At 37.5% G+C, this 60,948-nt stretch overlaps 1 protein-coding gene across 1 annotated transcript; it reads left to right on the forward strand.

The window, feature by feature from the left end:
- Positions 1-27,154: 27,154 nt before the first annotated feature.
- On the forward strand, positions 27,155-47,302 carry LOC122307852 (adrenodoxin-like protein 2, mitochondrial). Its single transcript, XM_043120961.1, has 9 exons — positions 27,155-27,324; positions 27,551-27,641; positions 27,765-27,832; positions 41,075-41,190; positions 43,085-43,192; positions 46,241-46,347; positions 46,692-46,741; positions 46,859-46,941; positions 47,084-47,302. Exons 2-9 carry the CDS (start codon positions 27,575-27,577, stop codon positions 47,157-47,159), a joined length of 675 nt encoding a protein of 224 aa, XP_042976895.1. The 5' UTR covers positions 27,155-27,324; positions 27,551-27,574; the 3' UTR covers positions 47,160-47,302.
- The last annotated feature ends 13,646 nt before the right edge of the window (positions 47,303-60,948 follow it).

Here is a 60,948-nt window from a genome sequence, read left to right on the forward strand (position 1 = left end):
TTACGTTAAAGCGGCACTATGAGGGTGAAGATGATTACATGAAGAGAATGTCTCGTCAAATGCTTACTAAGTTTGAGAAATATTGGTCTGAGTTCAATGTGTTGTTGGCTATAGCAGTTATATTGGATCCTCGATACAAGCTTCATTTTGTTGATTTCTCTTATACAAAGCTTTATGGAGATTGTTCTATTGAGTTTATGGATGTTAGGATCAAAATGGCATATCTTTTCATGGAATATAGTTCTTCTAGTGTTCCCATATATTCTACCATGACTTCTGAAAGCAATGTTAGTAGAGTGGAAAGTGAGTCCTCAATTAATAAACAAGTATTTCAGGTAATATCAAATAATATTTTTTGTTTAATGATTTATATTATATTGTTGTTTCATATCACATATCATTAAGAAACATTTTTATTTACTTTTTGTGTACAGGAATTTGATTCATTTAGACATGATGATCCTAGTGCCATTTTGCACAAAAGTCAATTGGATCTTTACTTGGATGAACCTAGGGCAGATAGAAATGCAAAGATTGATATTCTTTCCTTTTGGAAAGGGAATGAATTTCGTTATCCTGATCTTGCTTGTATGGCTCGTGATATTATGAGTGTTTCAGTTTCTACAGTTGCTTCTGAATCTACTTTTAGTGTTGGTGGACGTATCATTGATCAGTTTAGGAGTGCACTAAAATCAGATATTGTTGAAGCATTAGTCTGTACAAGAGATTGGTTATATGACAATGAGCAATGTAATATTATTTTTAGTTTATTTAATAAATAATTGTAATTTTTCAATACAATAATATTATTTGATATAAAATTACTGATGTCTTTTTCTTTAATAGAAATACAAGAAGTTAAATTGGACGAGTTAACTGAAGATGTAATGGAGTTAGAGATCAAAAAGGGCAAAGAGGATGCTCCACTTCATTCTTCAAATTGTTAAAGTGTTTATTCGTGTTCATATTTGGGATTGTATCATTAATATGTTTAGAACGTGTGTTTTGTTTATTATATTTGGGATGTAATTTTAATATTATTACAAAGTGTATGGAATGTGGATGATATTTGTGGATAATATTTGTGTAACATATTTGGTAATTGGTACTAATTATTAGGATTTTAATGTTTGTATTTTTATTATTTAGATTTTAATTTCAAACTTGTTAGCTTATAATTAGTAAACATGTCACTAACGGGTTGAAATGGGTCGGGGCGTGTCATATTTTGTTAATTTATTTTTGTTAACAGGTCATATCGTGTCGTATCGTGTCGTGTCGTATCGTGTCAATTTAATTTATATTTGTTAACGGGTCATATCGTGTTGTGTCGTGTTAACCCGTTATCTTAATGTGTCGTGTTCTTGTTGAAAATTTTGACACGAAATTCTTAACGGGTCGTGTTCGTGTTGACCCATTAACTGTAATGTACATGCCTTGACACGACACGAACATGACCTATTGACACGATTTGACACCCATAATCCCACACCTTGATTTCCTTCACAAATTCATCTAATAGTTCCTTTTTGTGCCAAGTGCCTAAAACTATTTACTATGTGTGGCTAAGATCTTGCCAAGTGTCCAAATAAAACTTCTCTAACCTAATTTGGACATTTCACACTGTGATTTTGAAAACACTGCACTTAGTACGCTTATCGAGGTTACTATTCACTCCAAAAAAAGCATAATAAACTTAGTAATGAAAAATCCTAAATATTCATACTAACCTACAGTGAAAATCGTTTACCAAAACTCAACCCCAAAGTGCTCCTAAAAAAGATTTCACAGTTTCGAACAGGTATTTCGTCCGAAATTATGAAAATGAGTTATTGTACCATAAAATCCTAAATATTCAACTGAGTCTAGTGGCGTAGACTATAACGTATTCTAACACTTCTAACTACCTCAAATAAATAAGATCACATTTTTGGCACCATAGTGAGTGATAACACTGACTATGTTGACAGACTAAAACCTTTGCGATTAGTCGATTTGTGAAAACTTATGCAGTTTTCACGAGATTCTAAAATCTATAGAAATTCCACTATTGAATTTCTAGTAGGCTGTTACAGGGCCTATATTTGATCACCACCATAAGTTGTCAACCCTTTTTTGATAAGTCATAAGCTATCAACCCTAAATTAAGGGGATTAAAATATTTAGGTTAAACATTTTAATTGTCACATAATTCAACCCAATTTCCAAGATACGCATTGTAGGAAAAGAATTTGTTCTTTTCTTTTCCTTTAATTGAAAAAAAATAGAAAAGATAGATTATCCTTAACAAAAGGTATTATGGCCCTTTGCAACTGCATAAGATCCATGCAGGTAGAGAGACTCAGGTAGGCTAAAATGGCAAGCCCATTAAATCAATACAGTTGTGAAATAAGATAGCACAAGTCGAGATCAAGTTTATCTAAGCTATCTAATACTGCTAGTTTTAGTTTAGAGAAACTGCTTTTATAAGCCACCCTTTGATGTCAACAATACCATCCACATTTTTCTATACTTCTTTTAAGTGACTCAAGTGCCATTTGGCCCATCCCTTTAAATTAATGGTTAAATATCTTGATAGAAGTCCATAAATTTGACAAGTTATTAAGCAAAACTGAAGAGAGATATGTAAAAATGATTGCGATAATAAAATGAAAAACTCAAACAGAAGCATTTTTTCTAGATAGAAACTGTTATTCTAAACATTTTAATATTGCCACATCACTTGGGCAAAATATTGCTACTTGCCCACACCTAGGGGTAGGGTAAGGGTGCTACCCACTGTATAGGGCGGTTAGCACCCCTAATAACACACAAGGAAACATAAGATCATTTGTTCCAATACTCAATCCCCTTAACAATTAGTTTGTCAATTATGTGAATGAAGGTGACAAAATCAATCTTAATGACCATGAGGTAGAAGCATCAACTAGATGGGGTTCCTTTGGGAAGAAATAATTGATATGTAACAAAACGTTTTCTAGAAATAATGTTACCAAGAAGAGTAATGTAACAAACTATATTGTTATCTCACTTTCATCCTACTATATAAAATGTGACACTTTTCATCACCTTTTGATCATCTTTTATATTCCTAAAATAAAAATGCAAAGGTTGATGGGCTATAACACCACATCTTGGTGAGATAAGAGTAAGATAATGATATAGTTTAGGGCACAAGATTGTAGTACAATGCCATAGGCTAATATATAAATTGCTCACATTGATTGACATAATAGATATACGATAGTGAGTGTTCCCCTCACAACAAGAACATATGTGGTACCCTCAGATAAAATCATCATTATAGTCACAATAAGGGTAGACAAAGCTAAAATGAACTATGAGTAGTAGTAGTCCATAAGTAACATCCAAGAGAAGAAGTTGAAGATGACACAATGTCACAAACAAAAAATGCAATGGTACAACTCAACAACTCAACAATTAGTCAACATCCTATGAAAATTGTGATGCCCCCAACTCCCATGTACAGACACGTGGAAATTGAGACATCAGGATGATAACAACACAGGTCACACATCCCATCGCCAAGTGCCAAGTGTGTATACATGCAACACGCATGCAATAAAATAATGCAGCAGTAATAAAAGTCTTACAACTAAGTACCAGAATTTTGTTTAAATACAAACTCGCTTAAAACACAAGTGTATCAAAATATTACAAGTTTCAACGTTGTTTCAAATATAAATTACATAACATAAAAACAAGTAAAATAATTTCTAAAAATAAAATAACTCCAAATCAATAATCTGGCGGAGCCGCCTCCTCAGGCTCAGCCTCCTCCTCCTTAACTTCTGCATCAAAATCTACGATACCAAAAACGGTACCGCAGGTAAGTAATAACCAAATACCCACAAGATAAAAATACATTTATGCAATAACAAAATGCATGAACATGATGCCATATGCATATGTCCCAAAAATCCATATTTTTCCATGCACGCCAAAAATCTCATTTTTGGTCCAAAACATTTCCTTTAAAACATTTCCTCACCATTATCCTAGATAATGGCCCAAAAATCCAATCTCGCCATTTTTTTAGAAAATGGCCCATTAACCAAACCATCAGAGCACTGTAGGCGGGAATCGCAAGCGGGACTCTACCACCATCCCTACACGTGCACCGTAGGCAAGAATCACAGGCGGGACTCTACCACCGTCCCTGCTTACCACTATCCCTACAAATATGTCTGTAGGCGGAAATCGCGGGCGGGACTCTACCACCATCCCTGCTCACTACCATCCTTACGCTGCATGCACCGTAGGTAGGAATCGTAGGCAGGACTCTACCACCATCCCTACAATACCTTTGACTCAAAACCAGTCAATCTAATCATTCAAATATACCCAAAAATTATTTCTCACTTGAAAACCCAGTTTTCAAGTTCCAATACATGAACATACATGCACTATGCAATGCAAATGACAAGACATAAATATATCCAACAATTCTCAACATCAACCAACATACAAACAATTCCGTCATCCAATCCATCCGACCTTCGACTCCTCGGACTCATTCCAATATAACTAACCAATTACAATTTATTGTTAAAACAAAAATATATTTAAATCTAAAAGGAACTTTGAAAAATACTTAAAACGCTATATAATAATTTTTGAAGGGTCAATGGGCTGCAAAAGGGGAAGGAAAACCAACATAACAGTGTAAAAACACTGTGGTTGTGGGTTGTAAAATACCTACTTTTGAATGGAGATGAACCAAGACTTGGGATTGATAGGGAATGACTTAGAGGTATTTAAGAAGCTAGTGGAAGTGAGGGTTGGCCGTGGGTGGCGGCGAAAACTGCGGTGGAAGGCCAAAAAGCCCCAAATGGAAAGTGAGATCGTAAGGGTTGCTCCGGCAACGGATTGGAGCTGGAAATGGGTGGTTTAGGTTAGAAAGAGGTCGGTGATGAAGTGGTGAAGAGATGGTGGCCGTAGGTGGAATGACGGCGGCGAAAAATGGAGAAAACCATGAGGCTTGGTGGACTTCGTGAAGGCAAATGACAGCTCGGATGGGGATGAAACTTGGTGGGGATGTTCACCGACCAGAGGGGAAGAAAATGGGGTGGCTGGTGAGATGCACAGCAGTGGCGAACGGTGGTCTTGGGCAGCTTGAAGAAAACAACGGTAGGGAGAGGAAAGAGAGAACGTGCGCGGCAGGAGAGGGAACCAAAGGAAAAAGTGGAAGAAAAGAAAGAAAAAGAGAAAAGAAAGAGGAAGGAAAAAAAAGAAAAAGAGAAAAAGAAAAGATAAGGAAAAGAAATGAGATCCAGAACTCACCTCTAGGGTCTAAAAACTGATCCAATGAAAATAACTTTAAAAGTTATAAATTAAATAAAATAATTTAAACACAATATCTAGCTAAAATATAATAATTAACTAGTAAAAACTAACAATAAAATTTTAAATCCAAAAATAAACTAAAATGAATTAAACAACAATTTAAATACAAAACAATAATTAATATTAAGAAAACACCTCAAAATATATTTCACAACTAAATAATTCCAATTAAAATTCGATAAATTTAAAATAAAAGCACCAATATTTTAATTAAATTAAAATACTCATTCAATAAAAATACATGTAAAATGTGGATATCACAAAAACACTTAATAGTTTGTAGCAGTTGAAATTAATGGTAACGAAAAAAAGAAGGAAACACAATAATAGCAAAAATATTGTTTTTGATCGATAAACAAAACTTTATTGATCATTAGAATAGAGGGGATGCACTGGGAATTGTTAAGACAGTCAATAATGTAAAGGAAAATTGGGAATGACATGGTCAGTTAGTCAAAGACATTAAAGGAATTATGTGCAAAAAGCCTACTTGGATAGTTCAACGTACATATAGAGAAGGAAATAGGATAGCTCATTTTCTAGCTAAATTTGCTTTTAATGTCAATGAAGAACAGGTGTGGATAGAAGATGGCACTGAGGGGTGTTTTAGTTTTGCTATAAAAGACAAGTTTTATACCGATTAACTTTGATAAATATAAAAATACCGTTTGTTTAAAAAAAATGAGGCGTTGCCAGGGTTTGACCTATTGATTTTGGATAATTAAGGTCTCTTTTGGTTTAATAGATATCAATCTATCTCATTTTATCTCATCTCTCATGGCAGAAACCCTAAAGGAAAAAGCTCAAATGGTGACGGAGGTTATGGGAAGGAAGGATATCGAGGCTTCGAGCCCTAGCATGTGGGTGAAGTCAAAAGTGGAAGTGTTAAATTGAAGTGGGTGTTTGAGTGTGAACTAAAGTAGGTGTTCATGAGTTAGTGGGCTAGGTCATTTGTAAGGGCTAGGCCCAAGGTCTGTTAGTTAAGGTTTCGTAGCGGAAGTTAGAGTAGTTGGGCCGCAAGATTATCCTGGGCTATTATCTATTTGTTGTTTTATTTACTTACTATTTCTTTCCTATTTCTTTAAGTGAGTCCAGTAGTAGGCTTTTGGCCTCTTTTAGTTTCCTAGGTATATGTATCTAGGAATGAAAAGTGTAAGGCATCGAAAAAGTAATCAAAAACCTTAAGTTTCCTCTTTTCTCTCTACTTCTCTATCTCATTTCCCCTTTTAGAGGTGCTCCCCTCGAAAAGAGCTTATTTGTGTGTGTAAATCTAAATAAGCATGTTACTAGTGGTATCCAAAGACTTATCCTGTGAAGAAAGTGGTAGAAGGAACTAGGTTGAATCAACTACAAGATGGGCTTAATGCCCTAAAAAAAGTTACGGATTCCCAATACCAAGAATTAAAAAAGTCTAGTGATGCTAGGTTCTTTAGTATGAATAGTGACATGGCAACTCTCAAGAGACAAAATGGGGCCATAGTAAAACAACTAGCCATCCTCACTGTAGAAATGCAGAAAAGAAACCCTATCAGCAACCCCAACACGGAATCCTTTGATGGAGCCGAACTAAGGATGACTCGGACAACCTGTAGTAGCACCAGCAGACCTATTCTTAGTAAACTTTTTAGCAATAGCAGTAGACCCATCCACATCAACAACTATAGCACCTACATAACATACACATGGGTGAGAGTCAACCAAGAATAGTGAGGCTCAACTTCCCACTTTTTAGTGGAGATGACCTGCAGGTTGGATTTACAAGGCTAATCACTTCTTTTTTTTTTTTTTTTACAATACCATTCCACAACACACAGTATGGTTAGCCTCCTTTCATATGGAAGGTAAGGTATTAATTTGGCTCCAAGATATGGAAGACAGTGGCCAGATCCCAAATTGGGATGCCTTTACAAAGGCTTTGCTTATTAGGTTTGGTCCAAACACCTATGACGACCCTATGGAAGCACTCACTAGGTTGAGATAGTAGGGTACTATGGAGGATTACCAAGCCAAGTTTGAAACGCTTTCATATAGATTACGTGGGTTGTCTGGTGCCTACAAACTCAGCTGCTTTTTGAGTGGGTTAAGGGATGATATTTGGTTGATAGTGAAAATGTTTAAGCCCACCAACATTATCTCAGCCTTCAGGTTGGCAAAGATCTAAGAAGAAAAAGCAAACCTCTCCAAAAAACACCCAAGATCTAGCCTAACATATTCATCAGGCCTAGGGATTTTAAAAAATCCACACCCACAACCAACCGAGAGTTTTAAACCCAAACCAAACTTAACCATCCACAAAATAAACCAAACTCAAATGAAAGAAATGAAAGAAAATGGTCTATGCTATCACCGTGACTCTAAATGGGTATCACAGTGAGTGTAGTGGAATGTTGAAGAAGAAGTTTGTGAAATCAAAGAAGAACCCATCCCAACCTTAAACCTATGCACTACACTAACCAAACTAGAAATTCCCCTACATGCCATAATTGGAACCCACAACCTGAGAACAATGAGAGTCAAGGGGATAATTGGCACTCAATGGGTTACCATATTAATTGATATGGGCTCCACCCATAACTTTTTAGACCCTGTCATACTTAAAAGAACCAACCTACTATTGAAAAACAAAGAACCCATGAAGGTGAGAGTTGTTAATGGGGAAGTTATTCTTAGTGAAGGAAGCTGCAGTGGAGTGAAGGTTGTAATCCAAGGAATTGCTTTTTTCTTGGAATTACAAGTGTTGGTGGTTTCTAGTTGTGACATGGTGTTGGGTATTAAATGGCTTCAAGAGCTTGGGAATGTGTTATGGGACTTTGAGAAGCTTACCATGCAGTTCTTATATAGGGTCAAGAGGTTAAATTGCATGGCTTAATAGTAGCCAAAATGATTGAGGATGGTCCCTTGAACAAACTAGAAAGCAAGGGGATAATTTTACTGTTGTTGGAAGGTGAGAACCTCACGGAACAACAAGCTAGAAATGAAGTTCAGCCACTATAAAAAATCTGCTAAAATAGTTTGATGAAGTATTTTCTAAACCTAAAGGCCTCCCAGCTCCCCGTAACCATGACCATCCTATCAACCCAATACCCAAGACCAAGCCTATTTCCTTACGACCCTACCATTACCCTTCTTACCAAAAGGATGAGATTAAAAAGATTGTCCAGGAGTTATTAAAAATAAGGGTAATTAAACGTAGTCAAAGTCCCTACTCGTCCTTGGTATTATTAGTGAGGAAGGCGGATGGAATGTGGTGGTTGTGTGTCGACTACAGGGGTCTGAATAGCATCACCATTAAAGACAAATTTCCTATCCCAGTGGTTGAGGAACTAATGGACGAGTTGCAAGGGCCAATTATCTTTTCCAAGCTAGATTTAAGGTTCGGCTACCACCAACTTCAAGTCAAACCTAACGACGTGCTTAAGACTGCTTTTAGGACTCATGAGGGACACTATGAGTTCCTAGTGATGCATTCCGGGTCACCAACGCCCCCTTTACTTTCCAAAGTCTCATGAATGAGGTATTTCAACCATTTCTAAGAAAATGCATACTTGTTTTCTTTGAAGACATTTCTTGTGTACAACAAATCTGAAATGGAGCATGTCAATCACCTAAGGGTAATCTTAGAGACACTAAAACAACACCAACTGTTTGCAAAAAAATCCAAGTGTTGCTTTGGATGTAAGGAGGTGGCCTATTTGGGCCATTTGATCAAGTGCGGGGGTCAAGGTGGATCCTGACAAGCTAAAGATGATGATGGAGTGGCCCATGCTAAAATCCCTAAAAGCCTTGAGGGAGTCTTGGGGTTAAAAGGCTACTATCGCAGATTTATATGGAGCTATGGGGGAATTGTAGCCCCTTTGACTAAAATGCTTATAATGGATGGATTTCAATGGACATAAGAGTTTAAGCTAGCTTTTTACAAGCTTAAGGAGGCTATTACACAACCTCCTGTGTTGGCCTTACCCGACTTTACTCTACCCTTCACAATTGAGTGTGACGCATCGGGAATAGTAATGGGGGCAGTCTTAATGCAAAGGGGGCAACCAATTGCATTTTTTAGCCAAGCTTTAAAGGGTGGTCCCTTTTGATGTCTACCTACGAGAAGTAATTGTTTGCAATAGTGTTAACAGTCCTTAAGTGGTGACCCTACTTGTTAGGGAGGACTTTTATAGTCAAAACAGACCAGCAAAGTCTCAAACATTTGCTAGACCAAAAAGTTGGTATGCCAATACAACAACAATGGATTACCAAGCTCCTAAGCTATGATTTTATCGTTGAAAATAGGGTCGCGGATGCCTTATCAAGAAAGGAAAAGCATGAAGAAGGAACGTTAATACTAATCACTTTCCCTAATGTAGGATGGGTTGATGAGCTAAAAGGGGCGTGTGAAGCTAATGAACATCTAAAGGCCATGTTACAAAGCTATTTAAAGGGTAGATTTTGCTCTAGTTACACAACTAGGGAAGGTTTACTATCAAGAGTAGACTCTACATCCAAGACAACAAGGAGTTTAAAAACAAGCTGATGGAGTTATCTCGCAGTATTCTTTGTGTGTGTGTGGGGGGGGGGGGGGGGGGGTCATACAGGCTATGACAAATTTGTCCATAGGATGAGAAGGGACTTCTACTACCCGGGATGAAGATGACCTCAAATAGTTTATTAGGGCGTGTGACTTGTGCCAAAAGGTAAAGGCCAATAATGTTTTGCCAAATGGCTTGCTGCAGCCATTACCTATACCCTCTCAACCATGGACTCACATCACCATGGATTTTATTGACGGCTTACCTAACTATCAAAGGTACAACAATTTGTGGGTGGTGGTCTATCGTTTGACCAAGTATAGTCATTTTCTACCCTTGAAACACACCTATACAACCAAGTCAATTGCTGACTCTTTCATGAAAAATGTTTTCCTGCTACATGGTCTAGCCCAATCGATTGTTTCTTACAGGGATCTTGCGTTTACAAGTCAATTTTGGCAAGAGCTTTTCTCATTATTGGGAATTGAGATGTCCATGAACACATCATATCATCCTCAGATGGATGGCCAGGTTGAGGCAGTTAATAAGGTTGTGGAAAATTACTTATGGTATTTTATGGGAGATCGATTGAAGGATTGGTCAGTGTGGGTTCCCCTTGCTGAGTGGTGGTATAATACCACCCAACATTTATCGACCAGGGTCTCACCCTATGAGGCACTCTATGGCTAACCCCCTACCCCATGTAATGGACTACTTTCTTGGCAGCTCACATATGGAAACAATGGACCAAACACTATGCAGCAGAGACCAAATTCTCAAGCTCCTCAAGCAAAATTTACAACATGCCCAAAAAAGTATGAAAAAAAATATGCAGATCTTAAAAGAAAGGAGCAAGAGTTCGAAGAGGGAGAATGGGTATACATCAGGTTGCAACCGTATTTCCAAACATCAGTGGCTCACCAGCGGAATCTCAAGCTAACTTCGAGAAATTTTGAGCCATACAAGGTACTAAGGAAGGTTGGAGTCGTGGCCTACACCCTTGATCTGCCACCATCATCAAGGATACATCCTACCTTACATGTATCCTAGCTCAAGAGGAAAATTGGTTTGAAGATCACAGCCATCCTGTCACTACCATCCATTGATGAACATGGTGTTCTCCACCTTGAACTTGAGGAGGTGCTCAGTCGTCGCTTGGTTAAGGTGGGTAATAGAGCTCGGGTTGAATATCTAGTGAAGTAGCATGACCAAGAAGCCACCGACGCCACCTGGGAAGTTTATTCTAAACTCAAAGAAGATTTCCCCACCTTGAGGGTAAGCTTTTTTTATGGGGGAAGGTGTGTAATGCATCATGGCAAAAACCTTAAAGGGAAAAGCTCAAATAGCGATGGAGGTTATGGGAAGGAAGGAGATCAAGGCTTCAAGCCCTAGCCTATGAGTGAGTGAAGTCTAAAGTGCACATGGGCAAAGTCAAAAGTGGAAGTGTTAAACTGAAGTGGGTGTTTGAGTGTGAATTGAAGTGGGTGTTCATGAGTTCGTGGGCTGGGTCATCTATAAGGGCTAGGCCCAAGGTCTGTTAGTTAAGGTCTAGTAGCTGAAGTCAGAGTAGTTGGGCCGCGGGATTATCCTTGGCTATTATCCATTTGTTATTTCATTCACTTATTGTTTCTTTAAGTGAGTCCAGTAGTAAGCCCATGGCCTATTTTAGTTTCCTTGGTATATGTATGCAAAAATGAAAAATGTAAGGCATCGAAAAAGTAATAAAAACTCCTAAGTTTACTCTTTTCTCTGTACTTCTCTATCTCATTTCTCATTTTGGAGGTACTCCCCTCGAAAAGAGCTTATTTGTGTGTGTATATCTGAATAGGCATGTTACATTTCATCTCAATATCTAAATGTTATTTAAATACAAATATTTTTAATTTCAAATTTTTAAAATTTTAACTTTTTTATCTAATCATTACAACTTTCTCGAACTTTCAAATAAAACACAAAAAAATAATTCAAAATTTTCAAATCTCAATATAAAATAATATTAAAAGATTATATTCTAAAAATATTTTAATTTTATAATATTTTTATTTAATTTTTTTTCTCTTTCTTTTATCAAAATCATATAAAATATTTTAATTCAAATTATTTTACTAATATTTAGAAAATTCTCATCTTATCTATGTAAATAAAAGAGGCGTGTATTAGCTCGTAAAGAAATAAATCCAAAACTGATTTTGAGGATCTAAACCTGAGCAACCAAAATTATTTTATGTTATATATTTTATTGCGATGATTGTTGGGATTCATTGCATATGACTCACCCACTAGGGTGTTGCAGTCCTATTAAGAATTTGTTCTTGAAGGTCACTAGGACTTTTTTAATCCAACCACAGTATTCATTTAATGAATTTGAGAAGGTAACATACTACTTAGAGCATCTACATCCGGATCCTTATAAAATTTCCTATAATTTAACTCAAAATTACTTTCCCTCAAATTTATCCCTAAATTTTATTCATCTTTTAAAAATCTCCTACATCTCATTCTCCGTCTCCATCTCTATTCTATTAAATAATATTTATTTATTCTTTTTTTATTATTTTTTTATCTCACTTCTATTTACAATCTTAACTACTAACTCTTTTGTCTTATTATCTTCTTTTCAAATATCATTTTCTGCTAAATATTTATATGATTTTGACTACTCAATACAATATTATTTTTCAAACCGAAATTTGTATTATAAAAATAATAATTTTTTTAATATGTGTATTTTCTAATGTGATGGTCAATTTTTTTACCTTATTCTCTTTCTTTTCAAATATCATATTTTATTCCAAAAAAAAAATTGTGTCAAAATCCTTGTGCTTATCGTCAAATTCCTCATTCACTTTCTCTTCTTTCCATCCGAAATCCTGTTTCCTTCTCCCCACTATGACTTTGCTTCTTCCTCGCCTGTGATGACCTGCTTTTACGTGTATTTTTACTGAATGGTTGTTTTTAATTTAATTAATATATTGGTTTATTTATTTTAAATTAATGTATTTAAATTGATTTTTAATTTATTTGATGTTGTGTTTAATTTATCTAGTCATTTTACGGTTTTTAATATCGTTTTTGGCAGATCAGTTTTGGTTTCCGGAGTGAGGACTGGACCTCATTTCTTTTCCCCATCTTTTTTTTTTCTCTTTTCCCTTTTCTCTTTTTTCTCTTTTCTTTCTTTTTCTTTTTCTTTCTTTTTTTTTCCTCCCTTTCTTCTCGTGCGTCGACCCCCCCGTGCATTTTCTCTCTCTCTCCCTCCGGTGAACCACCCCACCAACTTTCATCCCCAACTGTGACGCTGTTTAGCCGGAAAATCACCATCAAGCCGAACGGCCTTTGCTCCGTTTCACTCCACCTCCGGCCACCACCTCTTCACCACTTCATCACCGACTCTTTGCCGTCTTAACCCACCCATTTCCGGCCTTGATCCATCGCCGGAACAGTCCCCACGAGCTAACTCTCTGATTTGGGTATTTTGGCCTCCTACCGTCGTTTTCGCAGCCACCCACGGCCAAATTCCACTTCCCTTAACTTCATAAACATCCTTAGGTCATTCCCTATCAATCCCGAGCTTTGGTTTGTCCCCGTTCAAAAGTGGGTATTTTACAACCCACGGCTACAGTGAAATTTCACTGTTACGCTACTTTTTCTTCACCGTTTGCTGTGCGCCGATCCATCAAAAATTAATATATAGCGCTGTAAGTATTTTTCAAACTCTACTTTTAGATTGAAATGTATTTTTCTCTTACAATAAAAATTTATCTGTTGGTTGGTTGATTCCGGACTGAGTCCGAGGAGTTCGAGGGTCGGATGGTTTGAGGACAGAGTGCTTGGTTTTGGTTGTTTGTGATTGCTTGATTATTTGTGTCATGAGGCGTACGTTACATATTGCATACATGTGCATTTTATTTTAATTGAGAAAATCGTGTTTTGTTGGCGTAAATGGATTTCGGGTGTGTGAGTCTCACGAGCCCAAGCCGGGATGAGTTATTATCTCGGTGAAGCTTCTCTGGTCACTCGGGAGTGGATAATACTGAGTGACATCCCCTGGGTTATCGCAGGGCGACGACCGGATCGCACGATACGGTAACGCTATCGTGTCGACTCCATGGTCCCTAGAGTGGCGGGGACTAGTGGATGGCCTGGCCAGGTACGCGCTGGGCGCGAGTCTGGGCATCGCTCGTTTAGGTGTCACACGAGTAGTCGTTACCTGCGGTGTGGCACAGAGCCAGGGTGTGCGGATGATCCCTAGGGGAGATCATAGTGCATGCATAATTGGATCATTTTTATGGTTTTCGGTTGCGGGCCATTTTCTGGGAAAATGAAGAGGTTTGGTTTTGAGGCTTTTGATCCATTTTCTGGGAAAATGGTGATTTGGGCCATTATCTGGGATAATGGCGAGGCTTGGTTTTTAGCGATATGCTTTTGGCGTGCGTGGAAAAATATGGTTTTACGGGACATGTGCATTGGTTTTTCTTTCATGCATATTTTTTGAGTTTTATATATTTTTATCTAGTGGTATTTGGATTTTACTTACCTGCGGTACCATTTTTGGTTCCGTAGATTTTGGTGCAGGGTTCGAGGAAGAGGAGGAGGCTGAGCCCGAGGATGCGGCTCCGCCGGAGTTCTGAGTTGGGTTATGCTTTGTTTTCGGCGTTGAAAATTTAAAGTTATGTTTTGTAATATTTTAATATGTAAGTTTTGAACAGCTTTGTATTAAAGAAAAAAAATTCTGGTACTTAGTTTATGGCTTTGCTTTTCGCTGCGTGTTTCTCATGCACATTGGTTGCTTTTACACACACTTGGCACTTGTCGATAGGGTGGTGACCTGTGTTGTCATTATATGCGAGACGTCCGGATGATGACATCATAGGTCATCACCCTAACGACGTGTGCCAAGTGTGTGCAAAGGCAACAAAGTGCACGAGAAAAACGCAGCGAAAAGCAAGTCAATAACTAAGTACCAGAATTCTTCTTGTTTAATACAAAGCTATTCCAAAACGTACATAAATAAAATATTACAAAACACGCATATAATATAATATCAAATACAAAGCATAACATCAGCAACCCGGCGGAGCCGCATCCTCGGGCTCAGCCTCCTCCTCCTCATCCTCAAACTTTGCACCAAAAGCTACGGAACCAAAAATGGTACCGCAGGTAAGCAAAACCCAAACACCACCAGATAAAAACACATAGAACTCAACCAACATGGATGCAAGAAAAGCCAAAGCACATGTCCCGCAAAACCACATTTTTACCACGCACGCCAAAAACCTATTTGGCCCAATAAAAACATATCCTTAAAAACCACGCCTTGCCATTATCCCAGATAATGGCCCAAACCACCATTTTCCCAGAAAATGGATCAAAAGCCTCGAAAAAAAACCAACATCGCCATTTTTCCAGAAAATGGCCCATATCCGAACACCATAAAAACAAACCGGTTATGCATGCACCATGATCTCCCCTAGGGATCATCCGCACACCCTGGCTCTGTGCCACACCGCAGGTAACGACTACGCATGTGACACCTAAACGAGCGATGCCCAGACTCGCGCCCCGCGCGTACCTGGCCAGGCCATCCTCTAGCCCTCGCCAGCGAAGGGCCATGGAGTCGGTGAGTAGAGCGATGCCCAGACTCGCGCCCCGCGCGTACCTGGCCAGGCCATCCTCTAGCCCCGCTCCCGTCGTCGCCCAGTGACAACTCAGGGGACGTCACTCAGTATTATCCACTCCCGAGTGACCATAGGAGCTCCACCAAGATAATAACCCATCCCGGCTTGGGCTCGTGAGACACACGCACCCGAAAATCCAATCACGCCAGCAAAACAGGATTTCTCAAATAAAATAAAATACACGTGCATGCACCATGCAAATGCAATTATCAATGCACAAAACAAACAACCAACCATAAAACAATAAATCAAGCAACTCCTTCCTCCATCCATCCGACCCCCGAACTCCTCGGACTCAGTCCGGAATCAACCAACCAGCAGATAAAATAAATTGAATGAGCGATATATATTTAAATCTGAAAATAGGGCTTGGAAAATACTTACAGCGCTATACGGTAATTTTAGAAAACACCCGGCGTTGCAAACAGCGATGAAAAAACAACGTTACAGTGAAAAATCACTGTGGCCGTGGGTTGTGAAATACCCACTTTTGAACGGGGACAAACCAGGGCTTGGGATTGATAGAGAATGGTCTAGGGATGATTTTGAAGCTATTGGAAGTGGTGGTTGGCCGTGGGTGGCGGCGAAAACGCCGGAAAGAGGCCGGATTTCCCAAAAAGGAAAGCTAGCTCGTGGGAGCTGTTCCAGTGGTCGTTGGAGGCCGGAAATAGGTGGGTTAGGACGGCAAGGGACCGGTGATGAAGTGGTGAAGAAATGGTGGCCGGAGGTGGAGCGACGGCGGCGGATCGAAGCAAAAACCTTGCAGGCTTTGAAGGGCTTTTCCGGCCAAACGGCCGGCCGGATGGGGGTGGGTTTTGGTGGGAAGGTGCGCCGGAGGGAGACGAGTCGACCGGTGCCGGCGGTGAGCCGCACGGTGGCCGGACGGCGGCGGTTCGAGGGCGGGAAGCTTTCCGGCGTGAGAGAGGAGGAGAGAGAGAGGGACGGGGGGTCGAGCGGGAAAGAGAGGAAGAAAAAGAAAAAGAAAGAAAAAAGAGAAAAAGAAGGGAAAAAGAAAGAAGAAAAAAAAAAGAGAAAAAGGAAAAAAGAAAAAAGAAAAAAGGAAAAAGAAAAGAGGTGTAGGGAAAGAAGATGAGGTCTAATCCTCATTCCGGGAAAACGACACTAAACCGCCGCAAAGATATTAAAAACTGTAAACAACTAAAAGAAATAAAACACAACATCAATTAAATTAAAAACTAATTTTAAAACACAATAATTTAAAATAAATAAGCTAATATATTAATTAAAACAAAAACAACCATTTCAGCGAAAATACAAGCGAAAGCGGGTCATCACACCTGATATACACCGTATGGTGGTCAGCAACCGGATATCCACTTTTCAGGACTTAGTGGATGTGGCCACCCTTGTGGAGCAAGAGAATAATCTGAGTATGGGCTCCCCTCTAGGACATAAGAGGCGGAGTTTTTCTAGTGAAGAAAGCAGCTCGGGTTCACCTCAGAAATTTATTCAGTGGACTGGAACTCGACCACAAGCGTCCTCAGGTGTTTGTATGGGAGGACGAGTGCCAGTTTGTGGAGTTTGTAATAGAGCCCATGTGGGTGAGTGCCCTTTTGGTGGGGCTCGATGTTATAATTGTGGCCAGCAGGGTCATTTTGCTCGTGAGTGTCCAAGACCAGTTCAAGGAAGCCGTAGAGGTAGACGCGGTAGAAAAACAAATCCAAAACAAGTAGTGCAAACCTGGGTTTATGCTGTCACACCCGGAGATGTGGATGATGAGGCACCAGTGACCCATGATGCTGGAGTAATTACAGGTATGGATTTAATTTAATTTTATGTTAGATTTTGATTTTGGTGTGCTTTGATTTCTTTGTGTATTTGGATTTCATGGGTTTATGTGTTTGGTTCAGGGAGAGTCCGTTTATATGAGTTTTATGCTTGCACTTTGTTTGATTCCGGTGCGTAACAGTCGTTTGTATCTTCCACGTTTGCTCGGATGTGTAATTTGGTCACGGAACCTTTGCCGAAGTCATTGGTAGTGGCTCTACCCAATGGTGAAATGGTGTGGTGTTCCAATGTTGCTTTGGGATACCCATTAAATTTTGATGGAAGGTTCTTGAATGTTGATTTGGTGGTGTTCAAGCTGTTGGGTTTTGATATCATCCTTGGGATGGATTGGTTATACCGATATTCTACGAGTATTAATTGCAGAAGTCGGGTAATTAGCTTTCAGCTTCCAAATGGTGATTGTCTGGAATTTACGGGAAGTAAGCTAAAAGAAAAGCCGGTAATTATATCGGTAATTCAAGCAAAAAGAGAGATTGCATGGGGAGCGGAAGCCTTCTTAGTTCAGATGGTGTCTACGCCGTCTGAGAAGAAGTCTTTGGTAGACATTCCCGTTGTGAAGAATTCCCCGATGTGTTTGTGGATGACTTGCCTGGGCTACCCCCTGTTCGAGAAATGGAGTTTCTTATAGACTTGGAACCTAGAGCGGCTCCTGTACATAAAGCTCCTTACCGCATGGCACTGGCTGAATTAAAAGAGTTGAAAACTCAATTGCAAGAGCTGGTAGATAAGGGGTTCATTCAACCAAGTACTTCGCCGTGGGGTGCGCCAGTTCTATTTGTTAAAAATAAAGATGGAACCTTCCGTATGTGCATTGATTATCGGGAATTAAATAAGGTGACCATCAAAAATAAATACTCTCTCCCACGGATCAATAGTTTGTTTGATCAGCTTCAAGGAGCAACTGTGTTCTCGAAGATTGATCTGAGGTCAGGATACTACTAGTTGAGGATAAGGGACAAGGATGTGCCCAAAACTGCTTTCAGGTCGAGATATGGGCATTATGAATTTAAGGTGATGCCGTTTGAATTAGCCAATGCCCCTGCTGCTTTCATGGATTTAATGAATCGGGTATTTCGACCTTATCTGGATTCTTTTGTAGTAGTATTCATTGATGATATTCTGATTTATTCCCGAGATATTGAAGAGATGTGTATCATCTTCTAGTTCTTGGGAAATTGAGAGAACACCAGTTGTATGCTAAGCTCAGCAAGTGTGAATTCTGGTTGGAGGAAGTCAGATTTATTGGGCATGTGATTTCCCGAGAAGGAGTGGCTGTTGATCCTAGTAAGGTGGAAGCCATTTTGTCATGGCAGAGTCCGACTACAGTGCGCGAGATCCGGAGTTTCTTGGGACTTGCTGGGTATTACTGAAGATTTGTAGAGGGATTTGCTCGCCTATCCGGACCTCTCACAGCGTTGACTAGAAAGAATGCAGATTTTGTTTGGTCTGATAAGTGTGAGAGAAGCTTCCAAGAATTGAAAAACAGGTTGACGACTGCGCCAGTGTTAGCGCTCCCAGAACCGCATAAGCCATTCGTAGTCTTCAGCGATGCGTCTAAATTTGGATTGGGTTGTTTCCTTATGCAGGAAGGACGGGTTGTTACTAATGCATCTCGTCAGCTAAAGGACCATGAGAAGAATTATCCGACGCACGATTTGGAATTGGCTGCGATTGTTTTTGCTCTCAAGATCTGGCGACACTTTTTGTATGGGGAAGCTTGCAAAGTATACACTGATTACAAGAGCTTGAAGCACTTATTTTCCCAGAAGAATCTGAACATGAGGTAGAGGCGATGGGTGGAGTTAATCAGTGACTACCAGTGCAAGATCAAGTACCATCCGGGGAAGGCAAATATAGTTGCTGATGCTTTGAGCTGAAAATCGCACTTGGAAGATGAAGCTGAGCCGTCAGAATTGGATTCTTTGCTTTGTAGGATGAGAAGACTCCTTATTGAAAGTTCACAGCAAGAAGAGATTTTATCTTCAGTTCTTGATATTCGGGTAACTGATTTTGAGGAATTGAAGACTCTTCAAAGGAAGGATCCGAAGCTGTTGGATATCAAAAAAAGAGTCAAAAAATCTCGAGGGCCGTTGCATTACAGTATGGATAAAGATGGAATTCTTTAGTTCTGAGATCGTAGGGTAGTCCCCAAAGATTTAAAATTCAATGAGCGAATCATGGCAGAAGCTCATGCGGCCTCTTATTCAGTTCATCCCGGCAGTACAAAGATGTACCGGTACTTGAAGAAAAATTACTGGTGGGATGGAATGAAGAGGGATATTGCCTTGGATGTTGAGAAATGCCACACATGCCGTCAAGTCAAGGCTGAGCATCAAAGACCTGCTGGTATGCTCCAACCCCTCCCTATTCCTGAGTGAAAGTGGGATGACATCACGATGGATTTTGTAGTGGGCTTAGCGAGAACGCCTAGTGGGAAAAATTCTATTTGGGTGATTGTTGACTGGTTAACGAAGAGTGCTCATTTCTTGCCTGTTAATAACACCGATTCCTTGGGTAAGCTGACCCTCTTGTACGTCAAGGAGATAGTATGGTTGCACGACATACCGAAGAGTATAGTGTCAGATCGAGACCCAAGGTTCACGTCTCAATTCTGGAAGAGTTTGTAGGCAGCATCGGGTACTAAGTTGAAGTTCAGTACTGCATATCACCCGCAGACAGACGGCCAATCAGAGCGCACCATTCAGACCCTTGAAGATATGTTACGGGCATGTGTCATGGAATTTCAAGGGAGTTGGGAAAACCACTTGCCACTCATAGAGTTTGCATATAATAATAGCTTCCATGCGACCATTCAGATGGCTCCCTATGAAGCTCTTTATGGGAGGAAGTGCAGATTGCCTTTGTGTTGGGATGAAGTCGGGGAGAGTAGGATAATTGGACCCGAAATAATTCAAGAGATGCAAAGCCAAGTTCGGATCATCAGGGATAAAATGGCGGCAGCTCAGAGTTGTCAGAAAAGCTACGTTGATACCAGGAGGAGAGAGTTATCTTTTGAAGAAGGTGATTGGGTTTATCTCAAAGTCTCTCACATGAGAGGAGTTAAGCGTTTTGATAAGAAGAGAAAACTGGATCCGACGTATGTCGGCCCTTTTCAGATCTTGGAGAAGGTAGGGTCCGTCGCCTATAGAGTTGCTTTGCCAGAATATTTTGTGGATATTCATGATGTCTTCCACGTATCATCCTTGAAGAAGAACTTTGGACAACAAGAGCCGCGCTTTGTCGACCCAGAGAGTATTCAGTTGCAACAGGACCTTACTTATGAGGTTGTTCCGTTTCAAATCATGGATTGGAAAGAGCAACAGTTGAGGTCCAAGACGATACCTTTGGTTAAGGTGGCATGGGGAGATCCGTTAGCTCAAGATTTCTCTTGGGAGAGAGTAGCGGACATGAGGGAGCAGTACCCATACTTGTTTGAGTAAAAGACGGTACGTCTCTTAATCTTGGTCACAGGTGGTTTTATGTGAATTATGTGGCTTGTTTCAAGTTGATATTTGATCTTACAAATTTCGAGGACGAAATTTGTTTTTAAGGGGGGAGGATATGATGACCCGCTTTTACGTGTATTTTCACTGAAGGGTTGTTTTTAATTTAATTAATATATTGGTTTATTTATTTTAAATTAATGTATTTAAATTGGTTTTTAATTTATTTGATGTTGTGTTTAATTTATTTAATCGTTTTACGGTTTTTAATATCTTTTTTGGCGGATCAGTTTTGGTTTTCGGAGTGAGAACTGGACCTCATTTCTTTTCTCTTTTCCCTTTTCTCTTTTCTCTCTTTTCTTTCTTTTTCTTTTTCTTTCTTTTTTTTTCCTCCCTTTCCTCCTGTGCGTCGACCCCCCCGTGCGTTTTCTCTCTCTCTCTCTCTCTCTCTCTCTCTCTCTCTCTCTCTCTCTCTCTCTCTCCTCTCCTTCACGCCGAAGCTTCCAGCCACCCAGTACCGCCACTCGCCGGCGCCGTGAGCCACACCACCACCACCAATCTTTTTTCTTCCCTCCGGTGAACCATCCCACCAACTTTCATCCCCAATCGTGCCGCCGTTTAGCCGAAAGTCACCATCAAGCCGAACGGCTTTTGCTCCGTTTTGCCGCCGTCGCTCCACCTCCGGCCACCACCTCTTCACCACTTCATCACCGACTCCTTTCTGTCCTAACCCACCCATTTCCGGCCTCGATCCGTCGCCGGAACAGTCACCACGAGCTAACTCTCCGATTTGGGTATTTTGGCCTCCTATCGCCATTTTTGCCTCCACCCACGGCCAAACTCCACTTCTCTTAGCTTCATCAACATCCTTAGGTCATTCCCTATCAATCCCTAGCTTTGGTTTGTCCCCGTTCAAAAGTGGGTATTTTACAACCCACGGCCACAGTGAAATTTCACTATTACGTTGCTTTTCCTTCACCGTTTGCTGCGCGCCGATCCATCGAAAATTAATATATAGCGCTGTAAGTATTTTCCAAACTTTAGTTTTGGATTTAAATGTATTTTTCTCTTACAATAAATATTTATATGTTGGTTGGTTGATTCCAAACTGAGTCCGAGGAGTTCGGGGATCGGATGGTTTGAGGACGGAGTGCTTGGTTTTGGTTGTTTATGATTGCTTGATTATTTGTGTCATGAAGCGTGCGTTACATATTGCATACATGTGCATTTTATTTTAATTGAGAAAATCATGTTTTGTTGGCGTAAATGGATTTCGGGTGTGTGAGTCTCACGAGCCTAAGCCGGGATGGGTTATTATCTCGGTGGAGCTCCTCTGGTCACTCTAGAGTGGATAATACTGAGTGACATCCCCTGGGTTGTCGCAGGGCGACGACCGGATCGCACGATACGGTAACGCTGTCGTGTCGACTCCGTGATCCCTAGAGTGATGGGGACTAGAGGATGGCCTGGCCTGGTACGCGCTGGGCGTGAGTCTGGGCATCGCTCGTTTAGGTGTCACACGCGTAGTCGTTACCTGCAGTGTGGCACAGAGCCAGGGTGTGCGGATGATCCCTAGGGGACATCATGGTGCATGCATAATTGGATCGTTTTTATGGTTTTCGGTTGCGGGCCATTTTCTGGGAAAAGGGCGAGGTTTGGTTTTGAGGCTTTTGATCCATTTTCTGGGAAAATGGTGGTTTGGGCCATTATCTGGGATAATGGCGAGACTTGGTTTTAAGTGATATGTTTTTGGGCCAAATGGGTTTTTGGCGTGCGTGGAAAAATATGGTTTTACGGGACATGTGCATTGGTTTTTCTTTCATGCATATTGTTTGAGTTTTATATGTTTTTATCTAGTGGTGTTTGGATTTTACTTACCTGCAGTACCATTTTTGGTTCCGTAGATTTTGGTGCAGGGTTCGAGGAAGAGGAGGAGGCTGAACCCGAGGATGCAGCTCCGCCGGAGTTCTGAGTTGGGTTATGCTTTGTTTTCGGCGTTGAAAATTTAAAGTTGTGTTTTGTAATATTTTAATATGTAAGTTTTGAACAGCTTTGTATTAAAGAAGAAAAATTATGGTACTTAGTTTATGACTTTGCTTTTCGCTGCGTGTTTCTCGTGCACATTGGTTGCTTTTACACACACTTAGCACTCGTCGATAGGGTGGTGACCCGTGTTGTCATCATCCGGACGTCTCGATTTCTCCGTGTCCGTGCGTGGGGATTTTGGGGCGTCACATCGCCCAAGAAACGTCCACTTCCCAATTTTTTTTCTCTCAATGCAACTCTCTATTCCACTTAACTCTCTTTCTTCCCTATCAATCCAACCTTCACCTTTTGCAGTTCAGAGAGAAAATGCTCTACCTCAAGTCCGTTGGCCTTGATTTTCTCTCCCTCATCAACCATCCATTACCCACTGAAAAGTGATGTTGCCAATGGTGGAATTGGACTGACTCGAGGCTGGCGACGACGGATCTAAGTTGACCCACGGTGGTGGCTTCAATTCATGGTGGATTTGGTGGTTTGCTGAGTTTCATATGGTGGCATGATCTGTTTTTGGATGTGATGGCTTGCAAAATTTCATATTGCAGATTTTACAAGTTCGCTCGAGCGGAGGCTTTTGGCCGCTCGAGCGAATTCAGGCAGATTCAAACGCTCGACTGCCGCTCGACAGGGAGCTCGAGCGGGTTGCTGAAAAACGAAGATCGCTCGAGCGGAGACATTGGCCGCTCGAGCGAAATCAGGCAGAGTCGAACGCTCGATGTGCGCTCGATAGGACGCTCGAGCGAAATCAGGCAGAGTCGAACGCTCGACGCGCGCTCGACACCCCGCTCGAGCGAACATCGTATTTTGACAGATTTTAGGTTTTCCGCCGTGGGACCATATAAAAGGCCATTCTTCACTCTAGAGCCGCGGTTTTTGACTGGAGAACACTCTTTGGGAGAGAAAAACATAGCTAGAGGGATTCAAATCATTTGTTTTGGAGACGGAATTCCAATTTATTGCACGTACGTTGGATTCATACACGAGCACGGACGGGAGAAAGGCGTTGAATCGTTCCCTTGAGCTTTTGACGACCAGTTGAGGCTGCAAGGAGGATTTTTCAGTGTTTATTTTCTTCTTCCCATCTTCTCAGAACAATTATGGTGAATTCGTTTATGTTGAATTCCAATTCTAGCATGAGCTAAATTTTCTTCTTTCTAGGAAAACGATGTAACCTAATTCCGAACTATGCTTGTTTGTCCATGCTAATTTAATGCAATTCTCTATTTGTTTATCTGATTTATTCTGAGTTTAATGCTTCTAATTAACTGGCCATTGATTAGATGATTATTAATCTTGTGATTTGCTATCGAAAGAGGGAATCATAGGGTAGATCTTGGACATTTCAGCATAGGTAAGTATAGAGATCGAAAGACTTGTATGAACCTGTGTAGTAATTAAATCATTGGTCTTATTGCGTTCTTGATTATTTAATTTGCATACTCTTGTGTGAATTGATAAACTAGAATCACTTCCAATTGACTATCGAAAGAGGCTTTTGGATGAATTAGAGATTTGCTAATAGACAAAAGAGGTTTAAGTTAAATTAGCTGGATGAGAAAAGCATAGTGAAGAATTATGGTGAAATCGATTTCCTAGAAGGTTTCTTCCCCATTGAATTTGATCTTTGAAAGTCAGTTTTATTTTCTTTGCTTATTTCTCTTTGAGTTGATCTAAGTTTATTTGCAACTACAAAAACCTTAGCGATTCCTCTAGATAAAATTGAGATTAGTAAAATTTTGGTATTTGGCAAGAGTAAGGTACCAATCCCTGAGGACGATACTCTACTTATTACTTTACTATAAAACTACGATACTGTGCACTTGCAGTTTTGCACCGGTCAGGATGGTTGGAACGGAGGAAACTTTGTTGGGTTTGTTGAGTTTCATACGGTGGAGAAGGGAGGACGTGACGGTGGCATGGCTAAGGTCCGTGTAGTGCAGATGGCTGCATTGTGAGGAAGGGACAATCGGACGAAGCCACCCAACCGTTGAGAGAGAAGAAAAGCAGGACAGGAACTAAAAGATAAGATTTGGGGATGTACAGTGAATCCCCAAACATGGGGAACTTCTATAGCACCCGTAAATCTCAAACCCATTTTAGGGATTGGGATGGAAGGTGTTTTTTATTCAAAACCGTAAAATTTTCCTTAAATTATAAGGATAAAGGGGATATGCGGTACCGAATGGGAATGCTCTTATAGTGTGGGAGATGATTATGAGGTATTTTAATTAAGACTGTTCATCAAAGTGCTAGTTCGAGTACTCAGTGTAGCTAATACTTCATATGGTTATGTAGTTCAATGAGATAAGATGAGATGTTATGTTGAAAGTTGAATAAAATATTGTTATAATGTTAGTTTTGTTTTGAGATTTAAAAAAGTTGAATGGTTTATTATATTTTGTGTGAAAATTTGAAAAAGTTATAATGATTATATGAGATGGAATGAGATAAAATAATTTGATTTTTGTTAGCCAAACCAGTCCTGAATCTTGATTCGGGTGTCAAATACGGCCTAGGTACCCGTCCGGATTAACACAAGTTATGCCTTAAAACGAATCCAACTTTTTGAACTAAAAAATCTAAGTATAACTAGATTTTGCAAATACTCATTTTTCTAAAAGCCTATATTTTATTAAGAAAAAAATAGTGTTAAAAAATTTACAAAGGGAATGAAATAAATCTCAAAATATTGAACATTATCCATAATAATAAACATATATCAAAATGGAAAACTACATTTTATGTCAAAAACAACTAAAGTTATAAACAACTAATTACTTTTTTAACTAAACCCATGTAAAAAAATGAAATTTAATATTCATCAAATAAAATGCATGCAACACATACAATGCTTCCACTACATAATATATTGTTTGAGTTTTCATTAGATCATATGACCTGTTGTAAAAAGAGTGGTTTGCGAATCCAATAAATGACGACACTAAACTTTTGATGCATTTTTTTTTTGCATGACTAAATTAAGCCCAACAATACTATTGAATGACCCGTGATGATGGTTTGAGCGTTGATACAGTATTCGAATGTTTATCTCTGAAATAAATAATAAATAAAACATATAAAATATAACTAAAGATATAAAAATTTATGTAATTTGACATAAATTCTACGTCTGCAGGTCATTTGGGATGAAAATCACTTTGTTTGATTATTGTACAGTCTTTCATGACTTTATATATCTTTCAATGTAATGAAAGAAATTAGATTGGTCTGCAAAGAGAATGATTTATTTCATGTTTGGTCTGATATGCAAACAAGATTGTAGAAGAGTAGAGTAGAAGAGGTTGCCATGATCTTGAGAGAATTATGGACTAGAAGAAATAGAATGGTTTTTGAAGGCAAATTTGACAGTCCAAGCAAAGTTATCACTACTGTAATATCCAGTCTAAGGAGTTTTCAAGCATCTAGAATTGAGATGTATCAGACAAGGGGGTCCAATACCAAAAGTAGGAAAGATACCAAGTGGAAGTTGCCTGATGAGGGAGTATTTAATGTAAATTTCAATGTTGCTATAGATAAAACAAACAACAGACTGGGATTGGGTATAGTAGCAAGAAATCATATGAGAGAGATTTTATTTTTCATTAAGTGCTTTTAAAGATGTTTAGTGGCACTTCTGAAATGGCTGAAGCTATTGTTCTATGGAGAGTTATGGAATTAGTAGTGGAACTTGATGTTAGAAATGTAGAGTTTGAAGGAGATGCTAAAAGAGTAATCAAAGGGGTAATAGAAAAGAGAGATACATGTGCATGGATGGAATAGATTTTTGATGATATGCGATGCAGGTTATTACATAGACCTGATTGGTCTGTAATGTTCATACATAGAGAAAATAATAGTGTGGCTCATGAACTTGCCAAGAGAGCTTTAAGAATGAAAGGTGAATGGTACTAGATTGAAGAGGGACCTTCAGAGATTGCAAGCATAATCACTAGAGAAATGCCATGTAATAATCGAGAGCAATGAGATGGTGGTAACCGATTGTAAACAACTGCATGTTTTACACAGTATTATTATGAATGAATGAGAGGTTTCTTTGGATGATTAAAAAAAAAAAAAAAACAGAAATATTATATACAAACTTAAAATATGCAAATTTCATTAAAACCTTTAAAAAAAAAGTTAGACCTATCATATTTAGTGAGGAAAAAATGAGGAAAAATGCTTTGATCAGCAAGAAATTTTATAAAAGTAATCATAAAAAATTCATGTAATTTGTTATAAAATAGATTTAACGCTTTTTTCAAACTGAGATGTTCTGTTATAGAAAATCGAAATATTGAATTTACAAATTACAAATAACTTTTTATTTTATTTTAATATTTTTGGATTCTTCGACCGCGCCTCACGAGCAGGACCCCTCCTCTTCCTCTTCCTCCTTCTTCTTCCCTTGGCGGCCCAATTTCAAGCCCTCAGCTATCTGTTTCGTAATCAGAACATTCGAGATCTGAGGTTCGTTGCTTTTGCCTTCATTTCCCATTCTATTTCTGTATTTGACGCTTCTAATGCTTTCCCGGTATCTTTTAATTTCCGTTATATCGCTCTCAACTGCGTACCTTACTTTCCTTTCTCTAATGTAATGCTCAGTAGTTTGATAGGTACATGTTTATTGGAATATGCTTTTGTTATTTTTAGTGATTTATTACCATTAAGTTGAAAGATCATTTGAATTTCACAGTTCGCCCGTGTTTAGCGTGCCGCAATGATGATGTCGGTTCCTAAACTTTCAAGACGAGTTGGTGATTGGATTCTCAAAGAGCTCTCAAGAGGTCTAAAGATGTTTCTATAGCGAAATCTACAATTTAAATTTTAAAATACATGAAGTTACTCACAGCAACACGAGTAATTTTGATATATTATCTTAGATTCTGATTTGTGGGTTCTTTTGGCAGGAGAATCTGCACCCATTATAAGAGCAGGACATGTTCAAAGGCCTTACAGCCAATATTTGAAACCACTTGTTAGTATCTCCAAAAGCTTCTTATTTATTAATCTATGCTTTTTGTTCCCATTTCTGATTATTAAGGGCGTGTAGAATTAGTCACCAAAATGTTCAAAGAGTTCAAAGAATAAACACCATAGATGCAACAATCTAACTGGAATGTTATGGGATTTGTATTCACCGCTCACTTAACATAGATGACACCGTTCTTGGTTCTGTGGATGTTGGATGCTTACTCTAAGCGATGGGTTCTTTAATTGAATCAAACAATCATACCTGGAATCTTCAGTAGTTAAATTCAATTCGTCACTGCTTTCATTTTTATAAATTATTTTATATAAATGCCAGTTATAGAATATGTGAGGATTTGTCTGGATGACCTCTTATTAGTCATGGCTTATACGGGTTTAGATGGAGGAGGCAGCGGTGTGATCATTGAGTGGAGTGGTTCATTATTCCTTTTTCCCTTCATTATTTTGTGGTGACATTAGATATATATATATTTTATAGAATTGGAAACCTGGTGGTGGTTTTATGGATTTTTACACTAGTTTATTAGTTATTGTGCCCTTTTTTTCATCTAAATATAAATTGCTTAGCAGTTTTGTCCACCAGAATATTTGTGTTTGGATTGCAGTGGTTCCTGAAATTGTACTCACACAGTTTTACATTCTAGTTTCATTTGTAAGTGGTAGTCTCTTTCCCGTTTGTGTGCAAGGAAATTCCTTCATCTGGAACTTTCTATAAGCTCGAATGAAACAACTTTATTGTAAATCATAGTTTCGGGAGGGTAGGGGTCTACTTAATTATATTTAGTTAAACCCTTTTAAGAAAGTAATTATGGAGTTATACCATTAAGATCGAGAGTCCTTGGAGGATGCTGGTCAATGCAAAATTTGGTATTTTTGTGGTGTGGATGGTGTTCACAGGAAGTTAATGAGACATTTGAAGTGAGATTTTGGAAGAACAACCCAAGGGGTTGAGTAGAGTTCTCAAGTTTTAGTAGATATGTGGTGAGCAATGGTTAAAGGCTAAATGTTCGACTAGTGTATGTTTTGGTGGTCAACACCCTTGAGGCAGTTTATTTAGAACTCAGGATTGCTCATACAAGGAAGCTTTAGTGATGGATCATTTACAATTGGGCAATGGCTCATCAACATCCAAATATTCTAGAACTTTGTTTCGTGGCAGTTTATTTAGAACTCTGGTTTTGTGAGCTAGGTATAAGAAGTTTCCAAAAACATCAAATTATTCTAGAACTTTATTAATAAAACTCTTAACATATATGTCAATAATAACCCTCTTTGTGACACCCCGTTTTTACGTGTATTTTCACTGAAAGAATATTTTAATTTAATTAAAATAATAGTTCTTTTATTTTAAATTATCGGATTTTAAGTGGATTTTGAATTGCTGTTGAGTTTAAATTGCTGTTTAATTTATTTTAGCTTGTCTTTGGTTTTAAAATTAAGTAATTAGTTTTTATTAGTTATTTATTATATTTTAGCTTTACGTTGTGTTTAAAATATTTTCTTGGTTTTATTGCTTTCAAAGTTGTTCTCGTTGGATCAGTTTTTGGACTCCAGAGATGAGGATAGGACCTCATTTCTTTTCCTCCATCTTTTCTTTTCTCTTTTTCCTTTCTCTTTCTTCTCTTTTCTTTCTTTTTTTTCTTTCTTTTTTTCCTTCTCCCCGTGCTTTCCCTTTCTCCCCCGTGCGTTTTTCTTTCTCTCTCTCCTCTCCCTCACGCTATCCGGCCAGCCGCCCAGACTTGCCGCCGGCGCACCTCCCCACAAAATCTTGGCCCCATCCGTACCGCCGTTTAGCTGGAAAACCACATTCAAGCCGAGCGGCTTTTGCTCCGATTTGCCACCGTTGCTCCACCTCCGGCCACCACCTCTTCACCACTTCATCACCGACTTCTTGCCGTCCTAAACCACCCATTTCCGGCCTCAATCCGTCGCCGGAACAGTCCCCACGAGCTAACTCTCCGATTTGGATATTTTGGCCTCCTACCGCTAGTTTGGCCGCCACCCAAGGCCAAACTCCACTTCCCTTAGCTTCATAAACATCCCTAGGCCTTTCCCTATCAATCCCGAGTTTTGGTTTGTCTCCGTTCGAAAGTGGGTAATTTATTACCCACGGTCACAGTGTAAATTACACTGTTACGTTGCTTTTCTTCCGCCGTTTGCAATGCCGCGGGCTTTCAAAAAATACCATATAGTGCTGTAAGTATTTTTCAAACTCTACTTTTAGATTTAAATGTATTTTGCTCTTACATTAAATATTTATCTGTTGGTTGGTTGATTCCAGACTGAGTCTAAGGAGTTCGGGGGCCGGATGGATTGAGGACGGAATGCTTGGTTTTGGTTGTTTGTGATTGCTTGGTTATTTGTGCCACGAGGCGTGCGTTACATATTGCATACATGTGCATTTTATTTTAATTTGAGAAAATCCTGTTTTATTGGCGTAAATGGATTTTCGGGTGCGTGTATCTCACGAGCCCAAGCCGGGATGGGTTATTATCTCGGTGGAGCTCCTCTGGTCAATCGGGAGCGTAATATACTGAGTGACGTCCCCTGAGTTGTCGCTGGGCGACGACGGGAGTGGGGGCTAGAGGATGCTTGGCTACGAACGCGTCGGGCGCAGAACTAGGCATCGCTCTACACATCGACTCCGTGGCCCTTCGCTGGCGAGGGTTAGAGGATGCTTGGCTGTGAACGCGCGGGGTGCGGAACTGGGCATCGCTCGTTTAGGTGTCATATGCGTGGTCGTTACCTGTGGTGTGACACATGAGTTAGGTTGTGCGGATGACCCCTAGGGTAGGTCATGGGGCATACGGATGAATCGGTTAATGGATTGAGTTGGATATGGGCCAAATGTGACTTTTGGCGTGATAATTGGAAATGATATGTTTTTGGGCCAAATGAGATTTTTGGCGTGCGTGGAAAAAAATATGATTTTATGGGTTTTGAGCATTGGCATCCTTTCATGCATATTGTTTGAGTTTTATATGTTTTTATCTAGTGGTGTTTGGATTTTATTTACCTGTGGCACCATTTTTGGTTCCGTAGATTTTGGTGCAGAGATCGAGGAGGAGGAGGAGGAGGAGGCTGAGCCCGAGGATGCGGCTCCGCCGGAGTATTGAGTTAAAGTTAATATCTTGTTGTTGCTTTGAATAATATTTGTAATTCGTAATATTTTATTATGTATGTTTTGAACAGCTTTGTATTATATTAAGAAAAATTCTGGTACTTAGTTATATGACTTTACTATTCACTACGTGTTTCTTCGTGCACATTTGTTGCTTTTACACACACTTGGCACTCGTCGATAGGGTGGTGACCCGCGATGTCACCATCCGGACGTCTCGATTTCCCCACGTCCGGGCGTGGGGATTTGGGGGCCTCACACTCTTCCTTTGTTCCTTCTCGTGTTCCATTTTCTTTTAATTTTTTCTTGTTAGTTGGGCATTCTGGTATTAGTTTTTTGTTTTGTGATGGGTTCGAGATGGAAATTTCTCATCGATTCCAAGACTTTTGAGCTTCAACATGAGAATGAGCAGTGGCAGCAGATTACTGAGAGATGTCACAAGGTTACTAAAGTATATCACTGTGGACATATCTACTGTGGATCAGCTGTTCACATGCATCATGATAAGATAAGAAGTCATGACGATGATAAGTAAGTTTTAATGCTTGGCCTTATGTTATGGTGGATGCGCAAGCCACAAACCTAAGTGTGGTTCACGGTTTGTTAGGTTATAATCTATGCGGTCAACGACAATTGGACTGATGTACATATGTTATGATGGCCACTATCCAAGTGAAAGACAAGATAATAAGTCATGCATGGAACATATTACATGCAGAGAGTCAAGCATTCATTCAGCCATGTTACATGAATTGCCATGATTACTTCTTAAATTCCACATATGATTGAATGATCCATATGCTATAGAGTAATGCTAGATACAGTCCTCGGTTTGTAAACCCATGCACTCCCTTTGAAAAAAAGTGGAGTCCACTAAAAAAAGAGATTTTTTTTTTTTAATGTGGGTCCTAGACTTGCCCACTTTTTCAAAGGGAGTGTGTAGGGTTTGCACATCCTAAGATTGCAAATATCATTTCTCTATATAATATGTATGATTATGAATGAAAGTCTTCAAAGTAAAGTTGAAGGTCAAGCTGCATGTAGCCCCTTTTTAGTATTTCACTATAAGTTTTAGAAGTTGCATGCAACCCTTCTCAGTTTAAATTATATTTAATGGGCCATATTAGATAAGTCTACGAGTGATAAATTATTAAGATTGATTAATGGTTTTAATTAGACTCAATAACTAGGTTAAATTCCATTTATTATTTATTGAAAGAGTTCGACTCATTTTAGAATTTAAAGACCAGTTATTAGAAATTTATTTCAATTTAAAATCATCACTGATTGAAGTCTCTCATGTAGTCTCAGTCACTGCCAATTCTACATTGAATGAACTACTAGATCATGTTTTTAAATTCAAACTCTCTTCTTGAATGATCGCGATCGAGTCCAACTCGAACTTGAACTCATTGACACCCTCTCCCAAATCTCTGTAAATATCTCCATTTCATGTGTTATTTGGAAAAAATCATAAACCTCTATAAGTGCAGTGGCCAAACCCAAGATACCCAGTCTAGCACCGTGCGTGTTCTACGTTCACCACGCCAATAGCCAACCGCCTCATTCCTCTCACAGCATCCCTCATATTTTCTTTCTCCTTCTAGTTCACGTGATCGATTTCATGTTAGAAATATTGAATTAACACTGTGAGGTAAGTAACTTGATCATAAATTAGGACTAACATACGTTAACTAGTTATATATATTATTAAAGCCAGTTCTTTGATAGCCAGTCGTTATTTATCATGTTCTATTTTGCATATTATAGTTATGTATGTATTATGCATCTCACGTTGTATAAGATACGTAAGCTTTTGTAATATCAATTGTAAGATAAGAACAATTTGATAAGATGACTATTTAGATGCATGATACCAATGCGATTTACGGGTGGACATGCAAGCTATGGACTTAAGCATGGTCCACCATAGTATGCTAGAATACTATTAGTGACTCTCCTTGCAGCTATGGGATGCGGGGGCCGGTGTACAATCTTGCGCACAGGATTAAGTGTGTGGGCTAATATAATAAGTAAGATAAATCAGATAAGCGAAGATAAGTCATGCATGTCATAGCATACGTATGAACAGCCATGATTTTAAGTTCTCAACATGAAATATTTTATAAACAACCTTATGTTGAGTATGTTTACATTATGATGAGTTTCTTACTGAGTTATTGATTCATTTTAGTTGTTTTATGGTTTAAGACTACCCTTGGTCAGAATATTTATGAAGCAAGAGCTGCAGAATGAGACTTAATCCAGGGAGGTGTGACAGTAGCCTAGATCATATACAAAGATTTTAAGTGATGACTTTTATGGCATGGGCTTTGAAAAATTTTAATAAATGCTTCTGTGCACTCTCATTTATGATTTTAGTATTTTAATACAAAACGACTTTCTTTATTATAAGGAATCTTTGTACCTGGCACTTCCTTTATAATAAAATAAATAAATATATTTTTAAATCAGATTCAGTAGTAGTACTCCAGCTCTTGAGAATTTTTAAAAGTGACGTTATTATTAACCGTGGGTAGCAGGGTGTTACACAGTTAAGTCCTATAGATATCCCTTTTATCATAAAATTGAGACTGAGAAGGTTGTTCAGGATCTTCTGAAGTTAGGAGCTATAACAGCCAGCCAGAGTCCTTTTTCTTCTCCAGCCCTTTTGGTAAGAAAGGTTGATGGAAGCTGGAGGATGTGTGCTGATTATAGGGCTTTGAATTAGGAAACAATCAAAGATAAGTTTCCTATCCTTGCAATTGATGAATTGTTTGGAGAACCAATTTTTTCAAAATTTGACTTGAGATCTGGGTATCAGCAGATTAGAGGGAAGGGGTAAGATGCACCAAAGACTGCTTTCAGGACCCATGAGGGTCATTATGAATTTCTAGTGATGCCATTTGGGCTCACTAATGCTCCTGCCACTTTCCAAGGGTTAATGAATGATGTGTTCAGGCCCTATCTAAGGAAGTTTGTATTGGTTTTTTATTTATTTATTATTTTTTAATGATATACTTGTGTATAGCATAACTTATACTGAAAATCTGCAGCATTTGAAAATGGTATTAGATACTTTGAGGTAGCACAAGCTTTTTGCCAAGATGTCTAAATGTAAGTTTGGGGCTGTAGAAGTGGATTACTTGGGACACTTGATCTTGGGTGCAGGAGATCTAGCAAAGATAGCATCCTTGTTGGATTGGCCCGTCCCCACTTTCTTAAAATCCTTGAGGGGGTTTCTAGGCCTCACTGGATATTATAGGAAGTTCATCAACAGGGTATGGATCAATTGCAGCTCCATTGACAACCCTTTTGAAGAAAAACTCATTTGAGTGGTCCCTAGTAGCAGAAACAACCTTTGTGGAGTTGAAACAAGCTGTTACACAACCACCAATGTTAAAATTACGAGATTTCTCCAAGCCTTTTACAATGGAGTTGATGCAAGTGGAAATGGGCTGGGTGTAGTTTTGATGCAGGATGGCCAACCCATTGCATACTTCAGCAAGGCTCTTAAGGGTAGAAGTCTGTCACCATCTACCTATGAGAAAGAATTATTGGCCTTAGTCGCTTCTGTAGAAGTGGCGACCTTATTTGTTGGGGTAGTCATTCAAGATGAAAACTGATCACAACAAGCCCTCAAATTGCTCTTGGAGCAGAAGGTGGGAACTGAGTCACAACAGAAGTGGATAACAAAGCACTTGGGATATGACTTTACCATTGACTATAAAAAGGGGAAGGAAAATAAGGTGGCAGATGGACTTTCAAGGAGAGGGGAGGAGCAGGTGGCTACATTGGCCTTAATTTCCTTTCCCACCCACCCCTTTGTGGATAAAAGAACTGAAGAGCAATTATTCATTGTCTCAAACAGTTATGGACATTTGCACTAGATTGCAAAATGGAAGACAAGTGACAAGCATTATACAATGCAGCAAGCTTTTTATTGGGTAGTGAAAGTTAGTAATAGTTCCTTCTTCTCCTTTCAAGGAGAGAATTTTACAATTCATCCACAATATTCCTCAAGCTGGCCATGTAGGGTATCATAAGACCTTGCATAGGGCTAGATTGGATTTTTATTGGGAAGGGATGCGTGCTGATATAAGGAAATTTGTGAGGGAATGTGACATTTGTTAGACTGCGAAGTATGAGACTCTCCACCTTGTTGGGTTGCTACAGCCACTACCTATTTCAGTTCAACCTTGGACTAAGGTTTCAATGGATTTCATTGAAAGTCTACCTCAATCACATGGCTCTTTTGTGATTGATAGGCTAACAAAGTACTCCCATTTTTTCACATTATCTTACCCTCATACAGTGATACCACTTTGTTGGGAGAAATCTAAACGACGACTTGGAATAACCAAATCAATTATCAAACAATGAAAATAATTCTATTCCACTCCGTGTGAATCTGTTAGGAAGTAATTTAATAGAAAATAATTTAAAGCAAAATCACACGCATAAAGAGCCAAGAATTTTTACGTAAAAAACCCTGCAATGCGAATGGAAAAACCACGAGACCTAGTCCAGTTAAACCTTCCACAATCAATAATGATTTGTGTACATAAAGGTTCTCTCTAGATAACACTAGAGGCATACAATCAACAATAATCTCAAGAAAACACTTTCTTGGCAACCAAAAAGTGTGATAGAAGAGATATCACCAAAGAGATGCGGTATTGTTCATGACTTCAAACACCAAAACAACTGCTCCAAATCCAATCTCCACCGTTCAGATTGTAGAGCCTTGAGTCATGAACGTGCCTGCAAAATTTCAGCTCGATCGGACCATAGACGACGCCGATTGGAACGTTTGATGGAAACTGTACGACTTTCTCTTCTTTTTTCACTTCTTCATTCACACTTCTTTTATACTCAACAACACACTTAAGTTTAAACCTAATTAAGATGGGCCCTATCTCCATGTATTGTTGGGGTTGTCCTGCATCGGTTGTGGAAGGGGTTGATAATCAGTTTATAAGTGTGAAGGAAAGCCTCACCTCTTGAATTAGCTTTTGAGATTGACAGAGGCCCAAGATCACTCAACACTGGTATCAGAGCCGAGGTTTACCAACAGTCTCAGGCCCAACAATCTGCGGGAGAAATGGGTTGTCGCTGCTCCAACCCAGGGCCCGATGTGTGAGGAGGAGATTGTTGGGGTTGTCCCACATCGGTTGTGAAAGGAGCTGGTAGTCATTTTATAAGTGTGAGGGAAAGTCTCACTTCTGACCATTGTGTATTTGATGACTTCATAATATTACTGCTATATGTTGATGACATGTTGATTGTTGGCAGGAATTCTTCAAGAATTGAAAATCTGAAGAAGCATTTCAATCGGTCCTTCGCCATGAAGGACTTGGGGCTAGCAAAGCAAATCCTTGGTATTCGAATTTACCGTGATAGAAAAGATAAGAAGTTGCATATGTCATAGGAGCGATATATTGAAAAAGTACTTTACAGACTCAATATGAATAAAGCTTAGACAGTTAGCTCTCCTATTGCTACTCATTTTAAGTTGAGTACGAAGCAAAGTCCTCCCACAAATAGAGAGAAGGAAGATATGGAAAGAGTTCCATATGCCTCAGCAGTGGGTAGCTTAATGTACGCAATGGTATGCACGAGGCCTGATTTAGCTCATGCAGTTGGAGTAGTCGACCGTTTTCTCTCAAATCCAGGAAAAGAGCATTGGAATAAAGTTAAATGGTTTTTGAGATACCTCAGAGGTACTTACAAGGTATGTTTGTGCTTTGGAAATGGTAAACCTATACTTGAAGGGTTTATAGATGCAAATATGGCTGGTGACATTGATTCCAGAAAGTCCACTTCAAGGTATTTGTTTACTTATTTAGGGGGAGCTGTGTCATGACAATCCAAACTACAGAAATATGATGTTTTGTCTACCACAGAAGTTGAGAATTTTGCCATAACTGAAGCAAGCAAAGAGTTGATATGGATGAAGAAGTTCTTAGAAGAACTGGGTTAGGCACAAGAGAATTATATTCTCTATTGTGACAGTCAGAGTGTCATCCATCTCAGCAAGAACTCAACCTTTCATTCAAGATCCAAACATATTGATGTGAGGTATCACTGGATTCGTAATGCATTGGATATAAAGTTGTTACAGATTGAAAAAATCCATATTGATGAGAATGGGTCAAATATGATGACAAAACCACTACCTATGCAAAAACTCGAAGTATGCAAAGCGAAAGCAGGTATGGTGAGCCCCCCCACATAGTCGGGAAGGAGGAGATTTGTTGTGTGGGTCCCCTTTTATATAGAGGATGGCCCATGTGGGATCATTTAGCCCACATGGAGATAGGGCCCATCTTAATTAGGTTAAACTTAAGTGTGCTGCTGCGTATAAAAGAATTGTGAGTGAAGAAGTGAAAAAAGAAGAGAAAGCTGTGTGAGAGAAGAAGGAGAGAAAGAGGCTGTCAAAAACAGAGCTGCCCGTACAGCTTCCATCAAACGTTCCAATCGGTGTCGTCTATGGTCCGATCGAGCTGAAATTTAGTAGGCATGTTCATGACTCAAGGCTACAATCTAAACGGTGGAGATTGGATTTGGAGCAGTCGTTTTGGTATTCGAAGCCATGAACAGTATCATATATTTTTGGTGATATCTATTCTATCACACTGTTTGGTTGCCAAGAAAGTGTTTTTTTGAGATTATTGTTGATTGTATACTGCTAGTGTAATCTAGAGAGAACCTTTGTGTACACAAATCATTGTTGATAGTGGAAGGTTTAATTGGACTAGGTCCTGTGGTTTTTCCCTTTGCATTGAATGGTTTTCTACGTAAAAATTCTTGACTCTATGTGTGTGTGTGATTTTGCTTTAGATTATTCTCTATTAAATTATTTCCTAATGAATTCACACAAAGTGAGAGAATTATTTCCGCTGTTTGGTAATTGATTTGGTTATTCCAAGTCACTATTTAGATTTCTCCCAACAAAGCCAGCCCCTTCCACAACTGATGTGGGACAATCTCAACAATCTCCCTTTCACACTTCAGGCCCTGGGTCAGAGGCATCGACAACTCGTTTCTCTCACGAACTGTTGGGCTGAGACTGTTGGTAAACCTGGGCTCTAATACCAATGTTGGGTGGTCTTGGGCCTCTCTCAACCTCTCAACCTCTTGAGCTAGTTTTTGAGGTTGAGAGAGGTCCAAGAGCCCCCAACACATGTGGTTTAGGTATTCTTTGGTAAAGTTTTTAAGTTGCATGGTATACCTAAGTCAATAATGTCTGATATGGAACCTATATTCACTAGTTCTTTTTGGAAATAGTTCTTCAACCTACAAGGCACCACTTTGGCCTTTTGCATACCATTCACAGACTAATGGTTAGATAGAGGCCCTTAACAAATGCATTGAAGGCTATTTGAGGTGTTACGTAGGGACTGAGCCTAAGGATTGGAGTATATGGTTTGCCCATTGTTGAATGGTGTTATAATACAACAGTTCATTCTTCTACTGGACTGACCCCCTTTGAATCACTTTATGGGTACTAAGCCCCTAAGCTCCTACCCTATGTCCAAGGAACTACTGCCAATACTGCTTCTGATTAGCAGTTAAAGTCCAGGGAGAAAATCATGGGGTTGTTGAAGGAAAATTTACAGAAGGTACTAGGGGTGTAAATTGGTCTGGGGGGGTGTAAGTCATTTTTCCTAGATCGGACCGGACCAAACATCCATAGGGACCGAACGGGACCGGTAGCTATCAATCCGATCCAGTCACTCCGTTTGTTCCGGTTCAATTATTTTTTTAATTTGTTTCTTCTTTTCTCAAATAAATTAATAAAAAAATTTATTTAAATTACTAAATTAAAATTTAGTGAATTATTAATGTAGATTATGTAATTAACTCATTAAAAAAATATTTTATATGGTCAATGATAATAAATTAGGTAAAAATTACATCATTAATTTATATAATTACCATATAAAAATAATATATTAAATTATTAAAAATGCTTTTAAAATATATATAGGAGTTTGGTCCAGTCTGGTCCAAAATTTATAGATTCTAGGACTGAACCGAATGGTTTCGGTCCACAATTTATGGAACCAACACCGATCGGTTTGGTTTGATTCAAATGGGTCGGTCCGGTCGGTTTTTCCAGTTCGGACCAACAGGCTTACATCCCTGGAAGGCACAAAAAGAATGAAATTTTTTGCTAATTAGAAAAGAGTGAAAAGGACCTTTGAAGTGGGAGATTTGGTTTTTCGGAGACTACAACCATACCGACAGAAGACTATAGACATAGACATAATTTAAAGTTGGCACCTCGATACTATGGGCCATTCCAAATCACTGATAAGGTGGGTATAGTAGCTTATAAGCTCAATTTACCAACTTCTTCAAGAATACATCCTGTCTTCCATGTGTCTTGCCTTAAAAGGAATATGGGTCAGCAAGTTGAGGCCATCTTGGACAGGGCATATGAGGAAATTGGGTAATCAAGTTGTAACGACCCAATGGAAGGACCAAACCACATGGCCTATACTCCAAAAAGACTAGTCAACGATACAATTGGAGCTCCATTGGAATCATTAGAAAGGGCAAGAACTTCTCTTTCCCAAGCAATACGGGATCTCATACACCACCTACTCTTATTCTTATCACATGGGGTATCACACAAGCTATAACTGAAGTGTTGATTAAGTGGAGTGGGGCTTTTCTTGAAGACAGTACCTGGGAGTCCCTATGGAGGTTGAGGGATCTCCATCCTCACCTTGTGGGCAAGGTCTTGTGGGAGGTGCCTAGCAAGCCTTGTGATCAAGGCTTTTTGGAGAATGGGAGAATGTTAGGAGTGTGTACTGAAGTGTATATGGGAGGATAGAACGAAGGTGTGATCAGTAGGTTGTTATAGAGAAGGAAACGGTGTGTTCGAGGTCAATGAAATGGTGCATTCCAATACAGACGGAAGAATAAGTCATAGGGGTCGTTAAGGAAACGGGGCATTTTTGTATCTTTAGTCATATGGTGAGTTTTGAGTTTGGGTCATTGTATATAAGGGCAGGAAGGAAGCGATGACAGTTTATCTGATGAGTCTTGGTGGTGTAGTTCTTGGAGGTGTGATTTTTCCTCTAAATAAAATTGATTGTTGTGATTCTTGAGTTCAGTTTCTTGCTCTTTTCTTGCAAACCCAGAAAACAGAAATATGGATATTTCCCAAGTGTTGCCGTGGCTTTTAGGGTTTTCTCCCAATTGCTTGGCAAGAAAACTCAAGAAAAGCGGTGGAGCAGGTGGCACATCAGGGAGCCTTTCTCTGATAATGGCCATCAAAGATTGGGTTGGAGGCAAGGAAGAAGATCTGGTTCTCTTCCCCGGGGCTCAGGCACAAGACACAAGTGTGGTATTTTTTTTGCTTTTTTATTTTATTTTTAAAGATGGGATTCCCTAGGGTTAAGTGGCGGTCACTATTAGGATAATTTTTCGGCTGTGCTGCAGCTCCTAGAGTTAGGTTTTATAAAAATGTTAGGGATTTGATGTCTGCGCGCGCGCACGCGCGGGTGGGGGGGGGGGGGGGGGGGGGGGCAGAATATGTATAAGACAGATTAGGAAATCTTAGTGTTTTGACCTTCTAACAAGCAGTTTTCCGAATCTGTCTAGGGATTATTTTAGGCAACCTTAAATGCACGAAAAAATCAAAGATGCAATTTGACAGCCTTATAAGCAAAAGAATCATATCAATATATAGACAATAAATATTATCACAAAATAGTTATGCAAGAAATCATGGGCACGAGGGCATAAGGCTCCTAATTCAGTCCAAACTTGGGGATTTATTGGACTGGGGTGTGGCATCCAATCAATAGGATTTTATATGAATGGCAGATAGCTTTTTCATTGCTATGTAAATGAGTGTGGATAATTACAATGTTTAAATAAATGGGCAAAATCTCCAATTTCTACCGAAGAATCTCCTATCTTAATTTGGGGATCCGTTGATAAAATCTAGGGATTCTGTCCATTCCCATAATTTGCTCTTATCCATTCTTGTTTCCGCAGTTTTAGGAATAAACTTGCTTTTTAACAAAATTACACTTTCAGTTGATTGGAGATGTTTTGTACTCATAATTTTCCCGTTTCATGAAATAGTTTGGATGGCAAACAGAAGCAAACTTGTTCCAGGGAGCCTTATTTCAGAAGCATCATCATTTCTCTACCATTACTGCTGACACTGCATCTGAGGTAGAGAGTGAAGAGAACAAAAAGTAAGTTCTGTTTGTCTAAAATGGACTGGAAGAATTTCCAGCGGCGAATAATTTAGTGTGATGTTTTTAACGAGTCTAATAAATAGATGACTTAGTTCATGTCTGGGAATTGATGAAGTTTCCGAACTTTTCAACCTGTCTCAACAAAAGTTATCATCTTCAATCCAACCATCCTTAAATCTAAAACAAAAAAATTTGTAGCTCTAATGTTCTTTTCATCTAATCATTCGCCTAGAGTTCAGTGAAAAAATAAAAAAACACAAAATCAAAACGACTTTTACAACAACAAAAAAAGACAACGGTTAAAAAAGTTATATTCAAACAAATTTTCAAATCTTCAAAAGTTATATAGTTTAATAACAAATATGTTTTTATTATAATTTTTTATTTTTATTTTTTAAGTTTAATATATTTAAATAAAAAAAATATCTTTTTGTTAGAAAATTTTATTTATTATTATTTAAAAAAACCAATTACTTTAAAAAATTAAAGTTAACCAGTAGCAATCAATTATTTCCTTCTTTCTTTGTTTATACTTATAAAAAAAGAGTTGATTAATGGCAATCTATGAAGCTGCCATGTGTTTTTGATCAACGTTAATGTACAAAAAAAATTAAAAAAGTCCTCTTTCTAATTAACTCATAAGTCATACTGTGGATGATTCTCAAATGTTTTTTTATCGGATCTTAAGGCCTCGTTTGTTTTCACAAATCGTCTCAACTCAACTCATCTTATCATTACAACTTTTTAAAATCCCCATACAAAATAAAATAAACAATTCAACTTTTTCAAATCTCAAAACAAAAATAATATTAAAAAAATATATTCTAATAATATTTTATTCAACTTTCAACTTTAATATCATCTCATCTCATCTCATTTGTGAAAACTTAAGTACCCAAGAGCACAAGGGTGTTTGACCAACATTTTCTAAATTTATATAATTAGTTAATTTCTTGATTTTCATGTTGCAATACTCTAATAAATTGAGTTAATAGGCTCATTATATTACCGTCTTGATTTTTAAACCTTTTTAAATTCTATTTTTGGGTTTTGTGTTATTATATATTAATTTTAAAAATATGCTCTTTACTTCAATCAGGCAAACTTGCGCTTTGTGCCTAGGGATGGAGTTAGCACTTAACTGCGCCTAGTACCTTACTGAAACATACCTGTAGATGTACATGCCCATTTAATGTGAAGTAGCCATTTTTGGATGCAGCACTCCACTGGCAAGCCTTGCATTTGCTGGATAGTGGATGTATCTGCAATGTGCCAATGATTATTAAACTAAGATTTTGACTTGCAGCCAACTAAGGTAATTTATCCAATCAACTTCTAGGATGGTAATATGTGCTGCAATTTCAATGACTTGGCATGTTTTGAACTTCTTCAGATACGTCAGGACTTGTTCCTTTTGCTAAGTAAACCTTGGACTTGCTGCAATTCAAATGATTTGTTCAATTATTGTTAGGGGCATGATGATAGGATAGAAAAATTGTGACACCTCCGCTCTCTAGGGGTAGGAGTGCTAATAACTTAAAAATAAATAATCCAAACTTTATTGATAAGAAGAGTTATAAATAGCACTTACTCAAATTCAAGTCTTAGGCTTTTCTACAAAATTTCTCTCTACTTACGCAAATATGCATTTAAAATTTTTTGAAGAATCCCCACGAGCTATGCCTGGTTTTGCAGATTCATCGTCATTGTTTTCTTTGCCTAAATGGTTAACACAAATACTCAATAAATAACTACATGGCAACATAGATTTTCATGTTACAAAAGAACATGCTCCAATAAAACTTTATCATACATACATACATATCTCTTTTTCATACACTTCATTCTACTTTCTATTGCCTGGTATACATTGTTAACCCCCATTTGTTAGGGTTAGTGCACCTAAGGTACTAGGTAGGAATCTGGACATGAGGATTGGCATCACTAGGTCCAGCGTCAATGTGCCTCTCTTGGCATTGCAATCCACCTATGACTTGTGGTACTGTAATATTTATCATACATTGGCCATAGTCTTTTACATTTCATGCATTTAAGCATGAACTTGCTTTCCTGTCATGTCTTATCAAGCCTTATCTTATCTTACCTTATCATGTTCGTCTTTCATTTGCTCATGACTTAATAAGAAGCACAATTGGACATGATCATCACACTTACAATTCCATTGCATTCATGATTTTCATAAATAAAGAGGTACGTTGAAGTTTGAACATAGGCTATAAAGGAACTGGTTATACACGTGAATATCATAAAGCTTGGATAAAAACGATAATTTTGTTTTCAATTAATATCAAAGAGTGCGTGATCAGAGTTAGATGCAAAAATTAGGTAAAAGGGTCATGATCATGATTACTAGCTAGCATAATGATAAGGATGGGATCATGGTTACTTACCTCCTAGCCTATGCAAAATTCAAGTGAATCAAAATCACCTATATAATCACATTCAATATCTTCCTAACTTCTACCTAAACTTGTTTCATGATCACATGTGTGGTGTTTTGTGGATGTATGTTGCTGTCTAAATCATAACAGGGACTATTTGACATATTTGTGACGTGTATTTGACATTTGTGGATCTAATGAGTGCATAACTTAACACCTATCATACCCATTTCTTGAATAACTTGTTTTGTTGACTGTTTTAGGACTTCAAGAGGGAAATGACGACCCTTAGGTCTGTTTGTGGTTGCTGGCTGACTTGTCATAGTTTGATGAGAACTTTGCATGTTCAGAATCTTGATTTGGATTCAACCTGTGGCTCTCAGGGAGGTCATTAGTAACTTAAACAAATTTGTGTATCAAGTGTTAAAGGTGGCTGGAATTCAAACTTCAGCATCCTAAATTTTTGTGAATTGTGGTGTAGAATTGCTAGAATAAATGAGAAAGCATAAGATTGAAGGTTTTCAAGGAGGATTCTTAGTCTGTATATCTTAGCTTCTGTCATAGCAAAAGGGTTTATTAGGATGTGATCTAAATGGGCCTTTTACGCCCTCCAACCAAAAGCTGCCACGCCTGCTTTTTCATCATTGGTAAAATACACTCTCACAAACAATCAATTTTTTCTTCTTCTTTTTTTTTTTTTTCAAAAGTTGATGGTGTCTGCCAGCTGCTGGATTTTGAGGATTTCTTGATCAGTAGGGTTGAGCGGTTATGATCTCATCTGTTTTTTTTTTTTTTTTTTTTTTTCAAAAGGAATTTTTTATCTATATCTCATAGGATTACGTGCAAGAAGGGGCAGCAAATCTGTTTTTATAAGAGGGGTTCCCCCTAGGGTGTTTTTCTATAGACGAGCCAGCAAGCTCAGATCAGGGACTTTTATATTGGCAATAGACTTCTAATAGGTCTACTGAGGAGTGGCGGTAAGGAGGCTTAATTTTCTAGAGGGAAGGAAGATTGGGGTTTGATTTTTAAGACTTGTTTCCTTTGAATAAAACTCTAATATGCGCTAGCTAGAAGGGGATTGGGTTAGGACTTACCTGTATTTCTTGAAGTTCCTGAGAATAACCAGATGCATCCTATTCTTCCAGAAATTCCTGCAACTGACTGGTTGTGATCTGCTTAGAGTTTCTTGACATCAATGGGACAGGAGGGGAGGGTGGAGGAGGCTGGGAGTGGGGGACCCAAAGTCCTCCCTCCTCCTGATCACTCGGGAAGGATGGGGGGAAACTCCTCCAAAACATAATCTTTTAAAACTTGAAGCAATATGACTTCCGAAATATTAAATAGAGCTCTATTTACTGTTCTGATGGTCGAATGGTCCTAAATTTCACATTGACCCCATCTATTCATATTTGTGGGTGCAAAATACCAGAGGATATAGAAGATTTTCTATAATGTTAAACCAATTGCTATAGTTTTTCTTTTTTCCAAGTTCCAGTGGGTGCAATTGTGCCAGTGGCCATAATGTATCTCCAAGCATGGCAATTATACTAGTAGCTAATATGGGTGCATATATCCCTATATTTATGGAAATGTCTTGTTGGTTTCTTTATCTTTGTAGCAAATTATAGGTTTTTTGATGTTGTGCGTGTTATGTCGTCAATCATTATAAAAATGCACATCCTAATTCCTAGTGCCGACCATTGGCACCCATGAATGCATCATCTGTGTGGAGACATCATTGCTCTACCTTCCTTGTGACTAACCCAAGGAAACATTTGGACATTACTTCAATATAAGATGAGTTGTTGACTGGGGATTGAGATAAATGGAATTTCCTCTCTAAAAAGAGATCAAGTCCCTTGGAGTCATTATAAAGAGCAGGAAGCAGGAATTTCCCTCCTCTTAGACAAAATGGGATCCTATTCACTACCTCCAATACTGAACCATGGGCATTAGAATCCCCATTAAATTCCTTACATCATTGTCAGGTTATTTCATTGTAGATAGCACGGCTCAAGCCTTATACTTCTAGTTGGAGATTGGCTCCAATATTATTTGTAATGACTATATCTAGGCTTCCCAACCCCCCCCCCCCCCCCCCCCCCCTCCAACATGCGTTTGGATACTTAGAATATCTTAGTGTATCTGCGCATAATAGTGAAATGGTTTGAGTTAAGATGTTCTATTGGATTTTGGGAAAGGAGAGAGAAAAAATTGTATAAAAATATGATAGAGTTAAAAAATTATTTGAATATAATTTTTTAATAGTATTTTTGTTTTGGAATTTGAAAAAGTAATATTGTTTTTTGTGTTTTGTTTGGGAGTTTTGGAAAGTTGTAATAATTAGGTAATGATTAGATGAAAAAGTAGAATATTTGAAATTGAAAAGTGTTTTGTGTTTGAATATGTTTGGAAAGGAAATATCTGAGAATACTTGAGAACACTTGTATTGCCAAATGGACCCTTATACTTTAAAAAGAATAATTAATATTACAATTGGAGTCCTTTGAAGTCATTATAAAAGGTAATAATTTTTTCCTCCAAGGTAATGCGAGATTCCGTTCACTCTCTCTTTATGATATGGGGTATTACAATCCTCAATAAAGATTAGCAATTCTTTGTAACCAGATGCTTTATTTTTTCAGGATATCTGTCACATTTGTTGACAAGGAGGGAGAGGAAAAGCAGATTATGGTCCCCCTTGGAATGTCCATGTTAGAAGCTGCTCTTGAAAATGATATGGAACTTGAAGGCAAAGATTCTGATGTTTATTTAGTCTTGTTTTGAACGTTTACCTTAGCTTGTATTTTGTTCTCCTATGATTAATGCCATCTAGAGAAATGGTTTTGCTGAAATTCATTTCTCATAAATAGGGCATTTTTGGACACGTCTCTGAGCTTTTGATGGACCATTTTAACTGTAACATGGGGCCGCCTCCTGCTCTCCTCTTCCCTTTATTATGCTTTGTTTTTCTTGGGAGACTGAAGTTCTTCTTTCGGGCAGAGAATTGATGGATAAATCTTTTCCTTGTGGAAGAACTTGTTTTCTTTGATCATCATTATAAAATCTAATGCTTTGCTTTCTATGTCTTAACAGGAGCATGTGAAGGCTCGCTTGCCTGTTCAACGTGTCACGTGATTGTTATGGTATGATTTTTGCTCTTTGTATCAAAGCAAGTATACTTTTGGAATTTCATGTGTTTAGTACAACATTTTATACGGTTGAAGTTTGAGGGGCTAACCATCGAATCGTATTTATGGTAGGACATGGAGTACTACAATAAGTTAGAAGACCCTACGGATGAGGAAAATGACATGCTGGATCTGGCCTTCGGCCTTTCTAAAACGTAGGTTCCTTTTGCACGAATGATTTTCCATGATGTCCTATGCAGATTAAATGCTATTTTTATTTTGATCTTTTTTTTCTAGTTTTTTCTTTTTGTTTAAGCGACTTTGGTAAGACTTAAATCTATGTTCTGGATGTTTCAGGTCTCGTCTTGGTTGTCAAGTGATTGCAAAACCCGAACTTGATGGAATTCGTTTAGCAATTCCCACTGGCACTTGAAACTTTGCAGTTGATTTTTAAAGGTTTGGGTTATGCGAATGACATTGAAATTGTTTAATGAGAGAAAGGACTCAATCATCCCAATTTTGTAGCTCTTATATTCTATTTGATCAATGAGAACCATTTGGTTACAATGTTGCTTACTTAAGGTAGCTGACAATAATTACTGGAGATTTATCTTAAAATAGGATGCGGCGTAAATGGGACTTTTACACCCGCACAATCAAAACTTATATTTGTTGTCAAGAGCATGTGGTTCAGATGGCATGAGATTCAGCCTCCATAAGAGAGGTCTTGGTTCGATCCCCCTCCCCAAATTCCTCAGTATCAAATATATATATATATATAAATGATGGTGGGTCTCGACTGTCAGATTTGGACCAACTCCCAAGTGTATAATTTCACCTATCGATGAGCCAATACGGTCTTCGTAAATGTACACTTCCATTCCACCTTCTATATATTTTTGTTGAGAAATATTTTAGTCAAATAGATTATACAAAAGTAATTTCATAAACTGATGTGGTTTCAAGTGGTTTGTTAGTTTATAATATTATTTTTATTGTAAAGTAAATTTAACGGATCACTACAAACCACATCAGTTTATGAGATTGCTTTTATGTAATTTCTTTGTGACTAGAGTAATCCTCATTTTTGTTTGATGGCGATACAGGCCAACAAATCTGTGCCAAGGCGAATTTGGTGTGATTTGCTTAATTAAAATCTTAGAATTTGTTTTATTGAATGAGTTCTTCTACCCAGCAATTCTACACCACACACCTACTTAGGAAAATATATAAAAATATAAAAAAATAAAAGCAGGTGTGTAGTGTGGGGCTGCTGAATAGAATGTTTTATAGTGAATATATGGTTGGACTGGAGAAAGAAATAGTGAGCAAATATTGTATTATTCGGATGTGGTTGCTGGCTTGGCTATATAGAAATCAAAGTTTAGCTGCACTGGGGAATTGATTGGGTGTAAGTGAAATGAAAATTTTATCAAAATACACTCGTCCCATTATGATTAGGTGACATTATCCATTAATTTTTAAAATTTTTCTTTTTAAAAAATAAAGAATGATAAGGATGATAAAAATGTTACATTTTATATAATGTAATAGAAGTGTAGTTTGTAGCATTACTCAAATTAAGATGTGGATTTGGATATGTTTGTGAGGGTGGGATGACAGTGTGGTTTGCAGCACTTTGTGATTCCCAGCTTTGCATTGGCTATTTGCTCTATTAGTTTGCAACTTTACTCTCAATAAATTTGCAACCTAGCAAGAGCAAAGTGGCAAATATGTTACCGACTGCGTTTGGTTAGGGGATGCGGCATATATACTATTAGGCCATGGCATTACTATAGGAAGCATCATAACTAGAAGAGTTTTGCTACATACAAGCACAGTCATGCACTAATCTGTGTACCGATACTTATTTATTCTTACTTGAAATTTAAATTAACACTGTTTTCAATAAAATCTACTTTTTGACCAATCACATCACATTGGTGCACAGATTAATGCACAATTATGCTTGCAACTATATTTTTCCTAAGTAGAAACTACAACCTCATATGTTTCCAACTTTGCTCTCAATAGTTTTACAACTCTACTAAAGTAGAGTGGCAAAAATGTGACCGACTGAATTTGGCTCGGGACGGTGCATGCATACCATTAGGCCATGATAGTACTATAGGAAACCCGAAACAAAAAACTCCAACCTCATAAGTTGGACTTTGCACTCAATAGGTTGCTACTACACTAAGGAAAAGTGGAAAAAATGTGGCTGACTTTGTTTGGCCCTAAGACGTGGCATACATACCTTTAGGCCATAAAAGTACTCTAGGAAGTCCCCAACCCAAAAAATCCAACCTCATAAGTAAGCAACTTTCAATAGGTTTGCAACATTGCTATAACCAAGTGGCAAAACTATGACCAACTGATTTTCTGAAAATGTGCTTCAAAGTTTTTTTTGAAAATGTTGAGGAATCTGAATAGGAGACAAATATTGATTTTCTATATAGCATGCATTTCATATTTATTATTTATCATGCATTATTTATCTTTGTGCACATTGATTGTTAACTTACTAAGATTTCAAATAAATCTCACCCCTTGTAGACCCACTATCCTTCCACTTGGAATGATAGAAGTTGTATCAGGACCTAACGATGATAGACATGATGGACCAGTGGATCCGACTGATTGAAGAGGAGCTAGACCTCGATAGAAGATCAGATCGTATTTTGATATTCATAGCTCTAACGCTTTGTGCTATAAAGCATATGAAGAAATTGATCCATCATGGAGACTTATTATTGAAAGTAGTTTGTATTGAGAATATGCTACCTTATAGTTTGAACTTATGATGGTTATTAATGATATTGACATGTTTTAGTTCATTATGGCATAAATTTTATTTAATCACCTTTATTTCGCTGCGATATTTGCATATTGTCAGTACATGGGCCTTGGGCCAGTTTAACTTCATTTACAACTTCATTTATTTTGATTTAGCATGTTATGTAGACTATAATATAGCTAGGGGGCCTGGGCCCTTAGTTTTATTTTCTTTGTACGCTTTTAGTTTAGTTAGCCTGGGCCCATATAGGGGGCATCTTGTTTATATATGAACCAAGGACTCTAGGGTTCATCATCGAGAAATTTAAATAAAAATCCTATTTTCCTTTCTCTTTATCATCTTCTTACTCTTTTTTATGGAGGTGCTCCCCTCGAAGTGAGCAATTTCAGTATATTTTTCCTTAAATAATTTGAGGTGCATTACAAAGTGGTATCAAAGAGATATCGATCTCTATGTTATCATAGAAAAAATCTCTATATACCTTGACAAAACTAGGGAGTTAATTTAATGATTACAAGAAAATTTTGAAATTCTCTATCAGCAGGTAATTGATAGAATGAAGGATTTTGAAGAAAAACCAAATCATCTAGAACAAAAGCTTCTGCGTTGTAGGAAGAGGAAGAACAAGCTAAGTGTTATCCCAACGAGATGACTCTTTCTTTTTTTCCCATAAATCCTTTTAGAAATCAGAAATCGATTTCTCAATTATCAGAACTCCATCTTCAACTCTCATTTCATTCATTTCCTCTAAAATTTTTTTTCCTCTTTCCTCCATATCTGTCGGTCATCCCTAGCAACAGCTACACACTAACCGTAAGAAAAGAAGGCCTAGCCATCAAATGGAAGTTTGGTCCTAGGGGGGTCAATTTTTTAGTTTCTCGACTCCTCACCCTCACCCCAAAAAACCAGTCATACTAAATTCCAGCCCATAGATCTCTCAAAAGCGTTAACCTTAGGAGTAGTTCCACCTCCATTGCCACCGACCCAATTCCATCCAAACCAATTCCAAGACAAAAAGGGCATCTCGCCTAACCACCAGCGCCTCATCTTCGACAGAAGGTAGCTCAAGGATGGTTGTTCCCTAGCCATGGTGCAGTAGTATACGGAGGAAGCTCCTTCATATTTTCTACTCTAGGCCAACCTATGATGCTTCATCAGGTCAGCGCATTAACAAGTCTAAGAGTGCTCTCTTTCTCTCAAGGAAAACAACTGCAGCTAGGAAGATTGTGATGCAAAACACTTCGGGTATCTCTGCAAAAGGATTCCCAATCACTTACCTGGGTGCTCCTTTGTATTCTGGAAAGTGAAAGAGGGCGGCTTGACTCGCGCTTAGCGCTTGTTTGGCGCCTTGCATTCGATGCCATTATGGGATTCACCCCTTCGACACCTTCCACCAGCATTGGATTCTATTTGTTGTATATGAATGATTATATATGAATGGATCCAGAGGGTTCTCTCATTGAAGGAAGCCAACCTGTAGAAACTAATACGCAGCAAGGGAACCCATATTAGTCGCTGAGCTATTCTTTGCTCCTAGCAGACCATCACGTGTACTGTCTACTCTACTTTTTATGGAAGAGCCGACTCCACGGGATAAGGCTTCCGCTAGGGGATATGAGGTTGTACAAAAGCACAGGGGCATACCCCAGGTTACAATACAACACCAACCTCGCTCAAGTTGGCCGGGGGACTAACACTTTGTGTAAGTACCCAGTCCAACTCAGGGATTACAAAATAGCTCTACAGATCTACCACGGCCAAAATACATCCTCTAAAATACCCCACGATCTTTGCAGCCACCTATTTTCCTGAGATGGTGAAAGACCATGTAGGGTATTACACTTAATTTTGTTGTTGTAGCAATCTTTCTTAGTGCACCCTTAGGCGAGTAAAGAGAGAATGCTTGGTAGCAGGACAGTAGGAGTTCTGTAGGCAGGCCAGGTAAGATATACTCTCACTCTGTGTGTGCAATTGAAGCTCCATCGCAGTGGCTTCACCTCTCTCGTTTCAATCAATGTGAATCTAGGTAAAACCTCTCAGATATCTTGTTGCCTCAGGAGATCTGTTATCCCCAAAGGATTTATGCAAGAGATGGTTCAAGTTACAACAAAACCCAAATTAGCTCTCTCAAGAATCTATATGATTTTTCATCTCTCAAATTTCAATTTCTCGTTGTTTTCATTTAACTTTCTACGAGTAATTTTTGGTAACTTAGCAATGCCAAAGGGTTGGGGTCTAGCGATTGGTATCAACTTGGGGATAACAAGCCTCACGTGTGGGTGTTTGGCAACACCACCACGAAGAGATCATAGCCAATGACTAGTGTAATAGGAATATGTTGTCCTATGTGGCTTGCACTGACACTAAGCATTTGATTGACGATACAAATTCGGCAAAAAAATCAGAATAGGGTGAGAACAATGTTGTCACTGCACACAGCAAAACCAACCCCCTCTCTGCTAATTTTGCCTCAATCAAAGGTAAGCATAGTTGTTCAAGTTTTGCGCCTAACGTATTTGATGAAATGTATCAAGAGACTCTCACTTATTGGAATTCAATGATCCTTGGTACTCGGAGTTTGCAATTTTTATTGTCTTAGCAATGTGTGGTTGCATTGCCTTTGCTTGTGTTGGACAGCCGATTTTCACTAGAAATTTGTTAGCGGAATTGTTGATTGGATGTGGAGGGTTTAACTTTGCCAAAAGTTTGTTCATAGCAAGGGATCAACTGAAATATGATTCAGGGAAATGGAAACGTGCATATATGACTATGAGTCATCTTGTTGAATGTCTTACTCCTAATTATATTATTAAGATGAAAAATATCTCCACAAGGACCAGCTGCATAATCCCAGAGATCCTCATGTCTGATTATTTTGAAGGAAGTCTTTTTAGAAATTCAACTAATAAAATATTTTAAGGGATTGGAGATTGACAACATCATCTCAATTTCAAAGCAACATGTGCCAAATTGCTTCCATTATAAATATTTTGCTTCCAATAATATCTTCTCTTCCACTTCCAGAAAATCTGAGCTTAGTGGTTTGGTTGAGCCTCTTGAGAACTTGCACTGGCTGGCAGCAATAGCCAAGACAAAGAAAACTCACATTGTTGAAACTACAAATCTTCTCGGTGAACTTAGGACTCTACATACTTTAGCCCATGAAAGTCTTGATAAACTTGGGCAGAGGTTTTGGGTAGTGTTGTGAGTTTCGCAATTACATTTTTTTCCAGATGATTAAAGGATTGACTTTTGTGAAAAAGTTGGTTGTTGACTCTAGGTTGATTATATGGGCATACCACTCTGATTTCCAAGAAATTTTATAAAGTTCTTTTCTACCTAACAAATCAACTTGGTAAGAAATGCAGGTTGTTGGAGTTGGATATTGGTTTACTAATACAACACAATTGCGTGCACGGGTGGAGAAACTAGCAAGATTACAATGTCTTAAAAACAAAGATTCCAAGAATCGTACTCTGTTATATAGGACATTGAATAAATTTCAAGTATTGTTTAGTTTTTTTTATAATCAATAGAGATGGGAAGGATATAATATTTTGGTGATTTTCTTGCACGCAAATTTCAGGAAGAAAAAGACAAGGCAACCTCTTTGAAGAAGGCTTACATTTTAAGGAAGAGAAATAAGTTAGAGCTGGCCATTGCTTATTTTCGACTTGGAGGTGATATATATTTAGCTCTTAATGTTTGCTACAAAGAACCATGGGGATGGACAGTTTGCAATAGTAATTTCTCAGCTTGTGGAGGAGCATGGTGGGCTATTACAGCATCATCTATTAACAAGTTTTTACTAGCATCAGCCATTGAGTGACACTTATCAGGATCCCATGTGCAAGTTAATGGCTAGTACTACAACAGCTGAAAGAGCCACTGCTCTAGAGTGGGAACCATTCTTATATGTTGTGATGTTATGAATAGAATTATTCTTATCCCTCTAGCCTTAATCAAGGTCACATGCTTTGTAACAACTATTTTTGGTGGGCGACCAACAAAATGATAATACAAAAATGTACCAGTTGCTGTGTTCACTAGACCACCCCTTTTTGTAATGGGCCTAAAAAATGCTTTGCAAAAGCATGGTGCTGCTACTAAGATATGGAAAATCTTTAATCCTGGTGGTGGGACAATTGTGGGCAAGGATACCGCACCTTGTGGACAAAGTGCTTCTATGGGAATGATTTGTCACAATCTACTAAAAAAGTACATGGGGCATGGGCTAGTTTAATTTCATTTACAACTTTATTTATTTTGATTCAACATGTTATGTGGACTATAATATAGCTAGTTTGCCTGGGCTCTTGACTCGCTCCAAAACGAGTAGCACAAAGGCTATTCCAAATGCAAGAAAATGTTGCGTGATAATTAGAAATAAAATTCCTAAATCGTCTCCTCAAGAAAAGTGTGCTTAAAATTAAACTCATACAATTGTGAAAGATATTTACAAAGAAAAAATAAAAGTTATGGTATGTACAATGAATGGAAGATAAAATTACTGAGGTGAAGATTTTGAAAGTATCATAATACAACTAAAATGATAAAATAAAGAGATATGAAAAACGACTTCGATTTTAAGGATCCATCTAATAAGTTAAAATGTTGTTTCCAATCGATTTATTTCAATTAAATTAGAATAATGATTCTGTTTAATTGGAAGATTTAGCATTTAAGGCCAATAAAATTAATTACTAAAGATTAAGCATAAATGATTGATAATTAAAACATTTACAAATCCATTTGAATATCATAGGTATTTTTCAAGCATCCAATGTATCCAGAAATCACAATGGATCAAGATAAATATATAGATAGTCAAAGTTTCTAATAATAAAATAATTCAATCGATCAAATCACAATGAAAATGCTAGTGTTAATTGGAAACAATATCTTAATCATTAAGTTCACCTCTAACCTTAGTACAATGCAAGAAAAATAAATGACATAAGTTAAATAAATAAATTGAAATTAACAAGAGCTTGAGAGGAGGCTACAGACAGGGGAGGAATGGTGGACCGCGACAGTGATGTCACTCAACTATGCTATCTCCCTCTCCCCTGCCTGAGCTCTCTCAAAAACAAAAGAAAATAAACAGAAAACTAAATTACACTACTTCTATTCTAATTTTAATTGTGCTCCCTCTCACCGAATGATCAAGGGCCCCCTTTTTATAGTCGTGCTACGTGAGATCAAACTGAAAAGTTTCAAAAAATATTAGTTCCAACGCCCCTCCTCTACTTTTTGTTCCATCCAGAAAAACTAGCTGGCCCTTTTCGTAAACTCACTTTTTCTCAATCCCATCATTTGTCTCCTTTTCCTGCATGTGTAAAGCACCAGCAGAACTTTCCCTCCTTGTGTGTAGAGCAGCTACTTGAGCAGAAAGTCCAAAAAGAGCCCCTGCATTTCCTGCATGCCAAAAGCTTTTCTTTTTTTTCTTTTTCATTTCATGTCTAGAGAAAGCCGCTCCCATTGTAGTGTCAAAAGGCTGTAAGAGGAAGTCAAGAGCATGAACTTGTAAGGCCCAGCCTTGCATGCATCCAAAACGAGCCTAGCCAAAAAGTCTTTTGTCCCTTATGAGCATGCATGTTTTAAGTGTCGTGTGTGCTTGTGCTTCCCAATATTTCTCTTTAATTGGAGGTCCTATGTGATTTTTGAAGTACTTTTTGTTCATTCATTAGGAGTCGGAGTGATCAATTTTTATTTAAAAGCAGTAAAAAAATAAGTAAAACAAATAACACAAGCAGTAGAGAAAAAAAAAAGGAAAAGAAATCACACACAAAAATTAAAAACGAATAGAGAAAGGAAAAAAATATTAAAAATATATTGTGCGTGTGAATAAATATCGTTCAATTAAATCAGAGGTTATAAATTTAAGTATAAACTATTATATTAATCAATTTAAATTACAATTTAGATTTATGCCTATTAACTATTTTTCATCTAAACCAATAATAATGTCATGAAATGATTAAAATATGTTGGTTCTAAATGTATGAAATATACAATATTTTAGCTCAATCACACCCCCAACCAGGGTTTTGCTAATCCTTGAGTAAAATAGTGAAAATGAATTGAGATGAATATTGCATAAAGTTCAAAATCCAAACAAAAGTAATTAAAAATAATTCTGAATTCTCAAAAAAGTTGATTCGTGACTAATCAATACCAAGAGTTGTATCCACAAGGGAAGTCTCAACAATTGTTCACATAGAATTGTAGCAAATGTCTTTGAACTCGGATGTGTGTGTGGCTAAACCGCTGTGTGTTCCTCATTAATAACCATGATTTATTATAGGGTTTTTCAACCTTAAAATTAATCATTATTGATTCTAACTACCTCAAAGCCTAAGGGACAAATAATTTTCATGTCAACTTTGTTTAAAGATCGAATACTCAACCCCCAAAGTTTTGGGTAACTGTTTCTATCCATTTATTAAAGAAAGCTAACACGCTTTTATCTTCTTCTCATTGTTCTTTTTTTCTTTTTTGGTTTGATTTTCTTGTTTCGTTTAAGGCTCGGTAGTCCTGTAGTTTACCTCTTCTGTTTTAAAATCAATGAACATTAATGAGGAACACTACAAGTGTAAGCATGTGCAAAATGTTCTTTCAAAACTTGTCATTCCTTCTATATAAATCATATTAATTCTCATCTCAATAAATATCACATCCCGATATTTCAAGTCACACTTCAACAAAATATGATATATCATAATTCATGCTCTATGCTTAGGGTTAAAGATAAATCTTCACAAAATAATTCTGCTCGATTACTCCTCCAAGATGTTCAAATTTTACAAAAATGCCAAGAGTGTGTGTTAATCATTTGTGATTCAAACCACATCCCAATTTTATTTTTTTAATTAACACATTTTCAACAGAAAACCCTCCCCCAACTACATTTGACATTGTCATCAATGTTTAGTAAATAAATGTTTGATAACGTATTCTATACAGACATGAATTAAAGCAAGATAAATATTGCATAATACATAGTGAAACAAAAATGATTAAACAAAGAGGAAATGAGTCACTTGAGATACTCGAGTGCACACAAGAAGTAGATTTCTGTCAAAGTTAAAAGACACAAAAAGTAAAAGAAAGAAAAATAAAACAAACAAATATGGTATATACAATGAGAAATCAGAAATTAATTCTGATAAGTAGGATCCTCCAAAGTAGTGGACTCAACCTCTGGAGTAAAATCACTCAAAAATAGTTTAAACTTTTGTTCATTAACTTTAAAAACATTACCATTCTCTGAGTATCTCAATGGCCCTAAAAAGATAAATAGTTTTTACAACAAATGGACCAATCCATCGGGATCGAAACTTGACAAGAAACAAATGGAGTCTTGAATTATACAACAAAACTTTTTGGGAAGGCTTAAAAGACTTTTGAAAAATATTTTTATCATGAAAAATCTTCATTCTCTCCTTGCAAACACGAGAATTTTCATAACCTTCATTCCTGATTTCCTCTAACTCATTAAGCTGAAATTTACGAAGAGAGCAAACTTTATCCATATCAAAATTAAATTGTTTAATTGCCCAATAAGTTTTATGTTCCAATTCCACAAGTAAGTGACACTCCTTTCCAAAAATGAGTTTATATGGGGACATACCAATTGGAGTTTTAGAAGCAGCACAGTATGCTTAAAGTGCATCAGTTAGTCGTAAAGACCAATCTTTGCGACTTAGGTTAATTATCTTTTCCAAAATTATTTTGATCTCCCAATTGGATATCTCAATTTGTCCACTTGTTTGTGGGTGATAAGGGGTAGCGACCTTATAAGTAATACCATATTTTCGCATTAAGGTTTTGAAAGGCTTATTGCAAAAGTGTTTACCTCCATCACTGATAATAGCTTGAGGTGTTCCAAACCTTGATAAAATATTTTCTTTTAAAAATTTCAGCACAACTTTGTGATCATTTTTCATACATGGATTGTTCTTGGACACATAATCAACAACTACCAAAATGTAGAGATTGCCAAAAGAGATTGGGAAGGGTCCCATAAAAGTGATACCCCAACAATCAAATATCTCAACAACCAAAATCGAATTTAATGGCATCATATTTCGGCGAATAATCCTTCCCAATTTTTGACAACGTTCACATACTTTATAAAATTCATAGGTGTCCTTGAAAATGGTAGGCCAATAAAAACTACATTATAAAATTTTGAAAGCTATTTTCTTGCCATAAAAATAGCCACAACATGCCCCAAAGTGACAAAAAGATATCACACTTTGAAATTCACTAACAGGAACACATAGCCTAATTATCTGATCTGAACAATATTTAAACAAATATGGATCATCCCAAAAGAATTTTTTTACCTCTACAAAAAATTTCTTGTTGTCTTGTTAAGTCCAAATGTGAGGAATTTCACATGTAGTAAGAAAATTAATAATATCAGCATACCAAGGCAATTGAGATATACTAAAAAGTTGCTTATCTGTGAATGTGTCTCTAATAGGAACTATGTCCATGGAATCTGAAAGAACCAGTCTAGACAAATGATCTGCAACAACATTCTCAACTCATTTTTGATCTTTAATTATTAAATCAAATTCTTACAACAAAATGATCAACCTAAGCAACTTGAGTTTTGCATCTTTTTTAGCTAAAAGGTACTTCAAAGCAGCATAATCAGTAAAAATAACAGTTTGGGATCCAAGCACATAGTAACAAAATTTGTCAAGTGCAAAAATTACTGCAAGTAGCTCTTTTCCAGTTGTTGAATAATTCATTTGAGCACTATTTAAAATTCTACTTGCATAATAAATAACACAAGATTTTTTATCCTTACGTTGGCCCAACACAGCTTCAACAGCATAATCACTAGCATCATACATAATTTCAAATGGTAAATTCAAATCAAGTGATTGCATAATTGGGGTTGAAATCAACATACCTTTTAGTTTTGTAAAAGCTAACTCACAATTCAATCTGCACAAAAAAAATTTCATTTGACAATAGATTGCACAAAAGTCTAGAAATTACACTGAAGTCTTTAATGAACCTCCTGTAAAAACCTACATGACTTAGAAAAGATCTGATATCCCTGATGTTCTTTGGGATGAAAAAATTAGAAATTAATTCAATTTTGGTCTTGTCAACTTCGATACCTTGAGAAGAGACGATGTGGTCAAGGACAATTCCTTGAGTGACTATAAAATGACATTTTTCTCAATTTAAAATAAAATTCTTTTCTTTGCATCTAATCAGCACTTTTTTCAAATGAGTCAAAAATTCATCAAATGAATCACCAAAAATAAAAAAATTATCCATTAATATTTCAACAAAACGCTCTACCATGTTACTGAATATGCTCATCATGCATCTTTGAAATGTAGCAGGAGCATTACAAAGTCCAAATGACATCATTAGATATGCAAAGGAACCAAATGGACATGTGAAAGTAGTATTCTCTTAATCTTCAGGGGCAATTTCAATTTGCTTATATCCAGAATACCCATTTAGGAAACAATAAAATTTATGGCCTACTACACGTTCAAGGATTTGATCCATAATGGTAGGAGAAAATGATCCTTTATAGTAACAGAATTTAGTTTTCTGTAGTCAATGCGTATACGCCAACCAATAGTAACTCTAGTTAAGATCAATTTATTATCAGCATTCTTAACTACAGTCACACTAGATTTCTTAGGTACCACCTACGTAGGACTAATCCATTTGTTGTCAAAAATAGGGTAAATGGTCCCTACACATCTTTCTAGAGAGCTTAGCATTGTCTTCTAGATATATCCTATGGGTATAAATTAAAGGACTAATACCTTTAATATTAGCTATGGTCCATCATATTGCTTTTTTGTGTATGCTTGTGCTTCCCAATATTTCTCTTCAGTTTGTGGTCCCATGTGATTTTTGAAGTACTTCCTTTTCTTGATTCGTTAGGAGTCGAAGTGAGCAATTTTTATTTAAAAGTAATAAAAAGTGAGTAAAACAAATAACACAAGGTAGCAGAGGAAAAAAAAAAAAAGAAATCACACACAAAAATTAAAAAAAAAATAAAAAAGGAAAAAAATAAAATATTAAAAATATATTGTGCATGTGAAGAAATATTGCTCAATTAAATCAAAGGTTATAAATTTAAGTATAAACCATTATATTAATTAGTTTAAATTACAATTTGGATTTACACCTACTAACTATTTTTTTTATCTAAAACCAATAATAATGTCATAAAATTATTAAAATATATTGGTTCTAAATATATACAATATACAATATTTCAGCTCAATTAGCTCTTAGTTTTATTTTCTTTGTATGCTTTTAGTTTAGTTAGCCTGGGCCCATGTAGGGGGTGTCTTGTTTATGTACAAGCCAAGGGCTTTAGGGTTCATCATCCATAAACTTAAATAAAAATCCTATTTTCCTTTCTCTTTAACATATTCTTCCTCTTTTCTATGGAGGTGCTCCCCTTGAAGTGAGCAATTTCAGTATGTTTTTCCTTAAGTAATTTGAGGTGTGTTACAGATTGTGTTTGTGGGTGTTGGTGGTGCTATGTTTTAGATGTGTTGTGTTTAAAAGGGCATGTAGGTATTTGTATTTTTTTCATGTATGTGTGCTGTGGCTGCTGGCTCAAACCCGTGGTATAATTTGGTGTAGTTGTTGGCTCAAACCCGTGCTTTACATTGTCTTGTCTTTGCTATTGGTGTCCTTTGTCTGTTTATATATGTTTTTGGTTCAATATATATATATATAAACTTTCTGGTTCATATATGTTTCTGTTTGCTTATATGGTTAATTAAATTTAGCTCTGTTTATATCCCCAAGTTGTGCTTAATTTCTAGTTCATATCCCTTCCAAGTACAAAAAAGAAATTATTAGATATGCAATAGAATTATAAAGTACCAATTATTATTATTAGAGTACTGCTAGGGTGCCGCCCAACAGTGACCTCCAGGCATGGCCCCTGGGCAAAATTTATTTTTCTAATTTTTTTAATCTTTTTTTATTCATATTTTTTTAACATCTTTAAATATTTTTAAAAAATATAAAAAAATACCAATACACTAATAAACACTTTCTTAATTAGTAAGTAAAAAATAATAATAATAAAATTAAATACACGAACAGTCAAAATGAGAGGATAAAATGAAGGGCAAAGTAGCATTATTCTTATTATTAAAAGAAATGAACATAAAGATGTCGAAAACTGCTGATAAATAATTAAGGTAATGTAACTACAGCCCATATTTAGCGTCAAGCCATATCCAATAACTTTAACAAAATTATCTCCATTGTAAATAGGTATGCAAAACTTCCAAGCTATAAGGATTTTTTCGAACAGGATTACTTATATAATACAGTTATTATACCTAGAGGATGGCCACTTTGCAAGCAACCAACAAGAATGAACTCAATTGTAGGACCACTTTAGATA

The sequence above is a fragment of the Carya illinoinensis genome, chromosome 4, assembly GCF_018687715.1.
Source record: "Carya illinoinensis cultivar Pawnee chromosome 4, C.illinoinensisPawnee_v1, whole genome shotgun sequence".
Lineage (NCBI taxonomy): Eukaryota > Viridiplantae > Streptophyta > Magnoliopsida > Fagales > Juglandaceae > Carya > Carya illinoinensis.

Excerpts from the sequence above, each read along its gene's own strand:
- LOC122307852 (XM_043120961.1), top strand. The coding sequence starts at position 27,575 with ATGATGATGTCGGTTCCTAAACTTTCAAGACGAGTTGGTGATTGGATT. Across the intron at positions 27,642-27,764 it reads TCTCAAAGAGCTCTCAAGAG|GAGAATCTGCACCCATTATA; the intron begins GTCTAAAGATGT and ends TTCTTTTGGCAG. Across the intron at positions 46,942-47,083 it reads GCCTTCGGCCTTTCTAAAAC|GTCTCGTCTTGGTTGTCAAG; the intron begins GTAGGTTCCTTT and ends TGGATGTTTCAG.